This window comes from Micromys minutus, assembly GCF_963924665.1.
Source record: "Micromys minutus genome assembly, chromosome: 1".
NCBI classification, from domain to species: Eukaryota; Metazoa; Chordata; class Mammalia; order Rodentia; family Muridae; genus Micromys; species Micromys minutus.
In genome coordinates this window covers 98,079,162-98,150,510 of record NC_137969.1, presented here as the reverse complement: position 1 = coordinate 98,150,510, position 71,349 = coordinate 98,079,162, and the positions used below count along the sequence as shown (strand labels likewise).

The 71,349-nt window shown below is 48.7% G+C and overlaps 1 protein-coding gene across 1 annotated transcript; it reads left to right on the top strand.

Moving 5' to 3' along the window:
* Positions 1-29,508: 29,508 nt before the first annotated feature.
* TGFBI (transforming growth factor beta induced) lies at positions 29,509-59,425 on the top strand. Its single transcript, XM_080921010.1, has 17 exons — positions 29,509-29,675; positions 33,994-34,092; positions 44,054-44,118; positions 45,165-45,325; positions 45,599-45,763; positions 45,989-46,135; positions 48,018-48,159; positions 50,599-50,811; positions 51,518-51,655; positions 52,188-52,333; positions 53,002-53,138; positions 53,803-53,933; positions 56,049-56,173; positions 56,914-57,016; positions 57,327-57,406; positions 58,083-58,107; positions 58,799-59,425. Exons 1-17 carry the CDS (start codon positions 29,542-29,544, stop codon positions 58,837-58,839), a joined length of 2,052 nt encoding a protein of 683 aa, XP_080777136.1. The 5' UTR covers positions 29,509-29,541; the 3' UTR covers positions 58,840-59,425.
* Positions 59,426-71,349: the final 11,924 nt, after the last annotated feature.

The window sequence follows — 71,349 nt, the reverse complement described above, 5'->3', positions numbered from 1 at the left end:
TCTGTAACAACCTCAGAGTCAGGAGTTGAGCACAGGGACCAGCTTCTCAGGAAGGCTCCTGCCAGGCTAAAATCATGGTGTCTGCTTCGACTGACCTCACTGGGCTCAGGCTCAGGCTCCTTCGGGGTCTCTTGGATTTCTGTCAGAGTCCAGCTAGTGCAGGCCTGTGGCTGAGACCTCAACCTCTCAACCCTCATCCAAGCCCTGTGGTATGCTCCACAGCAAGTTCACAACACAGAGGCCAAGTTCATAACAGGAGACGGATTGCCCTGCTCAGTTAAATCTGTAATGTTTTCCTGCTTTGTAAAGGAACTGAGGTATGACAGTGGTCCCCCATCTTTACAAGTCCTACTTAGTACTCAAGAGGAAGGCACTGCAGAGATATAGAATCTTGGTCCCTCCTGGAATTCTGCCGGCGTGGTTTTTCCTTTCATTCCACTTCCGCAATTAATAGAGAAAGGCTGGAGGCTGGAGAGATGGCTCAGCGGTTAAGATCACTGGCTGATCTTCCGGAGGTCATGAGTTCAAATCCCAGCAACCACATAGTGAGTCACAACTAGCCAGAACTGTAGTCCCACAGAATCCCACACTCTCTTCTGGTGTGCAGACATGCATGTAGACAGTAAACCATATACATGAAATAAATAAATTAGTCTTTATAAAAAGGAAAGAGAGAGGTGTGGGGCTGGCTGCTCTTGGCTTCTGTTCTGCACTTTGGTTGTCTGTCCATCTTCATTTTACAGTTATGGACTTGAGGTGTAAACATTCTGTCCAGTCATCTCTGAAAGGAAAAGATGACGGGGCACCTATGAAAGGAAAAGTCACTGAAAGGAAAAGTCACGGGGCACCAATGTTGTGAAAAGATGGCGTCCCGGTTTTCAGCACCAATGTTAGGGGAAGGATGAAGAGAGTGGGGGGCATATGGCCCATGGAGGTGTGGCGAGGCCTGGGGGCAAGGGAGATGCCTCTGGGGGGTCCATGTTGGGAATCCCTTTTCCCTGAGGGACCAGCCACACAACGGTATAGTACAGAATAGAGTTTATTCAGGTCATGGGAGAGTTAAGAGGGTAGTAGAGGCAGAGAGAGAGAGAGAGAGAGAGAGAGAGAGAGAGAGAGAGAGAGAGAGAGAGAAAGAGAGAGAGAGGAATAGTGGAGTAGAGGCCGGCCATGAGCACGTGGAGGGAGGGGGGAAGGGGAAGAGGAGGGATAGGGTGGAGAGCAAGAGAGCCAGGAGGCAAGAGAGGCCAAGAGAGAGAGGAGGGGACAGCAACCCCTTTTATAGTGTCAGGTCACTGGAGTGGAATGGGGTTTACAGAATCCCAACAATCTCAACCAAACTACATCCTGACAATCATGGGCAAATGAGACTAGGAATCTCGGAGAAGAGTGCATGCCGAGGGAAGGAACTGATGGGAGAGCGGGCTGCTCTGTGTGAGGGGTACAATGGCTGGAGCACTCCTTGGAACCGCTGTACACATTCCGTTCTCCTGAGCAGTGCGTGTATTGCAGTGTATCTTTAAGTCTGCTATGGCCAATGAAACGGGAATAAGTGCAAAGCCAGTATGTGTGTGTGTGCTCGAGAGCGCATGTGTGTATGCATGTATGTATGTCCATGCTTGTATGTGTGCATGCATGTGTGTGTGCATGTATGTGAGTGTGAATGCATATGTGTGAGTGTGTGTGTCCATGCTTGTATGTGTATAAGGATATGTGCTTGTGTGTGTGCATGCATGTGTGTGAGTGTGTGAGAGTATGTGTGTGCATTTGGGTCCATGCTTGTGTGTGTGCATGTGTATGTGTGTGTGTGCATGCATGTGTGTGTCCATGCTCATGTGTGTGTGTTTGCCTGCATGAGTGTGTGCTCACGTTTGTATGTATATAAGAATATGTGCGTGTGTGTAAATGCATGTGTATGAGAGAATATGTGTGTGCATGTGTGTGTCCATGCTTGTGTGTGTGTGTGTTCATGTGTGTCTGCATGCATGCGTGTGTGTATGTGTGTTAGCTCACTTTCTTGTCTCTGCCATTAGAGCTAGCCTAGTGTGAGATGCTGGCTGCTTCATTACCCTGGACCACTGAGTAAGAGTAAGACAGATGCCAAACAAAGCTCTGCCCATCCCACCGTAGACTGGGACATGAATCAGAAGTCACCTGGATTGTTTAGAATCCCTGTGATCGATCTGGAGCTACTATACCCTGGCATAGATGATAAAAAGAAGGGCCTCACCACTGAACCATACTGCCACCTTCTCTTTTTCCCCTGGGGATGTTCATCCTCACCAGGACTCTGGTCCAGTCAGTAGTTTCTGTGAGAAGGATACTAAGACCCAGCCTTCATGAGGAGTGAGTGTGCGGTTGCATAGCAACACATTTCTTATCCTTCGAGCCCGGTCGCCTTCTGGCTGCCTGTGAGAAGATGTTCTCCCCCAGCCTTGGACTTTCAGACCTCCTCACAAATCAACTATTTTTGTTAAAGAAAAAAAAAAAAAAAACGTAATTAGCACATTCCGAGGAAGCTAGCTGCCAGGCAGGCTCATTTTCACTGACTTGGACAGGTCTTGATGTTCATGTTTGAAAGCCTCGTCCCCTCGCACTTGCAGCATCCCCTCTTGTCTTCTGCATCCACACGCTGTCAGTTATGGGCAGCTTGTGTCTCTTGTTTCCCAAAATTCCCATGGTATGATGTCTTTCCCTTTCTAACTCCACGTCTCAAAGGCCGGTCAGCCTTTCTCCTTCCTGGAGAATTACAAAACTCTCCGTATCTTCTTCGGTGTTTTCTCAATTTGCAGCCATGGTTTGACCTCCTTCCACTTATAGGGGGGCCCTTTCCCCCCTTTGTTTCATTTTAGGGTTCTGGGGTGGTACTCCTCCCCTGGGGTCACATACAAGTCTCTGTTTGAACTAGGACACTATTAACCAGTGCTGCACAGGGTCCGATGGAGGAGAACAGGGCTGGGTGTGTGTGTGTGTGTGTGTGTGTGTGTGTATGTGTGTGCATTTGGCCTGTCACACAGTCACCATGCACAATGGTCCACACTGATCTGGAGACAACACAAGTCACAATCCAGAGATAGTGGCTGCAGGTGAGATCCAGAGGTGGCACCTGGGGAGAGACTGCCCTCTGACAGACAGAGCCTGATCATTGGAGTTATGAAAAATATATGGAAACGGAGTCATCCCCGTCGGGGTTGTGGAACATATACACGTGAGCACTTCATGATGCCAAGTGATGTTAATCTGAAGAAAGATAAAAGACAAAGACAGAGTCTCAGCTCGTGTGGGGACAGACCACACCAGTCCAATGCAGTTCCACATGGAAGAGGTTTATTGGGGCGATGGAGACAAATGGGGGTGGGGAGAGGAGAAGGGAAGGGGGCCAGGAAGGGTCTGCCTCTGTGATGTAACTGCTCGAAGGTCAAGGTGGGAGCTGAACCAAATGGACTCTGGGGGATGTATGGCATTGCCATGGCAACAGATGCGAGGTTCCCTGCCACCTATGGATGACATCACCACTGGGTTTGGAGGTAAAAGCTGGTTCCTGACACAGACACAGGGAGCTGACATTCTAATAGGAGCTGGCCTTTCAGGAGCATTTCCTATGTACCAGGCAGTGTGAGCCAATATGCGACTTCATGCCTCATTGTGGTCAAAGGGCTGTCCCTGGCTTGTGCCCGTTCTTGAAATGATCCCTTATGAGGGGCCACCAGACCTGATTTCTTCCACTCCACCTATCTGGGACTTGCTTCCTGCTGGATTTGACCACAGGGTCTCTTCTCATCATGCAAACTGAAAAACCCCCCATTTGAACTCCTTTGCTGCTGGCCCTGAGAGCCCAGGGAACAGCCCACAGATCCCAGCAGGGGCTTGCTGAAACCAGGGGGGAAGGGAGGGAAGCTAGAGTTTATAACCCAGGCTGCAGGCATCCTGCCTGCCTAGATGGTCTTGCCTTCCTGAGTCGGAGGAGGGGGAGTGGGAAGGAGGGGGGTGGGAACTGAGTTATTATTGCATCAGCTCCCTTGGCGCTTTCAGAAACTATAGCTTCCCTCACTCCTTCCTCTGTGGCTCTTCTCTGTCCATAAATATGAAAAGCAGATCCCCAGCTGACCCTGGAGGCTGTGAGCGAGCTGACACTGGAGGTGTGCGAAGCAAGAGTGGCCCGGGACCATCTGTTTCTCATTGACTTCAATGGGGTGTGTTCCTCAGACAATGGAGCAGTGTGTTGACTGCTCAGGCACAGCCCTGCCCCATGACCCTGCAGCCTGCTGCCAGGAGGCTGGGAGAGGCCCTCCACCGCGCAGCTGGCCAGGGGCTGGAGAGCCTCTTTCTAGAGCGTGGGGGTGGCTCCCCCTCACCATCAGCTCTTCTTCCTAGAAAGATGGGCTTCAGCTGTTTCCCCAAGACGCCTGGTAACCTCCCCAAGAGTAATTTAGTAACCTCCCCAAGAGAAAACCAGGGGTGATGAGACCCTACCCCCGCCCCTGCCCCCACCTCCTGCTGCTCCCCCTATCACTGCCCCCCCAACCTCAGAGTTTTAGTTCAAGCTCTGCCAGTCTTTTATAGTCTCCTTTTAAAAACATTATAACAAGCTGATGCACAATTATGAGTCAGGGAGCTGACTTAGTGCAGCACGCAGATGACCTCAGGCTGAGTGTTTCAGTATGACAAGGTAAATGCTTTTGTTTAAAGCTTTTTCATACATTAACATGTCTCTGTTGGGCGGGCCACAGGGACCGGGACAGGGGCAGCTGGGTGACTCCAGTTCCACAGCTAGCTCCTGCTCTGCCCACTGTACACACTGAGTGGAACACCATGTGCTCCTGTCCTGGGTTGACAGACTACTCTTCAGTCTAGTCACCCACCCAGTCCACTGCCAGGATCTACAAGCTGCATGGGCCCTGTGCATAGTCTTATTTGAACCTATTTAGCCAATCACCTGATTTCTGATTGTTCCCAGTTTTGCTATGAGAATCCTGAGATTCCGTTCAGTGCAGACATCTTGAAGTCCAGCTCCCATGATGTGCTGGCAGTGGAATTTCTGAACGGTGGCCATGCCCACTTGAAAGAGTAACAAACTGCCTTCTAAAAGGACCATTCTCCCCACACCACTGGGCCCTGTAACCCTTTTGCCACCTTTGAATGCTCCAAGGGAGAATTTGTCCGCACACTCATTGTCAAGTTTCTTATCTCTCTTTAAATCCTCTGGTTCTAGCTAGCTGACAATTATGTAACTCATTTAAAACTGGTTTCCCATAAGGACATTGTTCCCATGCTCCTGTTTTTTGCAACAGTGTATCTCAGTTTGTGGTTTGCCTTTACATCTTGTTTGTGGTACTTGCATTTTGTGAGCTAAAGGTTTAGATTCAGTCAGTAAGAAGCAGGCACCATGGTGTGAACCTGGATTACTCCAGAGGCAGAGACAGAAAGACTGTTGGTGACTAGAATCTGAACCCAGGAGAGGCGTTCGGATCTCATCTCAGGCCACGGGATGCAGCTGGCCCTCATCCTTCTCTTTTCTTCTCTCATGGGCTCATTTTTGTTACTCTCTTTCCATCTCCACCTTGACATTAAGCACACATTAGTATAGTATATAGATAATACACTTAAAGTCAAAGTCATTATCTAAGTGTAACTAGAATATTATTTATGTTCTGTTTTGGTCTAGGATTTCAAACTTAAAAGAAAACCCTAACTACGATTTATGCAATTAATGGAATTCACAGGTGTAAAAACAGAAGTGTCTAATTCTCCTCACAGTTATCAGAAAGTTACCATCTTATGACTTTACACATTTTCAGCAGAGGTAGAAGCTGGCCCCGAGTCTGAAGCTCAAAGTTACGGTATAAGCTATTTGCTATAATAGAACTAAGAATCATGGCCATACCTCATGTTCCCAGCCTCCACCCCAGAATCCCCGATGCCTTCTGTATTCTGCTCCACCAGAAGGAACAGAACCTGAGAGGTAAGTAAATTTGGACTAGATTCTACCCGGTAGGACCTTTAGAGATGACATGGCTTTATCTGTGTTTATACTGAAGAAAATCCACAAAGCAGAAAGGAGTGAGCATCCATGAGCAGCCCCCAAGCTGCAGGGAATACAGGGGCAGCAGGACTGTCCAGCTGTGCCTTTCTGAGGCTCTTTTTGTCCTCCCTTCGATCTTGTTCAGTAAAACATGAACACATGTACACACACACACCACACACATACATGCCCACATGAACATTACACACATACATACACATCCATGTACACACACACACACATTAAACTCAACCAGTAAACCAGCAACCAGAAGTCAGAAAAACTGTTCCTTTTGGACTATACAGGCCACAGCATCTAGGGTCACAGAACAAGGAAGACAACAGCAAGAGGGAGATGGGGGGGAGTGAATAGGAAGTAATAGAATAAAGCAAAACAAAGAGTGTCGCTGGTCTATTGCCTAGAGGGCATGCTTATGTGCAATTCCTCGAGGACATTTTGAGCTGCCTCTTGCTGGCAGCTTGGGCACACCAGTTGCTTTTAAAAGCATAGTTAACCGCAGTGTACTTGGAAGTCCCAAACAAAAGCCATTCTAAAGGGCTGGCTGAGGATACAGCTCCATGGGAAAAGTGCTAGCCTAGCATCATGAGGCCCCGGGCTTCATCCCAGCCTCATCACAAGAGAACAGACAGCCACGTAGAGACTGGCAAAAAGAGCAGATAATAATTGTACCCAAATGCTTCAGTGACTGTCTTAGTCCGCCCTCAGAATAACGCAAGCCACTCAGGGGCGGTGAGGTTTGGGGTTTGTTTTGCTTTTAAGAGGAAATGTGTTACTTGAGTTTCTTGAATGTCAAATGATCTTGGTTTTCACATTATACTCCAAGCTCATTTTTTGGTAGTTAAAATTAGGATTGTGGTTGTTGCTTAATTTTCTTGAGACAAACTCCCAGTAGTGTGTAGCCTTGACTGGCCTGGAACCTGCTGTGTGCATCAGATTGGCCTCCAACTCATAGAGATTCACCTAATTCTGCCTTCCAAGTGTGGGTAAAAGGTGTGTACAAGCATACCCCCTCCCAAATTACTGTTTAAAGTTGTTGTATCCTAGATCCAAAAATCAGGAAAAGCAAATGAGTGCTGATATAGCGCACTTCCCCCAACCTAGGCATCATGCATCGAGTAGAGGCATCCCGCATAGACTCCCTCCTTCTTGCCAGATAGACGAGATGTAGCTCAGAATCCTGCTGAGTGTCATCCTGCCATATTCAGTAACCTGTACACGTGGAGAGCTATCACCGCATGCTTAAGTCTATCAGTCACTGGGGCCAACACTTCACAACGGTTTAGGCAGCACTGGTCTTAGCTGGTGATCCCCCTCAGCTGTGGAGAGAAAGATCCGCTACAAGAGATGCATTACTTGGTTTTGCTGAGATATTCAAGCTACAGAACAGCCGAGGGAAACAGGGAGTTGCGGGATTTTCTGATACAGTCTAACTGGATGTCTGAATTGGGATCTATGTCCTCTTTTGGAGGATCTTTATGTCAATAACTCTAGGCTTGTTCCTCGGGAACCAGAGGAAGCCTGCTTTGGGTCTTTACATGTCTGAAGGTAGCAGACTGATCTACACCTGACCCCTCTCTTCAGAACCCAACAACATGCAGGCCAGAAGCGATGGATCATGCCATAATCTCAGCCAATGGGAGGCTAAGGCAGGAGAACCGCCTCACATTTGAGATCCTCAGGTCGTTCTCCTTAAAGCACCAGGGGGCCAGTCTGAGGCCAAGCAAGTAAGCACCTTTGCTGTTGCTGTTTTATGCTTAGTTCTCTTCCACAGTGAGATTGGTAAATTGGTCTCACGTTGTTTTCAGGATGTTTTATCGAGAGCTACTGTATGGCAGGTCTCCAGGGCCACCATTTAGAAATTCACTTAAAGGACTCACCAAGCACAGTGTCAAGGACACTTAGCCAAAAATCCATGGTAGCCATGTCCCAAGGATGTTTGTAGAGGCAGCTTGAAATTTTTTTTCTCCCAGGACCTGTAGGTTCCCTGGGTTCTCCTTCCCACGCGTGATTAGACAAAGCTACTCTTTCTTTCTCAGGAAAATGAAGCCAACCAATGGCCATTTGCATATTGCCACCCACCAGAGACACCCTTCTTTGGTCTTTATCCTTGAGGTTTGATCATGTGGGGATTCCATATACCAATACTCTCTCTCTCTCTCTCTCTCTCTCTCTCTCTCTCTCACACACACACACACACACACACACACACACACACACGAAGAAAAAACAAATGCTCAACAGCTGAGGCACTGTTGACCCACCAGAATTTAAGGACCGTCCTATAAAAATAATAGGAAAATCCCACCAGCCAAATTCTCAGGCCCCAGGGAGCAGGCTTTAGTAAAGATGGTGGTCTCAGGCCTGCTTGAATAGCCGCCACCTTCAAACTTAACTTTATTTAGAACACCCTGAGCCATCTCAATTTGCACACTAGTAAAATTGCATGCCATTGCCCATTGGAGATTGTTTTTGCCCCACTTGCTCAAACCCTTGCCTCTAGATCTGCATCTTGGATGTGACTGGGTGGAGGGTTGGGGGGGAGCCCGAGTCTTATCCCTCTGCCAGGCACATCACTCTGCTCGCCTCTGCTCCCTCCGAGCCTCCTCGTGCCTCCTTATTGCTCACACGCTTGGCCGCAGTCTTTGCTCGGCTCCTTGTTGCCTGTCTAAGTTACTTCTCGGCTCCTGTGGATAAAATACTAAAGCAGCTTAGCTAAGAAAGGATTTATTCTGGCTCGTGGTTCAAGGGTACAGTCTGGCCTGTCAGGGAAGACATAGTAGCAGGAAAAGATGGAGGCTGGTGGCTTTGCTGCCACAGTCTGGAGGCAGACAGGGATGAGGGCAGGTGTTCAGCTGACTTCTCATTCCTCTCACGGTCCAGCCAATAGGGTGATGTCATGCATGAAGTTAAGACGGGTCTTTCCGCCTCATTAAACCAAATCTAGATAATCCCCCATGGGCAAGGTCAGAGGGTGGCTTCCTAGGTAATTCATGAGCCTGTCCTCCTGACACTACTAACCTGTTATGGGGCCTCTTGGGTTTCTGTTGTAGCATTATGTTAAAAACATCCTTTTTGTTTCAAGCCCGGGACATTTACTTGATAAGAGTTGGGGCTTTACCAAGACCCATTCATTCCCAGGGGAGTGTTCTGAAGATGCCTCTAAAGTCATAGCTGTCGGTCACGACCTGCTAGACAGGTGATGGAGTGGCGGTTGCAGTGATATGTAGCTTAGAACCCTGTTCGTGATACCCAAAGGTTTTAACTTAGTAACCATCTATTAAACTACTCCATCCTTTACCTCAGTAACCTGCTCTGTGATGAGCTAAAGAAAAGTAGGCTGGAGCTAGGGAGAGTGCCCAGTGGTTAAAACTCTTACTGTTCTTACAGGGGACCCAGGTTTGGTTCTCAGCACCCACCCACCTCAGATGGCTCAGGACTGCCTCTATGGGAACATGCATATATATGTGGTTTCTCTCTCTCTCTCTCTCTCTCTCTCTCTCTCTCTCTCTCTCTCTCTCCCTCTCTTTCTCTCCCTCCCTCCATCCCTCTCTCTCTCTCTCTCTCTCTCTCTATTGAATTTCTCACCTGGCATTTCCTTGAGTATTGATCCTAATAGAAGTAGCTGTTAACTTTCTACGTCATTGTCATAGGTCTCCTGAGATAGACTAAGGAACGATTAATGAAGCATCATTTTAGAATCAAAGTCCTAAAGATCCCTAAGGGACTTTGGGACCATAAAGAATAACACACCTTAGGCAACTGACAGAGATTAGTGTTCCCTAGAAGCTCTAGAATCTCACTGGGGAAGTACAGACAGACATACAAACACCATCAAGGCCAGGTGGTGGTTACATTGGCTTACTGAGAAGGAATAATACCGGGAATCAGAAGCTTGACTTCTGGGACCTGACTCTGGCATGGACTTGCTGCGTGACCTCGGACAAAGCAGGGCTCTTTCTTTGTTTACAAATATGGGATTGGTCTGGAAAGTTTCCAGCATGCCTCCCGCCTTAACATCCATCTTTGTTTTTGGCTGATGTGATTCAGTGGGAATGCTTCAGAAAGAGGGATTGGCTGACCTTGGGCTGACTGATCAGCTCGGGCAGCCAAAGGAACAGAAGGAGCGTACACCTCCCCAGCCAGGCCCAGGTGCCAGAGCCCATCATTTCTGCTGTAGTCCAGGTTCTCCAGCTCATCTCATTGCCTCCTAGAATCCCTCGGAACCAGACAGCCTGTGTGCTGTATGACCACGTAGTTTGCTGAGCTGTCAGTCAGTTTATCTAACTGCTTGCGTGCATGTGTGCTCGCATGCGCGTGCCTATCGGATGAAACAGGAAAAAAAAGCATCCCAGGCTCCCTCTGAACTTAAGTCTGTTCTTCCTTTCAGGACTGACTCATGCCTAAGCCTCAGCCGTCGGACATTGCTTCATTCTGGCGGTGAGACATGGGCCTTCTGTTAGGCCATGTTTAGACAAGAGTTCCAAGGCACAAGTGAGTAATTTCTAATGGATCAGGGCTTGACCAGCCAGAGGCCTCCCCTGCTCTTCAGGTGGATTTTTCCCCTTGTATTCAGGTTCTGAGTCTACCCTCTGACAGGCAGTGGTGAATCAGTGCCCCTGGAAAAGAGCAGGCTGGCACCCTGCTGCCTGGTGTGCCTGAACACAGGTGTGATTTCCCTTTGTGCAGTGACTTGAATATTTAAGATCTCTGAGGGCTTCTGAGCCCTGTCCCCTCTGGAGGAACAGGTGGCAGGTCAGGTAGGAGGCTAGCTACCCTGTATTGTCTTCAGACATCTTTTTTACTCCCAACAATGATAGGACTGTGAACATATTTAGCAGATTATGAGACACCGCTGAAACTAGATGTTCAAGTTAATGCAAAATCCCCTCTATGGGCGTAAATAATCTAATTAGTTTGTGTTGATACACAAACAGGTTGGTCACAGCTCTCAAGCATTCTTGGTTGAGTCCTACCTCACACCCTTCCCTTTCAAGACAAGACACCCCTGTTCCTCTCTGTGATAAACCTCAGGAAAAGGCAAGAGTAGGGGGACCCTTGCATCAACCAGATCCTGAGATGCTTCAAGAAGGAAAGTGCACATGTCTTAAAGGATCCTTGTCTGTGGCTCTTACCAACCCCACTGCCTGCATCTCCTGCGCACAGCACCACGCGTCCTGCACAAAGGCACCGTCTGACCAGACCATTTTCCACATTGCTGTGTGCATCTCTCTAGACTCGCAGAGCTGAAGAAGCATATCGATTCACCACTTCCGACAGAATCTGTCCAAAATGGATGCTCCATGGCCAGCTTGGATCCGGGGGAAACGTGTTGCATTGATCTTGTTAATGTCCTAAACGGTACAGGTCTGAGCTGACAGCATAAACAGCCTGTGTGTGTTTAGTCTCTGCCGCTGATAAATGTTTATCGGACAGTACTATGCATGAGGTGCTCCTCTGGACACTGGGAGCATAAAGATAAACAAGGAATAAGATGAGTACCTACAGAACTTACACATAGTGGGGGCACATATAATAAATGAACACAAAGCAAACAGCACAGATATTCAGACATAACAATTTGACACGGGCTGCATGGAATCTGGCTTCTTCAAAGTAAGTTCTGAATAATGAGAGAGAGAGAGAGAGAGAGAGAGAGAGAAACTTGACACATTAAAGAAACAGTGGCTGGAGATCACAGGGGTGGGGGAGGGCAGTGACTGACGTGATGTTAGAGACCAGCTGGAACCAGATCCCACGCGTGACTGGAAATGCACTGGGTGTCACTGAGGTGCTCTGGGAAGGGGCAGGAGAAAACTTGGAGGTTTTTTAAGAAGAGCCCTTGGTAAGCAGGCTCTGTTCTTCCTGTGTGGAGATTCTTGTGTGTCCACCCACCCACCATATTCCAGAGAAGAGGGATGACTTTTGCAGGCATCTGGCCTCCAGAGCCTTCCCCATTCCATAGTCTTTGTACTGATATTCTTCTCTCTTGTCCTAGGAGAATCTTCTCCCAAATGGAGTCACTGCCCTTGCCTTCAGAAGCCCCACCACCATGGCCGATTATTATTGCAATCTGAACACGGTGCCCCAAGCCAAGGCCTCAAATGAACCAAGTCCTCACACCTCTCTATTGTGGAACATCTTAGTGGGGTTCACTGCTCACCCAGATGTTCTGAGGAACTTCAGAGATCTCCTCTATGCGATTCTCCCGAGACCCTGAGATTCAACCTCAGCTGACCACCAAGATGGTGGCCTGTTGAAAGATCTCCATTGTAGGCCAGTGTGGTGTTTCTCTCCTGGACCTCATGGTCTCAGAATGGTGTCGGCATGCTAAGGAGGGCTTTTCTTAGCTCCCACCGGTTAGGAGAAGCTCCTGGCTGCATTAACCCCAGGCTACATGGTCTGTGGAGGTCCAAGTGTCACTTCCCACCTTCTGAGTTCTGATTGTGTTGGGAACTATTGTTGAGTTCTGACCTAAGCTGTGCCTGGCTCCTCCCAAGGTTCCAGAACATTGTCACATAAAGCCAACAGGCCATTCCAATCTGATTGACGTCCTTTCCAGCTCATGACTGATGTGCTGGCTTTGTGTCCTCATTCCAGATGGGTGACGCTCTGAATGACTGTGCTCTGGCCCCATCTTGCTTGCATTGATGAGGCCCACAACCACTGCATCTTCCTGTTGGGTTGTCACTTGTCTCTGCTCCCTCTGCCACCCTCACGGTGTGACAAGCCTTTTACACGAAGACTAGCTACTTCATTTTTAAAGGGGGTGCCGTCGAAAAAAACCATCCATCTACTCAGATGGACTTTGCAACAACCCTGATATTTTATTGTTGCTCCATGAGGATTAGAAGAGGAGGTGCATGCACTCACCCCTGAGCTGTGAACTGATGGTGGCAGCTGCTCCACCTTGCTGTGCCTCTGAAGGCTTAACCTCACCAAAGTGGCCCTTTGGCTTAGCTTGGCTTGGCTTAATTTCTGCTCCTCACTCCTAGTACTTACTGTCTAGATTTTGGATAAAATGCAAAGCCTTTCAGAAATGCATAGGTGGTAGTTCCTGGAGTATAACTTGTCTAATTTGTATGATTTTAAATACTTGACATGAAAAAAAAAAGAACTGAAGACTAATTCTAATTTTTAAAAATGTATATTGAAGTAATATTTTGAATGCATTGGCTTCAGTTACATAAATAGTTAGGACTAAATTCCAACCATTGCTTTTTTATTTTGTGAACTGGCTGGCTAGGGTACCAGGATGGAGATGGGGCTTTCCGTGTGTGATGGGGGATTCCCATATCCAGCACTAGAGAAAAAGGGAGGAGAGGGGAGAAGGGAAGGAGCGAGGGGAGGAAGAGAAGAGGAGAGGAAGGAAGGGAAACGAAGGAGGAAAACTTGCTTTCACACATAGAGCTCAGGGTATGGTTATAGGCACAGTGATGGGATGATCAGTGAAGTCACGCTTAGCTCCGATTGACGCCCTTTCTGGTTCATGAAGTCTCCCTCGATCCTTCCTCTATGGTTTCCTAACCCTGCTGTTGTTTTTATAGAATGTTAGAAAAAAGATGGGGGGGTATGCTTCATGGAGGTATGGCAAGGCATGGGGTCAAAGGGGATGCCTCTGGGGGACCCATGTGGGGAATCCCTTCCCCCTGAGGGACCAACCACATGACGGTATAGTTGGTATAATACAGAATAGAGTTTATTCAGAATGGAGTTTATTCAGGGCATGGGAAGGGGAATTAAGAGGGTAGTAGGGGAAGGAAGGAGAAACAGAGGCCAGCCATGAGCATGTGGAGGTGGGGAAGAAGGGAATGAGGAGAGGAGGGGCAAGGGGGAGAGAGCAAGAGGCTAAGAGGGTAAGGGACCAAGAGAGAGAGAGAGAGAGAGAGGAGGGGGGCAAGCAGCCCCTTCTATAGTGCCAGGTCACTGGGGCAGAGCATCCCTGGCTGTTGCTAGGTAACTGTGGGGTGGAGTTTACAGAATCTCAACACCTGCTACTTTTCCTTCAGAAACACAGCCACCTTCCTTGCTGGCCTGGAAGGAATGAGGCTTTTCAGGGAGGAGCACTGATAGCAAAGGCCATCAGGGGCAGTGCCTCCTCGGTCTCCTCACACCATGTGTGTTATGAGTAGCATTCAGTTTAAAGGACATTATTTTAACAACTGGTTTTTGTCTCAGTTCCTACATGGAAAACAAGATGGAATTACAGTGTGGGGAGAAGATTTTTTTTTCCCCTCTGAATCTCAGGCAAGTCCAGATTTGGCTCCACGTTTTTTTCTTTCATTGATGAGGAAGCCTACACTCACATCTTGGTGGGCACAGCACATCCTGGTAGGTGATTTCCTGCCATGTTTTCTTTACTTTGAAACATTACTTTCTAATCCACCAGCATCCTAGGATACTCTCTCTCCCCTCCATGAAGCCCTCCTGAACCACAAAGGCAAAGCCTCCAGGACTTCACCCCACAAATATGCCCGGGAGTTTGAGAACCCAGCCCAAGGCACTTGACAGACCCTTCTGATAAGGCAGTTTGGGAGTACAAGAAGAGGGTTTTTGTTCTAAGCTTTGAAGTATTTCTCATCTGAATCTGTTTTTGTGCGGGATTGGAAAGCCATGCCCGCTGATAGCTAACGGGAGGTGAATGCCTACGCATTTACATGTGGGCACTGGGCATTTGTGATGGAGACAGCCTGTGGCTCACGGCTGAAGGAGGATCCTGAGATGGGTGGTCGGTCATCTTCCAAGGCTAACAGGGGAGGGATTCACTCTGGGTGTTTTGTAGTCAAAGGTCTAAAAACAAACTACTTCATCAACCTTGTGCTTCAATGCCAGAAACAAACTTGAGAAAAGCTTCCTCCAACCTCCAGTAAAACTGGGGCACTGGAGCCCCTCTCACTGAGAGGGCCGTCTGTAATGCCGTATGCCTCACTTCGTACACGAGAGCACACACTTCCATGTAAGTATGCATTAGCCTTTGCTGTAGTTTATTCCGGCCCATGTTTCAGACAATTGCTTGCTCACGGTCTCTGAGGAAGAGGAAGTAGAGTCTTGTGTAACTGAAAGGAATCTTGGGAATTTATGCTGATATTTGGTAAGCTGTTTCCTCTTCTCGGTGTGGCTCATTCATGCTTTTCTGGGTAAATGTCAAGACTTCAGCTCTCATCAGAAAGTGTGTGTGTGTGTGTGTGTGTGTGTGGCTGTGCGAGCGCACATGCTCACGCACACTCACATGCACACTCATTTGTGTGCACACCTATATGCTTATGCATGTGGATGCCAGAGACCATTGTCTTTATCACTCCCCATCTTATTTTTTGATATCAATTCTCTCATTGACCCTGGAGCTCACTAATTGGATTGACTAGCTGGCCTGCAAGCTTCAGAGATGCTCCTGTCTGCCCACCTGACCCCCACCAGTGACAGGGTCACAGGTATGTTTTGCTACACTCAGAATTTTACCGGGATGCTGGGGATCTGAACTCAGACCCTCGGGCTTGCACGCTGAACACCACACTGGCTGAGTCTTAGTCTTCCTCATGACAAATTTGAACTCAAAACACCAACTTCTGAGTTCCTTAGTTAGCTTTCTTAGAGGCTTGCTTTTGAATGAGGGATATTCTCAGTGTAGGCACATCATCCCAGTCTCATCTCTGGAATGCGTGGGCACGTACAAACAGGCTTTTCTGCTTGGCTCAGAAAACCCCACTTCCTTTTCTCCTTTGGGCTGAAGTTTCCATGGGAGATTTAGGTTTGAATGGAGAGGGAACTGCCCAGCCCACTGGAAGCTTCTGCTGAGATACAGACACAGCCAAAGTTGGAGACAGTCTATAAGGTGTCTGGCTCTCACCAGAGGCCAGCTGCACTTGCTACGGAGATCCCAGGAGCAGCCCTCAGAGTGCTAGTCATCAGCCAAGTGTGACACATGGCTGCATATTCCTAAAGGTCCCCCCCGGGCCTTCCGGCAGCTTCTGCAGCCTGTTCCAAGCCTAACGCTTGGGAAGTTGGGGGCTTCTAATTTAGATAAGCTGGCCCTGTTCTAACTGGGGCCTGTGGAGTTCTGGCTGCACACTGCACACCCAGGAGAGGAGCAGAAGCCAACTCATGTCTACAACTTAGAGATCTACTCTCACTGGCTACTGTGCTCCAGAAAAAAAAACCCTTCTCACACCTCTCCAGTGCCTAAGAGTTGGGGCTGAAATGCTAGTTAGTGAATGATTCTACCATTCACCCACAACCAACAGGTTCCAAATCTGATCTTCAAGAATTCTGAACTCGATTGGTGCGGATCCAGATGCTGACTCTGTCTGCAGCATAGCCTGGCACGGCAGTGTTAGGAGTGGGTACCCATTGAAGAAATGTGAATGCCAACGATGGTTAGGCGAGGTCCCCTCCCTGTGATGCCTGGCTTTCTGTGAGGGCAGGCTGTGAGATGATTTCCATAGTGTGAAGGAAAGCAGAAGCAGACTCCGAGCCCAGATGTGAGCCTCTGTATTAAAAGAACTTTTATTGTGAGTTTGTCTCAAAGCAGAAAAAAGCTGCCCGGGTGAGCTGCAGGCAGTGACGGGAGGGTTGGGGGATGTTCCCTTTGAAGTCTGGTGGTCAGTTTCTGCCAGTTGTGGGGGGGGGGGAGTCTTGCCCTACTGAAGGGTAAAGCTATTATTTAGAAGGGAGAGGCCCAAATTCTGTGTTAACTGATGATACATGACAGAAACTTTTTATGTTGAAGAAAGGAGAGCAATTTCTTTTATGTCAGGTTTGCCTACTTCTTTCGGAATAGTGGTTTTTAAAGAGCTGTCCCCTACCCCTATTAAGGCTGTGAATTGAACCCAGGGCCCCCGAGCATGTGGAGAGCACTCTGTGACAGCTTTAGTGAACCCAGTTAGCCTGCTGCAAAGCTAGCAGGCCATTCCCCGGTGGCTGTCACCTCCCCTGTAGTGTCAAGGTCTGTCAGGCCCTGTCTGCCTTTCCTGGGCTTCCCGGGTCTGCCTTCCACCTGGATGAGGTACAGGGGGGCAGAGGGGGGCGGTATTCATGGCCGCTGCTATGTGCACAGTCAAGCATTGGGGGCTTTAGGATCAGCAAAGTCAGAGTGGTTTCACTTTGCCCTCATGGTCCCCAGTCTAGTGGGAAGGAGAAACAAAGGAGAGAACATGAAGGCCATATGAGGAAAAAACTAGAGATGGTGTGCTCTGAGGAAGTCCCTGTTGGGGGTGGGGAGCCCTTAAAAAGCAAACAAGTTTGATCAAGATGGGGGAGATGGGTGATCAAGGGTGGGTTGTGGGAAATGGAGGCACGCGTGAGTCACTCAGCTGGGTGAAAAATAGGGAAGTGTTTGAGGGAAATCTAGGGCGGGGAGAGCAAAGGCCATGCTGGGGGGAATCTTGCCGTGGGTGGGAAAAGGCTAGAGGCCGCCCGGAGCTCAAGGTACAGCAGATACACACGGGAGGTGTGCCTGCCTAGGTGTGTCTGTGGTTTTCAGCCTGGCTGCGAACTAGGATCACTGGAGAGCTTCCAAACCAAACCAAAGCAAACCCAAGGGTGCCTGCAGATGGACAAATGCCACATGCGCTGGACTATATCTGGAAGCTAAAATATGGATCTCCTGGGAATGGGGAAGTAGAAATGTAGTTACCAGAAGCCCGGAGGACCATGAGGAGAAAGGTCTGAGAGAAGAAGGCCAATAGGTTCAGAGATGGAGTTGGGTGAGAGAGCTGACTTCTACCGTTCTGTGACTCAGCAGGGTAACTCTGGTCAACAGTTACGGATAATCCCAAAGTATTGAGTTAGCAGATTACCTTTCGTGTTACCTACCAGCTGGGCTTGTCAGATTCTCATTGTTCTGACAGAATGACCTGGTATGCTAGCAACAAGGGAAGGAGGGTGTATTTGGGCTCCTGTTTTTAGGAGTCTCAGTCCAGAGCCCTTGACTGGTGATTCTGAGCTCACAATAAAGCAAACATAGCATTGGCAGTGATTGAATGGAGCATGTGACAGAGGCCACACCTTGCCTCAGGCAGACAAGATGCAGGAGTGGAGAAGGGGCTGGAGACCAGGTATAACTTTAGAAGCTTGACTCTTGGGGCCTACTTTATCTGGCTTGACCCCACTCCTAAGTTCCCACTACCAACTAGGGATCAACTGTTTCATGCATGAACCTTTGGGAGAGAGGGTTCATATTCAACCCAGAAGGCCAACAACACCAAAAAATGACTCATGTTCCAGGTTATAGATAAGGAAGCCAGCCTTGTCTGATACCATGCTGCATACATGTCCTGAAATATCACACTGCATTCAGTAAGTGTGTGCAACTGTGTGTCTGGTTGGTTCTTAAGGATTCTAGTTAAGTTGGTCCAGGGTATGTGGCAGGGTGTTGGGTATCTTAAAGTCCCCAACCATCAGTGACTCTGAAGTGAAGGCAGACTTGATCACCACACCTTTATTAAGGGTTCCAATTCCAAGGAGAGGGTGGTTCCAGGGTGTACCAGAGATTCTACCATTCTGGGCTGCAGATTATTGTTGAGATAGTGAGAGTCTGGGCTAGAGAGATGGCTCAGTGGTTAAGAGCACTGACTGCTCTTCCAGAGGTCCTGAGTTCAACTCCCAGCAACCACATGGTGACTCATAATCATCTGTAATGGGATCTGATGCCCTCTTCTGATGTGTCTAAAGACAGCTATAGTGTATTCACAAAATAAATAAATAAATCTTTAAAGAGCTAGGGGTGTGGCTCAGTTGCTGTGTGCATGCATAGTGCACATTTGTAAAGCACACGTACCACTGCTCCATTCCCAGCACCACATGGACCATGTAGTGCTCTATGCCTGTTTAAAAAGAGAAAGGGCAGAGAGAGGGGGTGGAGGGAGTTTCTTCGGCCCTGCAGCTGCCGAGTGCCAATCTAACTGATCTGGAGAGGACAAAATGAGAAAACCTTTGGGTATGCCTTGGATGCTGGCCTCAGCTGAGAGAGGGCTATTTCAGTCACATGTGGTTCTAATACTTCAAGGACAAATGGGAACTTCAAAATAGTATAATACTCCCTGAAGGGCCACAGGAAGATCTTTCGGGGTATGTATGTAGACCTTACCAGAACCAATTTCCAGATCCTCCGTGGGCATTCCTGGAGCACTGTGCCAGAACCCCTACTGAAGGCAGGGAGACAGCACAGGCTCCGAGACCTGTCAAGACGCAGGCAGAGTATGCGCCTAGTTCTATCGAAGCAGTCTCTAGTATGACACATAGACTTGTCTTTCTCCCTGGATCTGACTACGGCAGGTAGTAACATGCTCGATTTAATTAAATGGAAGTCCTGCTGTGCTCATCAGCCAAAGGAGTCTGGGCCGGTATGACAGCACAGGCTGGTGGCCCCATGTACTAAGCTGTGTGGACCAGTCATTGTGCCAAGCTCTGCTCCTGTAACTCATCCAATCCTCCCAACAGCCTGTAGGCTCCATTATTATTTCTGATTACAGAGAACTCACCTATAAGAGCAATGACTTGCCCAAGTCTGGGAAGATATGGACTTGAAATAGGCAGAGGAATTTTTTCATAATTATATGAACCAAATTTACATTTCCAATATTTTGACAAAAAAATAAAGTATTTACACATTCAATGTATAATGCTCTAACATTTCAGGCAGTGATTTTAAACATATGATAAAAATCTTTATATATGAGCTTTGAAATATGCAAGAGGGTCAATTCTTTGAGGAGGTTTATAAACAATGTATTTGAAGATTGCTGACTTTGAGCCAAACAACGTTGGCTAAGACTCTTGGCTCAGTCCTTGTTCAGTGCTGGCCAAGTCCCGCCCTTTCTGAGGCTCAGCCCCTCATCTGCAAAAATGAAGACAAGTGTCTTTCAACAAGGTCATCAGAAAGATCAGACGAGATATCCCAAAAAGTGGCCTGGCATGTAGACCACTCTGCTAAATGGAAAGAATCATTAGCATAGTTGGCATCTTGGAAACCTTTCTGGCATGGGGGTGGGGAGCATCCATTTAAGTGAACACCCTCCCTCTTTGCTAAGAGCAATGGTTCCCAGGTTTGTTCCCGTGGAAACCTCATGGTGAGTGGGAACATGGCGGCAGCTAGGCTCCTTGTCTCTCACCCACCTTCCCCTTTCAAACTTTCTCAAAGAAAATCTTAAGACACACCTTCTCCAAAGACTGTAGGCCCACAGTGGTTTTTCCCTCCTATCATGCCATGGAGTTCATGAATAAAAAATAGGCTGGTGATGAATTCTGGGAATGGGGCAGGCATCCCCCCGACCCTTACCAATCTGGTGATCTAGTTAAGAGGACAGGCATGCCATGGTGACAGTAGACCAACATGGCCAATAGAAGGTGGCCAGAGAAGGGTGCCTACCAGGTTATGGTCAGCAACACGAGTGTCCTAGACAAGGAGTTGTCTAAGCTAAACTGTTGTGGGCAAGTGAAAGTCAGGCTGGCTTCGGAGAACAGAAGATTTTCCCAACATTAGCTGTAGAGATGCATGTCTGCTGCTTTTGAAAATGATGTCACTTATTTCCCTGTCTCCCTAGACAATGACAGGCATCTGTTAAACAAAGGATCTTTTGAAGTTTTGTGTTTACTACCTAAGTTGCTCGACTACACGGTATCACAGATAACGTGTCGCTAATCATTTGTTGGCTGTTAAGTTTAAGAGGAAGAGAGGCCTCTTGCAAACTTGTGGGCTTTCCTTGTATCTTCTTGGAACTTGGGCAGTACTGCATGGAACCCAGTCTAGCCAGACAGGGGCTACCAGTATCCTATCTGCTGGTTTCTAAGGCATGAATCCCTAAGGCAATTTTCTGGAATGTATGCTCACATGTTGGCTCCAAAATCAAGGTTTATTTGGGAGTATTTGGCCTGCAAAAAGAATGTATGTCCACTGATCTCTGGGTTGGGGCTCTGGGCTGATAATGGTAAACATAATGATGTTACTTGTCTCAGCCTGCTTCTGCTGTCCCAGGCCAGAGAAGAGCAGAGTCATCAGCAGGGATGAGAAGGCAGGATTGTCCATTCACACTTGCTTGGTCCTAGCAAGTCAGAACTAGTCACTCAGCTGACAGCCTCTGCTTTTCTTGCTGCCCCAAAGTGACCTTTGCCCTTTGCCAACCCCTTCCTTTCTCATTCTTTGTCTCTGGGTCACACCCTTCAGGGTGGTCTCTTCAAACCCACAAAATTCCCAGACTCAGGGAAACAGCCCCCTATTCACCCACAAGTCGAAGCCAACTGGGACTTATTCTTTTTAAGAACCACAAGGAAGACCTTCTGTGATCTTCCAGAATCTTCTATTTGTGGCATGTTCCTGGAAAGCCACAAGCCAGTACTCCTTGTGTTCCCAAGAGCACAAAGCTAATTCTTACCAAACCAAGGGCATTTCATAGTTGGCTCTAGAGGGTTGGCAATACCATCCTGGCCACCTAACTTCCCATCCCTCTACTGAAGAAGGTCACACTTAACGTAAACCAATCTGTGTCTTCCTTCTAGTTTCTGACTCTCAGTGCTGATTCTCTCTGTGGTTTATGGCAAAATAAGTTGCTCAATGACTGGGAGTCCAGAGGAGACTGTGAAGCCCAGGGGAGAGCCCAAGTTCAGCATGGGAAGCTGGACTCAGCTAACTTGGTTCAAGACTTTGAGCCACATGTGAAGAGTTTGGGTCACAAGCCAAGGTGCTCAAGGCTGACCTTGACTCAAAGATGGAGGTCAACCACTTGAAACAAGCCAGATCCAACCACTTTCATGGAATCTCTTTCATGAAAACAGGCCTAACTGTCCCTATTAGGTCCCTTTGTGCGCCTGTCTGTGGCCCCAATCACTTGATTCTGTCTCATACACGTGGTTGGCTTTTGTAAGCATCTGCAGTTGGGAATAACCTTCTCTTGCTTCCTTCCTCCTGGACCACAGAACAGACAAGCATTTCATCTATAGGAAGGATGGGGTCCTAAGCTAATGGTTTCCAGGGTACCATTTCTACCATAAGAGGTTTCTATCCCAAATCTAGCCTCTGCTGTGACCCTTGCTTAGGACCACTTGGAAGCATTCTGTGGCCTTCTTTTGGAGGAAACATCTTGAGCTACGATCTTTGTGGCTTGCTATCATCTACTCTGAGGTCCTTGCCAGGTAAACATCCAGCATGGGCCAATGCCTCCAGCCAAGTGAAGCCTCTGAAATAAAAACACTGAGGCCATGCTGCTGGGACCAGTAGCCGCTTGCTGTTAGCTGGGAAAAGGACTTCCATTCGTTATTGTCCCAGAGCTGACACCGTGCCAGCCCGCACATCTGGAATCGATTAGAAAGAGAGAGCATGAAAGCCCGGGTCTCATGACTCCACTGTCTTCCTTTCTATTTAACTCTCTGGTTAGAAGTGATAACTTGAGTTTAGAATAGAGACTAAAGAAGAGAAAAACTCACAATGGCATAACATCGTTGTTCCGGGGGAGCTTCCGTGAGCTTTGTATCTCAATAAACACTTGTGCACCATGCTGTACCTTAATCACCATGCCAAGCCTTAGTGAGCCCAGCCTTGAGATCATGTCCTTCCCAAACTTGGCAGACTCTGCCGCTTTGTCCCAAGGGCTCAGTAGAACTTGCACTTATTGGATTTGGCCACATAGACAGGGCCTGGTGTTTGCAGACCATAAAGGCCTCCACTTGTTGTCCTTGCTTGTCTTTTTGAAACTGCAAGCAACCAGACCGTTCTGCAGAAGCACAAATAGCTCCAACTCATGATGCTGTTTGATGCCCCTGCGGACGACCCAAGAACCCACAATTCTCAGGGCCTACTTTTGGTCTTCTTGCTTTTGGAGAAGTGAGAATGATCTCCCTTCGAGAAGACTAAATGACTCAAACCTCACCGTGTTGAGAACACGGTCAAAGATGGTTTCGCATAAAAAGTGAGGACGGCATTATTTGGCCAGATGGAATGAGTGCGTTTAAATGCGACATCTTCGTGCTCTCCTGATTCTCCCGAATTATCAAGTACTAACAGGAACCAGAAAGCCGGCCGGGCAGTCATCTACAGTTTCTGCCTGAGGAGTTGCAGGCTACCTTGCTGACACAGCTTCCCTCTCATTCCAATGATGAGTCACCTCTTCTGGGAAGAGTCTGGGACCCCTGCCCCTCTCCCTGCCCACACCAGCTGTATGGCGTGGAGTGTGGTTGGTACTTCCCTCAGGAGCTGCTTTTGCGTAGAGCCTTGTATTAAGTGCTGATTTCACTGTGTATGCATCTGGCTCCCTATGGGCTGAGTGCCTCCCGCCAGTCATGACTCAGTCCTGTCTGGAAGTGGTGTGCAGCCCACTGCAGGCTAGCTATGGAGAGAGCTCAGACAGATGGAAGACCCCATCAAGACCTACTTTCTGGAGTGTGCTAACTTCTGGAAACTGCCAGAACAGTTTTTTTGGTTTCTGCTTTTATTTTTTTTTAAAGAACTGACTAATAATAGGACCAACTCAGCCCCTAATGTGGCTGCTGCATTAAAAAGGAAGTGACTTTTGTTGTTGCAAGACTTTGATGTCCTAAATGTTAAACAATGCAACTAGTTTAACTAATTCGAACACATGGACCATATATTTGGTCAGTAATGAAACAAAGTATTTAGAGTTCTTTCTTTTAGACTAGTGTGACTAATTCGCATACATGGGACATATATTTGGTCAGTAATGAGACAGAGTATGTACAGTTCTTTCTTTCAGTGTGCCCAGCCAACCCTTCGCCATGATACTTGGCTTCTTATCTCTGTGACTTTCTAGGGCTTTAGAGATATGGTGAGTGCTTCATGGATACGAGTCTATCTCCAGAGGGAGCCGCACTAGGAAAACCACCTCTGCCTTGCCATGGTCAGACAGAGGAATCGCTTCAAGTGTAGAAGATGGAAGAGGGGTCTAGACAGTCTAAGCAGAAGGGCAGTAGCTCTGTGGGTAAAGGCACTCACCACCAGGCCTGAAGATTTCAGTCCCAGCTGACTTCCATCCTTGGAACTGACATGGTAGATAGAAATGACTCTTGAAATTTGTCCTCTAACCTGGACATGTACTCTGTGTCAAGCACATGTGCATATGTAAATAAATGAAAGAATCCCTTATAAGCTGAAGTAATGAAGTTCAGCCTGAGGCCTAGATCCCCAATGTAGGGACTAAATAAACAGCTCCTCCAAAAGGCCCCAGTATTCAGAAAGTGAAATATTAGTTGTGAGTTACCTATGTGTTCATGCTGATGGCAGGGATGGACTTCAGATCTAAAAATGAAGTGAGTATCTGCTTCCTTGCTGCACTTGCAGGGATCGAACCCAGGGACTTACACTTGCAGGGCAAGCCCTCTGCAACCAACCTGCATCCCTGACCTGCTCAGTTGTGGCTTTGTTGTTGTTGTGGTTGTTGTTGACATTCTAAATGCTTCCTCAGAGTTAACACCTGAAATACGATGGAGGTCTGGAGAGAGCAGGGAGTCTTAGGCAGGCTACCAGCAGGGTGGCTGTGTAGCTAGACTCCCCTCTGGTGAGCCTGCGAAGCACCATCCCAAAAATACTCACTGAGTCATAGATAAGTATTCTTGTGCGCTAGAAGCAGAGACAGTCGGCTAGTGGTCTCTGTCATTTGTCTGAGACACAGTCTCTCGCTTTGTAGCCCCGCCAGCTCTGGAACTAGCTATGAGAGGTCTACCTGTCTCTGAAGCTGGTCAAATAATACTAATTCAAAGGACCTTGACTTTGGGATGAATCTGAACACTGGGCTACCACTTTCCTTACCAAACCTGCCTTTTACCAAGGGAGGATTAAGCCAAGAGGGTTTGCTGACTAAACCTTTACACAAAGAAAAAGGTAGGGTATCAGAAGCTACGTAGCTACCCTACGTGGAGAGGGGAACATCTTTGAACAACTCCTCCAGGAACAGAGCTGGCCGGGACATTGAAGGAAAGAAGAAACGATAAACACACAGGAAAGCTAAGATCAGGTGAACGGGGCTCTCTGATGGAGAGGCAGCATCAGTATCCTGGAATCTTGGTGTGATTGTTGTGTCCAGTTGAACACATAGGCAGAGTTAGTGCATACAGTTGGAATTAGGGGCAGGTTTAGCTAAGGTCTGCAGGAGCCGTCTCTGTAGGGGACCAGTCTTCAGGCATAAATATCTGGGGAGGGAAGGCTATGGTGGACATTTTCTGCACACACTGTGAATATTCACACTTGGAGCTGCAAGGAAGGCTTTTCCATCCCCTTGAGCCTCGTGGGTAGAGAGGGGTTTTTCCATTTCCCCAAGGATCCGATACTATGGGTCCTTGACAATGGGCACATGTCACACATCACACTCGGGGCTTCCGTACAAGCCACAGCTTGCATGGTGGTTTGCGAGACAGCAGGCTGGGGGTAGGGTCTGCTCTCTTCATATACTGACTCTGATTTACTAGCTTTGTGGCCACTCTGGTGAGTTCCTTGCTGGGCCTAGTGCAGACAGGCCTGGAACTTGTTATGTGAGGTCTACCTGCCTCTAAAGCAGGGCAGGGTTTCCAACCTTGAATGGTGCCATCAGCAAGGATGTCAAAAGGATGTGTAGGCCAGAGAGCTGTGTGAGTTCCTGACTTCAGAATGCAGAGCCACCAGGGAAACAGCAGAATGGTGTGGCTAAGCCTGGTCCCATAAGGCAGCCAACCACCGCCCTTGGGCATCACTCTGCAGAAGTATTTGAGGTTAGGCAGTTAAAGCAACCCCCAAGAACGCTCTGGGTTCTTCTCGGAGATTTCAGCTGAGCCAAATCAATGAAGCTCTCTTATGAAAAATCAATTTCCCTGGAAAACAAACTTGGGTTCTAACCAGCAAGTAGCATTTGGCAAACTCTCATGAAGAAAGCCAGTGTTTGGAGACAGGAAAACAGCAAGCCATTGAGCAGAACAAACCTGGAGCCTTGTGCTGTTCGGGGCAAAATCTGGGAGCCCAGTGTTGTTTCAGGGCTGTGACAGCTGCAATTTCCATCGGCTGGGACGTCCAAAGCTGTGGCTTTGTCTTAAGACCCAACTGTCACAAATCTTGGTCTGTCCTAGCCTCCCTTGGAGCCTTGGGGGTGGGTGAGTGTGGGGTGGAGGGAAGAAGATGACTTGGAACCCAATTCTCTGTCCCCTGTTCAGTGTATAGAGGTCACTATCAACAAGAAGACCCAGAGGGAAAGCCACTTGGTGGTCACACCTGGATGGTCATCCACGTTGGGAGCTAACCTCAGCATGAGTGGAGACTTCCCAGGGTAAATATTCCAGGATATTCCTTTTGGATCAATCGTTTGACACATCCCTTTTCCTCACCTGAAGGTTACCTATCTAACATGAGCCCATAGGCCAGGGCTTGGAGAGAAGATCACCAAGAGAGCCTGACTCCGAGGGTCTGCAGAAGGCTGCGTTTCTAACACATTCTCCAGTGGTGGTGCTTTCTACATGTCACATCTGGAGCGTCAAGGCTGTGGGAGAGCTCTGGAAAGTCAGCTCACACCCACATCTGTAGTCAGCCCATAACTGTAGCAAGCAGGGCTGTAGCTTCTTGCCTATGTGCCTCACGTGAACAGGGCAGCACCGCGCTGCATGAGAAAGGAAACATGCTCGTTTAACTTGGAAATATCGTGCCTGGCATGCTCTCTACGATGAACACAGGGCAGGATAGAGGGGCCGAGTGTCCTCTGGAAAAGCTCTGACCCTTAGTGCTCAAGCATCACCAGGAACTTGTGGGTGGGAGGAGCTCAGCCTGAGCTGGCTAGATGCCCGTCCTCTGGTCCACACACACAAGAGCCCATGAAAAGAGTTCATTGGAAACAGTGGCTTGTCTTCTGTTGCTGAAGGGCCACTGTCTGCAGTCTGAAGCTGTTTTCAAATAACTAACTCCCAGTGAGCTTGATTGTGCCACTAAACACAAAGCAGCTATTTTTCTAAAGTACCTAGTAAAGGTCTAGTAATTATTGTTCCAAACAAGCCTCATTTTCTCTTGTTTAGATTTTCTAACGTGGAAAAAAAGAAAGAAAGAAAGAAAGAAAGAAAGAAAGAAAGAAAGAAAGAAAGAAAAAGAAAGAAAGAAAGAAAAAAGCTTCTCAAATCAAAGGTCTGTGTTTTGCCCTGGTGGCTCTAGGTCTGGGGACTGGAGGGCCTCCCCACCCAGCAACAAGCAACATCACATCTTTGAAGCAGCAGCTACTACCATGGGGGTTATGTTTACATTACTGCCTTTTATGGTTTGGGGCAGTGTGGAGCTTGTGGTGGAATTTTTAAAAATATCTAAACAGTAACTGAAGCATTACTGTGATCTCCTTACTGAGCTCATGGAAAAACTCGACTCATCGAATGTTAGTTTTATGGCGAGGGGAGTGAGGATGGGTGAGATCACTAACTAGCCTCGCTCAGACCCCCTCCCCCCTTCCCTCTCCCTCTCTAGGGAGATGGGGGCGCTGGACTGGAAGGTGGAAAGTGTGCCTCTCAGACTCTTCCCTCAAGTTAACACAGCCGCTTCTCCTGGCCTCTAGGGAGGCTTTCTGGGACCAGGCCTTCACTTGACTCTTACGGGTGTTTTCCAGCATCCCAGACCGGGAGCTCATTGAATTCAGAGATGCAGCGTGCGTTCTAGCAGAGCAGATGCTGTTTAGATGTGCTCTGTGTGCGTCCTTTCTCTCTGTTCCTGTCTCAAGACCTCCTTCCTCCCACTGCATCTCCCGTGTCCATCCACTGCGTTATCAGCATCCTTTGAGGGACCACTCTCTGCTTCTGCCTCCCCTCCAGGAAATCATTGATGCCTCCATGTCCCCTCCTTAAAGAACAGCTTCCAGGTCTGAATCTCCACCTTTAATCCCTCCCTGGATCCCTGGACTGTGCCTTCTGTGGACGTTCCACTGAGATAAATCATGTGTACCTCAAACTCATCTGGTCCCAACCTTCTCATCCTTCCCTGGCAAAGGACACCCACCTCCATGCTGTTCTTATATTAAACAGCAGCAGCAGCCACCACTGTGTCCAGAGCTCAAACACATCAGGCTTCCCTGATACTTCTTTGTCTCCCCAGCACATGGTGTACTAGTCGATTTTCTCACTGCTGGGACAATGCTTGACAAGAAGCAGTTCACAAGAGGAGGATTTCTCTTGGCTCACAGTTCAGAGAATGCCATCCCCCGTGGCTGGGAAGGCAGGTAGCAGGAGGCTGCTTGCTCACATTTCTCTGGGTCTCCGTGCAGATAGATCATGGAGAATAAGATGTTCCCTCTCATCTTATTCTCTTTCCTCCCTTTTGATTCAACCTCGGGCCCCATCTCGTGGCATGCTGCCATGCCTATTCAAGACAGGTCTTTACCTTTCAGCTACTGTTTTTCAGAAACGCCGTTCAGCGCTGAGCGACACTGATGTCCCTGGGAATTTGCCAGACCAAGCCTGTGGATAATCAAGGTGAACCAGCACCTGTAGCTCATATATTCCTTTGACACTACTGTCTTCTAGACCTACCTCCATCCCTTCCCCACTTCCACTACAGTCGCTCAGCTCCTGTGTGGTCCCTTCATGTTCACTCAACTCCCCTGCTGCCTGATCAGGACACCAACTGGACATCACTTTCTTCCCTAACACTGGCGGGATACTTAGCTTGGACATCCCCCCTCCCCCCCATACACTGCTGTCTTCTGCCTTACTCTTCACCCAGCATGCTTCGGTCAACTGGATAATTTGGATCCTCTCAGCCCATCTTCCTTTTGCCTGGCTAAATCTTGTTCAGCCTTCAGTTCTAAAACTGGCCACTACCAGACTCTGTCTGGGCCAGGTGCCCACTCTGGACTCCTAAAGTCTCAGCTGCCTCTCCCCAAGGCATCTTCTTTGCTAGGCTCCTGTTCGCCCACTATTGGGAGCTCATCCCTGGGGCTAGTAGTACCAGGTGAGGGGAGAGCTATTAATAGGTGCTAGGGTGAGTCTCACCTCCCTACCTGTGACTGTTGGCATGGTTTGAGCTTACCCAGGGCATGGTTCTTAGCTGATTTATCTCCTCATAGCATCTACCTGGCCTTCACAGATCTTTACTGAAGCCAGGTGAGGGATTTCTGAATGCCAAGGTGTGAACCCCACCCTTCCCCACCTTTCTATCTTCTGTCAACAGGAAGATTTGCTCCTCATCCACAGTGTATCAATGCATCTGGACGGCAGAGGCCAGTCTGACAGGCCTGAGCTTGTGGGAGTTGGCACAGACCTTCCTGCACAGGCTTCTCGAAGCCTGGTGGGGAGGTATCTTTGGGCTCCAGGCATGAATACCTTAAGAGAAACTTGAGGACGCTTTCCTTTGGACCCGCACTTTGTGCGAAGTGGGAGGGTGTGTGTGAGCAGGCTGGGCGGTGCAGGAGGGCGCCGGTGCTTAGTAGTGGTGTGGCCTGGGAGGCGCCGGCTGCCCTTCCCCTCCCTCGGCTGCTCCCTCCCTCGGGCTACTAAACCCAGCGTGCGCTGCCCCGCCGCTCTCACTTCGCCCGCGCCTGCTTTCATCGTGGGTCCGCACGCGCTTCAGCTCCATGGCGCTCCTCGTGCGACTGCTGACCCTCGCTCTGGCACTGTCTCTGGGCCCTGCCGGAACCCTGGCGGGCCCCGCCAAGTCACCCTACCAGCTGGTGCTGCAGCACAGCCGGCTCCGGGGCCGCCAGCACGGGTAAGTTCCAGCCAGTCTGTCTGTGGTGGGAGGTGCAAGCACAGGACAGGTCGCTCGCTGAGCTGCCAGTGCTCTCAACTGGGACATCATAGCTGGCCAGGGGTGCAGGGGACAAAGGCCAAGGAAAATCAGCCATTGAATAGAGAGACCAAACCTGCGTGGAGGGAGGGACTTTGGGATGATGAGTTGAGGGGACACAGTAAAACACTTTGTGGCGAAGGGGTTGGGGGCACTGGCCAGTGACCACAGTCAGATGAAAGTGCATGAACCAGCCTAGGGGACTTTCAGTCTCCTTTCTCGACTCTAGGTAGAAGGAGGCATTGGCAGCTCTCAAAGAATCACCATCACCCTGAGAAGGTACCCACTATAGAGGGGAAATCCAAACAGGTCACTGTCAAGTGATTCCAGGAGTAAGACTGGCCATACCTGGTGTCAGGACCCTAGGTGCCCACCGCGCCTGCGCACTTGGGATTGCTCTGCACCCAAACACTCAACACCCAACAGTGCTTTCTGGCTACAGATGTAGAGCAGGAGGCTTCACCACCCTTTAGACATGCTAGATAGACTGGCAAACTGAGTCTTGAGAGGGTACCAGCCTGCCCTGCTGTATACCCGGGAGTCAGGACAGGAAGCTATCTTAAAGTAATGGCCAGCTTTGCAAACATGGGCCATCGGTGCTTTAGGTATTTCTCTGAGACTCCGCCTCTGGCCAAGGCTTTGCCCTGATGAAGAGCCTGGCACAGTGTCTCTACACACAGCCAGAGTGCCTGCTTCAAACACAGCTTGGCTTTGCTGCACTTCCGGAAAGGCCCAGGTGCCTGTGGTCAGGCATTCATGCCCCAGGCTATGCCCAGCTCTCCAAGAGACCACACAGGTCTGTACTCAAATCTAGAAAAACAAAAACAAAAACAAACCAGGTGGCTAGTGACAGTTGTCTTTGTAGACCCAGACAAAGCTGCAGCCCCCAGCAAGTGGGTGTGCCCTGAACTTGGGATGCTAATTTTAAGGAGCAGTTACCTTTCTTCTGCATGTAGTACCTGGGTATCTTGTAGCCTCCCAGATGCTCAGTGCTTGGGGAACAGAGCCAACCCAGGTCATTCCTCAACCTTCCTCCCACCTGGAAGGATGCAGGCAGTGGAAAGGTCCTGGGGTCATTTTTTTAACCTAGGCTGTGCGTATGGAGGGGTGAGGGGACAGATGGGGAAAAAATGCAGATTTGAATCTTCAAAGCAAAACCACGACAACTGGAACATCTCTCATCCCAGCCTTGTTCACCTCTGGTCTCATTGCCTTTCTTGCATGTTACATTCAGCTCTATGCCTCCTTCCTCTTAACCACTAAGGCCACCATAGGTCACCCTGCAGCATTGTAATCCAGAGCAGCAATGCCACAGCCCCAGTGAAGGGTCTCTAAAGATACCTTGTAAGCTCTATCTCCAAGGACAACCACCTTCCCTTCAGAGCCCAGGATACTGATTGTTGGGAAAACTGGACCAGTGAGGTGGCTCAGCTAAGGCCCCAGCTGCCAAGCCTGATGACCCACACGGAATAAGTGAACCAGCCTCGCCAAAGTTATGGGAAGCTCACTCTGTGGCATGTGCTTCCAACCAGACACAAAAGGAGTGAACTTCTCTGAGGTATCCCCTATGCTTTCTCACCCCATGTCGGGAAACCTGTGTGAGTAATCTGAGATAGGTTGATCGATCAAGAGATGTCATGTGCCCAGCAGGGGGATGCACGCCTTTCACCCAATTACTCCTGAGGTTGGGGCAAGCAAGAGGTGTGCAATCCAAGGAGACCCCATCTCAAAATTAATATAAGAAAGACCACAGCAGCATCCTTCGCTAAGGGAAATCTGGATTCCCTGGGCGCACAAGCCGTGACACATGGTCACTGGCATTGTTGCATAGTTGCATTTACTCCGACCTAACTGTCCCTGAGAAACCACGGGACTGCCTGGCCTTGCACACATGGGTGTGCTTGCACACATGGGTGTGGTACCTTGGGCAGATGGATAGATAACCTTGTTCCAGTTCCAGCGCTTTATTCAAAGTGAGAGCTGGAGAAAGGGGAAGTTTGGGGAAGTGCGGGGTGTCCGTGAGGGAGGGAAATGACACTGTACCTGGCCCCTGGGCTGCAGTGCACAATCTTCATCATCCTGGTGCCTTCACCTCCTCATGCTCCTGCCCCAGCCACTGCACAGTTTCTATTCTACAGAGGGCAAAACTGATGCTTAGGTTGCCAACACAGGAAGCTGGTATCGGGGTAGGGGCTGCTGGGTGGTCTGTAGGCTCACAGCTGTGTTGGGAGCCCCAATCAGAGGGGGGAGCACCCACACAAAACAAGAGGAAGTGGGCTACGCTTTTGAACAGCATCAAGAGCAACTGGATGGAACTTTCAGAAGTCCTTGGCTTTCAGATGTAAGTCAAACAGAGCAGAGTTTCTGGTCTCGGGGAGGAGCCCAGGAATGGCCTGTTCATTTTGAGTACATTTCAGCATAGATTTTCTGCAGACACAGCTCACCTCCTCCCCCAGCTTCTGCTCCTGTCTCAGAGGCAGGAGCAGTGGAAAGTACACACAGGCGAGGAATGCTTGAGCCAAATCCACAGAGACTCACTGAAGAGCCGCTGGCCGCCCATGGAGAACTGCAGGGAATTCTTCTACAGTAATTATTTCCTGCTCGGTTGGACAGGAGAACTCCTGGGACGTAAAGGAGTGAGGATGGCTAAGGGCTGGAGTGTGGCCTGTGGGAGCTCTCCAGGGGTTATTCAAGGACCTTGAGTGAAGCACTTGGATCGCTGGCTGCAGAGCCTCTAAGCACCTGGTGAGACCCAGCTAAGGTCGGCTGATCCAGTCTTTACCTGCTGTCTTCTGTCGAGATGGCTTTCCTAATATCATGCTGCTCACTGGTGTCTATGAAGCAACAGCAGAAAGCAGTCATATGCTTCATATGGAAAGGAAACAGGAGAAACAAAGGGTCAGGAGAAGCCACCAATCACCCAGCTGTGGACACTGCCCAAATGGTGAGGTGGTGGCCACAGATTCCCCCCCAAAACCATGCTCCTCATAGGATTCTACGGATCACAAGTTAGTTAGTTAGTTAGTTAGTTAGTTAGTGTGCTAGTTAGTTACTCAGTTGAAACCCAGTCCAGATTGACCTCAAACTCACTGTGTAGCCCAGATAAGCCTTGAACTCAGAGCAATCCTCCTGCCTCTGTGTCACTCTTTAAAGTGTTGAGAATTGCTACTGGAAAAAAACTGTCACATTTGAATGCACCCGAAGTTTTGTGAACATGGACATCTCATGAACACTCTTTTCTTTACTTTTCTGATTTACTGTTCAGTTCAAAGCCTATTGCCATCTGCCCAGGAAGACTTCACCTTTGTCATCACACAGCGTGGCAGCTCCCTTTCCCCAGGAGCTCCAGGGAAGTCCCCACCATCACCTGATCTGAGCACCATTGCTCAGTAGAAGAAAAGGCATTCAAGCGGCGTTCTTTGACGCCAGAAAAGCCTTCTCAGCAGAAATTTGGGGTGTTTGCTTCTGCTTTTCCAGAGTTACTGAAGATATTTTTAAACTAAATTGTTATCAGCCGTTTCTAAGGAGCCCATTTCTGCCTGACTCTGTCCAGACCAAGAACTTTATGGTTCTTAAGGGTAGCTGGAGAGAAATATCTGAGACATCAGCCATAGGATCTTTGTGGTACCCAGCACAAAGTTAGGCCTGCACCCCGGGTTAGAATAAGAAAGGATGCATTCTAGGGAAAGTGGGGAGCTGTTTTGAGCAATGGGCCATGGTGGGTTAACTAGGAGGGCACTCCCTGTCAGTCCTGACAGCAACTGGCCATGCACCCTAGTTTACAGGGTGGATACTCCCAGTGCGTTGTCACAGGAGCCAGGCAGCTGGTCTAGACACGCAGAGCATGTCTGTGGAGCTGGCTGAGAAGTGCTGGCAGCCCTCCCCCATCTTGACAACAGGACCTCTGACACACACTGGGATGCCAAGTCTGCTCAGGGCAGGTACAGATAGAGGACGCTGGCAGGTCTCAGCAACTCACTTGGATTTTACTTGTTTTCTTAGCCCAGAACCTGAACCTAAACTTTTAAGGTCTTTTCACTTACGTGTAATACCTATCCCTGCCAGAGAAGTGTGTAAAGTGGACGTGAGAAATTTATTTGAGGAGAAGATTTATGGGGAGGGTGTACAAAGACCCTGCCAAAGTTTGCCCCAAACTGCCAACATGGCTGTCTCTCCTCTCTCTAGACCTCAGTGTGGACTAACTGCTGGCCATCTCGCTAACTGTTGCTTTTGTTTTCAGCCCCAATGTATGTGCTGTGCAGAAGGTCATCGGCACCAACAAGAAATACTTCACCAACTGCAAGCAATGGTACCAGAGGAAGATCTGCGGCAAGTCGACGTGAGTGTAGCCACCAAAGAACTTCACCCACCAAGGAGGTCACACACTGTGTGTGTGTGTGTGTGTGTGTGTGTGTGCGCGAGCGTGAGAGATTGAGGGGGGGCAAAAAGGCCACACTATGCAAGTGTGCATGCATGCGTGTGTTTATATATGTATGTGTGTTTGTGCATGTGTGTGTAGCAGCTGCCAAAGAAGTCACACTGTGTGTGTGTGTGTGTGTGTGTGTGTGTGTGTGTGTGTGAGCCACAGGTGCCTTGGGCTGGCCAGCTGCAGAAAAGGCCACACTAACTAGGGAGATGAGAAGACACATGGACAGACTTGTCAGGGAATGTATGTAGGGTGTGGCATTTTGAGAAACTGCTTGACTGTGTTTTAGATTTTACGTCTGCTGACAAGACTTGGTTATGTTGATTAGGGCAGTTTGGGGTTGCAAGAAGCGTGCTGAATTGAGTGTGCACGTGTGCATAGCATGCGTGCACATGTGTGTTTCTCTCACTCACTGATACAACTGTTCAGAGGAGCATTCTGGGAATGAAAAGCTGTTGATGAACTCATCCCAAAGTTCACACTTGCTCTGCAAGTGCCAAAGTAAACACTTCAGAAAGTCTGGGTGCTGAAGAATTTGCACACCAGGAAGTAGCATGCCAAAGTAAGATGCAGGCAGGCTCAGACTCCAGCTCAGACGGGCTCTGCCACTTATTTGGGGATGCTGGCTCATCTTTTTGTATCCTCAGTTGCTTGGTGTGCAAAAATTGGGCCTATTGGGAGGACCCGCTGTTCTAATGAGGGGTGAATTGAGTAATATTCCTAAGAGGAATGTGAGGTCTGTTCGTTGTAACCACAACCCCAGAATATCAAATGTAGAGCGCACATACGGATGGAAGGACACACCCACAGAGCCTGGTGGTCATAGTAGGCCTTGTGGGTACCTCTCTTTGTGGAGGAAGGTGGCCTCTGCCCTCACTGCATGGCTCCCTGGTGGAAGCAGCTGAATGCATGCTCTAACAGAACTCTGAGAAATCTAATTGGCTTTAGCACTGATGATCACCAAATCACAGTGGAAGGGAAGCTGTGCCCAGCAAACCCCCTGAGTCACTTGTGTGTGAGGGGGTGGGGGTGGGGAAGAGGCCTGATCTTCCTCTCTTCTGCAAGATGGAAGATTTCCCTGAACAATTCTCGTGCTTTCAAGCAACCGTCTCCCACTGGGCAGAGGGAAAATGCTAAACACACCCACAGAAATGAACACAGGGCATGTGGCGCCGATGGTTAGGTGGTTACTGATCCTGGTCTCACAGAGCAGAACAGGAGTGAGACCAGTGGCTCTCTGGGAGTTTCTACACAGTCATGGCAGTGGATCCCACCCTGTGGTGAACAGCCCAGCTTCTAAGAGCTGAGTGAGCTGGGATACCTCCCAGATTCAGTGAATATATATATATATATACATATATATATATATATACATACATATACATATATACATATATATAAATGTATATATATATATGGGTGTGTGTGTATGTGTGTGTATGTATGTATGTATATTCAGCAGAAAATTTTGCTGTTTAGAACAAAAAAGAGATTATGCAAATTCTATATAAAACATTCCTGCTGGACACCTGAGTTTTAAAAAGCAACACCTCCCAGTACTGATGGACATTCTCATTGGCATCCATAATCTACTCAAACATGGACTGCTTAATTAAACACGAACTCAGGTCAGGTTCCATGTAATTGTTTTTTGGAAGATGCCCAATGTGCTGGTGCCAAGTGGCAGTGCTGCAACTCAGAGCCTCAGGTTTTACAGAGCCCTGGTAAGCAAGCAGACCACAGGGTGGCATTTGCCATCCTGGTTCAGATGGGTGTATGTCATAGCATTTGGCTGAGGAAATCTATGGTGACTTGATGACCTTCCTTGAGACTTCCCAGACATACGATGTTGACAGTGAATTGTGTAGGCTTATTGGCTCCTCCCACCGGCATCTCTTCTCTCAGTGTGCCAGAGTGAGGCACAAGCCACAGGAGCGTGTGCTGACAGATAGTCCTCTCTCCTCTAACCTGAGTTTGGTTTTGAGAGCACAGTGAGGTAGTGGGATAGCCCTCTCACCCCAGTGAGTGTGGGGAGGCGGGGGACCACCAGCTCCAATAAGAGGAAAATGTATGAGGTCGTGGGTGGGAGAAGGATGTTTGCAGTGGGGTCAGTCAAGGCTAAGGTCATCCGAACTCACAAAGCTAAGAGAAAGAGATATTCACATCCTACTCCTGAATGTAGCAGCTGCTTTGGGAAGCCTCAAAAAAAAAAAAAAAAAGAGGAAGTGAACATAAGAAAACATGAGCTGATAAAAAACTTTATGATCCCCGACGGAACATCCTGTGCGGCCTTGGCCCGGAGAAGGTGGAGCTGACTTGGAAGGGACCCAGGGGACAAAGAGAGGAGAAAAGAGAGATGGAACTCATCTCTGTTGTCCTCAAGGACTAAGAGTTTCCCAGGACAGTGGTGTGCAGAGAGGTCTGAATTAAGTGGGAGGCCCGTAGTGGCTGGAGTTAATGCTATCCTGAGAGACGGGGTCCCTAGAGGTGCCTAATCAGATGAGGACTGGGGCTAGAAGTGTGGTGGGTAGAGCAGAGGACAGTCTTGACAAGCCATGAGAACTGGCATTTTCTTGGGAAGATGTCCGAGGAGCTGCGTCGGAAACATGCACTGGGATGAGAGCGAGTAGGGCCTCAAGGGGCCTGGGAAGGAAGGAAGCATTGATCCTGAAAATAGGTGATGAACACCAAGTGTGAAGGCAAAGGTCCTGTTATGTGAGATCACCAGAGAGATGGGAACAGGCTTTTTGGGTCTACAGCCTGGAACCCCTTGTCTGTATGTGAGGCTCTGGATGCTGTCTTCTGGAGGGTGTTGGGTGTGTGTGTTGGGGGGGTGCGGGTGTGGTGGCCCTGCCACACTTAGCCTAGTCCTTAGCAGTGAGATCACTGGGTCTTCCAGCAGTAGTTGTCTGCATTTCCAGGGAGAGAAGAATCCGGGACTCTGTTGATGTGTGTCCAAGCACCAAACTGTCATGCTGACATTCTGCAGACATGGTTAGCATCGGACCCCTTTTTGGTGGCTTACAGGACATGGTTGGCAGAGGAGCCCTGTTGGATGGGTTGGGTGAATTCTCTTACTTAGAAAGTCACTTCAGGGTTTACTTCGGAGCTGCAGAACCCTGGCAACATAATAGCAGGTCAGACAAAGAGACCTGCGGGTGGCAGGCAGCGGCCCACTCTGTAATTTCAGGCCTGGCTCTAGTAGGGAACCATAAAATTTTATGTGTGGCTTAAGAGAGAAGCCCAGCAGCTTCTCTGAAGGTCTCTTATGAGAGGATCAGGGGGGTTTGGGGGGGTAGGTCTGTTCAGCACACATGTTGAAGCTGACATTACTAAGATATCACAGCCCTGGCGGGAGCTACAGCATCTTGAAGGCGGTACAGAAGGACCGGTGTGAAAGCTAGCACCTAGAGGTGATAACAGTCCATCCCAACCTCTTTACGTGGTTCCCCTGGCAACATGATTCACAGGTGAGATGCCATTTTCTTGAGCCAAGATGAACTGATGGGACACCTCTGTTTCTCCAGCACCTGGCATTGTTTCGCCCTTCAGCTACATAACAGGGGTTCCTTTTGTGTTTTATTTAAGAAGAAGAAGAAAGAAAGAAAGAAAGAAAGAAAGAAAGAAAGAAAGAAAGAAAGAAGAAAGAAAAAAGAAATGAGAAAAAAGAGGAAGGGATGTGTTTGTTAGAGTGAGGTTGGTGGGGGGAAAGGGTATCTCTGTGGGCCTATGTGGAGGCATCCCTTCCTCCTGAGGGACCAGCCACACCATGATGGTATAGTATAGAATAGAGTTTATTTAGGCATGGGGCGGATTGAGGGGGTAGTAGAGACAGAGAAAGGCAGAGAGAGAGAGAAAGAGAGAAAGAGAGAGAGAGAGAAAAGAGGACTAGAGGTTGGCCATGAACATGTGGAGAGAGGAGGGAGGGGAATTAGGGAAAGAAGAGACAGAGAGGGGAAGAGGATAAGAGAGTAAGAGAGAGAGGAGGGGGACAAGCAGCCCCTTTTATAGTGAGTCAGGCACACCTGGCTGTTGCCAGGTAACTGTGAGGCAGAGCCTAGAAGAAATGCTGGGGCATGCTGGTACTATCCCATCAGCTTGGAGGTCTACTTCTTGTAGGTGTCATGGCACAAAGACGAAAGCTACCCTTTTTCTCCTTCCCATGCATCCCTTTACCTTGGTCCCAGAAGAGGGTGCTCAGAGCTGTCTGCACTGTCCCCAGACCTGTCCCCCCTCCACCACCTGCTCAAAGATAATAGAGACGGAGCATACACCAGACTCGAGGCAGTGCTTTCCAAAATTTCTAGCTAAAGAAACACTCTGTAAACTAGGAGCCTGCTTAGCTGGTGTGGAACATGGTTCTCCTGAGAACATTTCTGGGCCCGTATACTGTATGGGGTAACGATACCTCCCCCGCCCCCAAAGGTGCCCATATCCTAGTCTGAAACCTGTACATGCATTCTCTTACATCACAGAATTGACTGAAGTGTCAATCTGAGGTGAGTCTGCTGGGATCCTAAGGGTTCTTGTAAATGGGGTGCAGTAGACTCAGATTCAGAGAAAAGGGGGTGTGCTGCTCAAATACAAAGTTATTGTGGTACCACCCCAGGGCAAGGAATACAGCGGCCTCCAGACACTGAAGGGCAGGATGGGGATTATCCTTCCAGCTCTAAAGGGAACGTGGCTTTGCTACTAGGCCCACGAGGCCGATTTCTGACTCTAACACAATACTTTTATAATACCTTAGGCCACGGAAGTTGGCGGTAATTTGTCACAGCAAGCTATCGGAAACTAATAACAACCCCACCTCCCCCACTGCGGTGTTTATGGCTATCACAATGAGATTTGATCAGTGGTCTCATGCAGAGTTTTACTTTTGATGAAGTTATGTTCATTATATTAGATTATAACTGAGCTTCCATTTCAGCATTTCTGCGGGGTGGGGGAGGGGGGTCATCTCTGTCTGTTTTAGATGTTCCAAACCGAATACTTAGAATGTATCCATCCCACATGGAAGTGCTTGCTTCCTGTTTGTTTGCCCAATTTAGTCCCCACAGTCACTCTCTGACCAAGCAGTGTGGGATTTTTTTTAAACCCATTTGCAGATGACGATACTGAGGCTCCAGACGCCTGCACATCCTACTGAGAGTCAGCCATTGAGAAATGGAGAGGTCTGGTCACTCTGTGCTTTCCCCAGGAGAATCAAGCCTCGCAGCTAGGGCCAAAAATGCCACAGGTACCCAAGGGAGCAAGCAACAGTCTGGGTGGGCTTTCAGCCCAGGTCTTCTTTCAGCCCAGATCTTACCCAAATCCTAGAAACAAATCCTCTTGGAATCAGAGATGCCCTTGGGGGCCAGAGTCACCAGTCACCTCCTGGTGGCTTACACCAAGTCTGGTGGTCATTGTGAAGACATGTGAGGTTAAGCACCTGAAACTCTGATCAGTCAATGGGCAAAGGATCTGGGGGATGTGGCAAGCATGCAACAGCCACCAAAGTGCATTCCTGTCCATGGGGAAAATGACATAAACCCATGTTCTGAAGCCACCTCATGCCTCACTAGGCTGATTTTCTACTGAAGACTTCAAGAGCCAGCTTAACCTCTGTCCAAGGAAAGGCATGCAGAAAATGAGCCACTCGAGGGTGGGCATGCCAATATCTACACGTGGGTATGTGGTTCACCTCAGGTATGGTGACACAATAAGAGTCGCCTATCTCAGGAGCTCAGTCCTTACTCCCCACTCCACCTCCTCCTTAGTCTCCTTAGCCTCCTGCCTTCAACCAGAACAGCAGCGGGCTGCTCATTTGGGAGAGTTAATTTTTTGTTTTATCATCTATCTATCTATCTATCTATCTATCTATCTATCTATCTATTTATATCTATCTATCTATTTTGAGCTCAGTTTGTAGAGCAGTCTGGTCTCAGACTCAGAGAGCTTTCTTCTTTTCTATAATATTTATTTATTAATTATATATAAATACACTGCAGCTATCTTCAGACACACCAGAAAAGGGCATCAGATCTCATTACAGATGGTTGTGAGCCACCATGTGGTTGCTGGGAATTGAACTCAGGACCTCTAGAAGAGCTGTCAATGCTCTTAACCACTGAGCCATCTCTCCAGCCCGAGTTAAATGCTTTAAGTTTATGTTAACTTAGTGGAAAATAAATTTGGGGAGAAGTCAGTGAGATTTCTCCCAACCCAATCTGAGTGAAAACATCAGGTAGATGTTGGGAAGAGCATCCCAGCATCCCTGCACTCGGACCTTATGTTAACATTATCTTTTTACATCCCGTCTGTAAATCAGGCACCTTACCTCATTTCAGGGAACAAGATAATTGGTAGTTCATTCCCTTGGAGTGTGTGTGCCACCCCCCCCCCCCAGCACTTGCACCTGAGTCTTTACATCCTGCACTGTGTGCAGCCAAGACAAAGCCAGGAGCCTTGGATCAAAATCTAGCTCATAAGACAAGATGCAGAAACCAGTAGCCTGGTCCTCCCTGTGAAGGGGCATTTGTAACTGCAGGTGTGTCAGGAGAGGCACCTATAGATTCTATTCTTCTCTATTGGGTCCTTAAAAAGGTGGCGCCAGGTTTAAGTTCTGTGCTTACAAAGCCTATAAGTTCTCCAGGAAGTCTGCATAGCATGGAACATGGTATGAGAAAGGTAGGAGAGCCCACTGTGAAGACTAGCATCTTTAGAAGTCCGGATCAACATGGCCCCTATACGCTGTTTTCTCTGTCTGCAAACTTCAACTGTCCTGTGCCACCTTGGGCAGGAGCAAGCTGGTTCTGAGAAGGGCTTAAACCATCTAGCTAGGAGCCAGGGGCTCTGCCAACCTCGGGGCCTTCTCAGCAGCTGTCCTCAAATTGAAGGTGTGGTCCGTAGCTACTGTCCTAGAGAAATACCCGGAAGGAGAGGTCTCCAGAGCAAGAGGACTCGAAAAGGCTTTCCAGCACAGAGCTATGCTTGGTCACTCAGCAAAAGGCCTTTTTGGCTCGGGAAGGTTTACAGCCCTGGAGACTGAGGTCTGCTGTGGGGGGGGGGGCTGGTATAGACGCCATCATGACAAAGAGAACTGTCAAGCCCCTGTAAGGGCCAGGTGCAGAGAGTCCGTGAGAAACTCATTGCCTTGAACACACAGGAGACAACACCAAATCTGTCTGCTTCTTCCACATGTGTGCATGGTCAAAGGACTGTCCTTGATGAAATTGGGAGGGGGAAGCCCTAGGGATGCCCCACCTATCTAGGCTCTCAGCTGGGTGTCTGACTCCATACTAAGCTGCCCTGTCCCTTATGAGCCTCTTCTGATGGGATCTGTCTCTTTCTCATCATCCACCCCAGCTTTCTAGTTCTCCACATGCCCGGCTCTGCATACATATATACATGTGTGTACACATACACATATATGTATACATACACTGTGGGAAGTTTGTTTTCTTTCATCTTCATTGACATCCTGGTGAGGCCACCTAAGTTGCTCCATTGCCCTTTAGTTTTGGGGAAAGGGAATGGAGCTCAGAAGCTAATATTTGGGGGAGCAAAGTCTTTGGGGGGGTATAGCTGGGAGCCCCAAGCCATGGAACTATGAAGCAGCCATGTGCACAACGGGGCCCAGAAAGAACTTGGGGGACAGGACAGGTTTCCCAAATGCTTCTCCAGCTCCATGGAACTCCACTTCGGCACTTTTGGAAAAAAAACAGTGTTGGTATGAAGGTTTTACCTAATTCCACCTGCCCAACTCCAGCTGTAGACACCTGCTACCGTTTTTACGTTTATGTGTGTCTGTATTTATTTATCTACCTAGTTATTGTGTGTACAGGTGCATGAGAGTGCATGCATATATCCGTGTGCTTGTGTGTGCATGTGCTAGTATTCATGCGGAGATTGGGGACAGCCCATGGGCATCTATTTTCTTCCATATAAGCCATAGGATTGAACTCAGGTCATCCGACTGGATAGTCGGCTGAAAATCTTGCCAAACCGGCTCAGTACTTATTATCAGAGAAAGCCTGGAATCCTGGGGGGGGGGGGGGTCTGCAGAGGGGGTTGGTCCAGGTGCTATGGGATTGAGGCTTGGGGAGCGCCCTAGGCTTAGCTGGGATGGCAGTTGCCAGTCTCTGCTTTCCTTTGAGCTTCTTTGCCCTTTGCTTTCTCCCCAGCCTCCTGGAATGATTACATTGAGGCTGAAGGAGCATCATAGACCAGCTGGTTTAATAATGGTTGGCTCTGAGGGCCAGAAAACAGAGACACAGAGAGAAGTAGGTTCCCCAGGCTACCCCTGTAGTCACTGAGGGATCCCAAGGTGAGCCTCCTCAGATGGATGGCACCTCCTAACCACCCTGCCTGGGCAAGTTCCTCAGCAGGAGAGATGACCCAGTAAGAGTCAACTCACTGCATTGTGGGTTGGTCAGTGTCAGCCTTGACGTCACAGCCTGTTCTTTAAGGACTGGGGTTCAAGATAAGAAGGAACAGAAGGGAAGTACAATGCAGACGGGGAAGCCAGAGGTGGAGAAAGCCGAGCATAGAAGAAAGTATAGCTCATTGCTCCCCCATCTTGGGTGGTAGGGACCATGTCTAGCCATGTGACACCTGTACTTCCCTGGCAGTCTGAGAACCTGAGGCATCCCCTGGGTGACAGATGAGCCAGGCTTTCATCTTCACGTAACTAAGTTTTTCCTGAACCAATTCCAAGTGAGTTCACAAGACCCAGACACCTTCTTCCTGAAATGCCAGCAGCCTCTTCGGCACCCACCCCTACCCCAGAGGCACATTTCTTCTCGGCTGCCTGCCTCTTTTCTGATGATGTCATCCCTGCAAGACCGAGGGGGAGACTGGATTGTTTGCATTTGGCTCCAGGCCCTGGGAGTCAGGGAGGGAGGTAATGGAGGATTGGAGGATTGTGAGCACCTGTGGGCAGTCTTCAGCTCTGGTCCCGGGGCTCCTTAGCTGCAATGTTACTTGAAACTCCTGACTTCCACAATGTGCCAGGCTGACTGAAGCTCAGTCTGTGATGTCCACACAGTGTCCCATGATGAGCTACTTGGAGGAAGGAAGAGCAGACAATCTTCAGTTTTCTCAACAGATGATTTTTAAAGTGTCCTGCACATCTTGTGTTCCACCAGAGGCTGATTGGTGTCATTGGCTGTCCCCTGGAAGGTTGAAGGCGAGGTTGAAGACAATGGAAGGTGGGGGGTGGCTTGTAAATAACCACTAAGATATTTCAAGTGTGAAACCATAAACGTGCTTTAAATAAGTTTTTAATGTGAGGTAATAGGTTTTCATTTGAAATTTGATTTGTAAAATCCTCGAGAACACAATGACTGCCCCAACTCTGATTTTCGGGCTATTAAATCAAATACTGGAGTAGTAGGAGAGAGAGAGAGAGAGAGAGAGAGAGAGAGAGAGAGAGAGAGAGAGAGAGAGAGACTCTCCACCCTGCACACAAGTATTTTACACAGGAGGTTGCAGAGACCCAGAGATGAGGTGGAGCCACAGGGGTGAGGTAGCTCAGAGATAGAAGCAACACAGAAGTCCCTGGTTTTCCTTCTTTCCTGCAACACTATCCACTGTGTTTCCTGCGTCTGGTTGTTGGAGATTGATACCGGGGAGTTTGTTTCTGACTGTGCTATTGGGTGTATAGCCTCTGCCTGGTTTCCCAGTTGGTTGGCTAGCAGTGTTGGCGACAGTCAAGAGACCTTCTACAAGGCTGGGGAGTGAAAGGCTCCTGACCTCTGGCCAGCACAGTCATGATGGAGTACATGCTTCCTGAGAACAGATGCTATTGGCCGCCTTCCGTCCTCCCCGTGGCGTTTCCGCCCAGTGGAGAGCATCGGAAAGGAAGAGTGCCTGACATTGTCCTCTCTCTTCACAGAGTCATCAGCTATGAGTGCTGTCCAGGATATGAGAAGGTTCCAGGAGAGAAAGGCTGCCCAGCAGGTGGGTGAGATAGAAGCAAGAGAAGAGGAAGAAGAGCCATGCAAAAGGGAATAGATCACATGGTGGCAGTTCTGGTGGTGATCCTCAGAGCATCCAACAAGGCTGGCCTATTAGCCCTGCTGGGGCTCAGACAGGAATAACATGGTCTCTGGCCTCTGGAGTACAGCACAAGAAATAGGCAGCAGCTTACCTACAGGCAACAATGCTCACACTGGGCCAAAGATGGCGTGGGACCTGTGGATTTTACCAGCACCTTCAGTGCTGCACACAGTTAAGCAGGCTCTGTGTTTTATTTCAGCTTCGAAATTCAAGGTAGCGTTAAGATTCAGATACAAAAAGAAAGTAAAATAGCAAAACAGTTAGACTTAGTGTCTGGATTAGGACAAGATGCTTATTGTGGCCAGGGCTGTGGTGTTGCTGACTGAAGCAGAAGGGTGGCTGAAGAAATAAAATGGGATAGGATGTTGGCCTAAATTGGGGACTTAACTCTGGGGTGACAGTTTTGGGTTATTTAAATAAGAATGTTAGTCTGTGTATGGGGGCACACATCAGTTGTCCCAGCTCTCGGGGACCTGAGTCCAGAGGGTCACCAAGAGTTGAAGGCCAGCCTGGGGCTACATAGTGAGTCTGTCTTAGAAAGCCCTTCCAGTTGCCAGATCCTGGAAAATATGCAAAGACTTGGAGAGTCAGAGCTCTTCCATTCTAACAAAGCTGTTAGGGAAATCTTCACAAGGGTTTGTAATGTCCAACCCATTTCTGCCCACTTTATCTAAATGCGGAGGAGCAAAACACTCTCCTCTGCTATGTTTAAAGCAATTAGCCATTTAGAGATTACCCAGCAGGCTGCTCAGGGAGGTGTTTGGCTCCTGCAGTCCCAAGAAGCATGCGAGTTTTAAGCATGTCCATCGACAGATGTCTGGGTTTCCACCCCCTCCCCCTCCCTTCCTCTGCAGTTGTGCCCACTGCCATTTCTGACAAAGAATTGAGGGCAGGCATGTGTGTCTAGGATGGATTCACACCTGACCCTCTGTTCTCTGCCTCTGCAGCTCTTCCCCTCTCGAATCTGTATGAGACCATGGGAGTTGTGGGATCGACCACCACACAACTATACACAGACCGCACGGAAAAGCTGAGGCCTGAGATGGAGGGACCCGGCAGCTTCACCATCTTTGCCCCTAGCAACGAGGCCTGGGCTTCCTTGCCTGCGGTGAGGGGAGCCTGCAGCCCAGGGGATTGCTGGGAACTGCCTGGTCACCTGTAGTGACTTTCTGCTGTCTCAGACATTCTTTCCTTTAACACACCTCTCTCCCTAGAGAAAGCTAAAGCAGGCCTCCCAAGGTGCCTTCCAGTGCCCCCAGCCTCCCACAGATGTTCACTAAAGGACTCCTTCATAGAAAAGAGATCTAGGTCCGCTTGGAACAGAGGCCTCTCCCTTGAACGCAGAACTGCTGCCTCTTAACTGCCCATACTTTCTTTCCAGGAAGTGCTGGACTCCCTGGTGAGCAACGTCAACATCGAACTGCTCAATGCCCTCCGATACCACATGGTGGACAGGCGGGTCCTGACCGATGAGCTGAAGCACGGGATGGCCCTCACCTCCATGTACCAGAATTCCAACATCCAGATCCATCACTATCCCAACGGGGTAGGGGCATCCTCAGTTACCCAGCACTGTCCACAGTGAGCCCAGCTCTGGCCCAGCAGGGATGGTGCTTTCTAGGGTTCTGTCCTGTGACATTTGATAAACTGTAGGCAAGCCCTTGCCTCCCGGGTGTCTTCTACAGACATTCTGTTCCTAGCTGTGGACCCACTGTTCTCCCTCCTGCAAACGTCTGGTTTTATGCACTCAACCTTGTTTCTCCTCTGGCAGATTGTAACTGTTAACTGTGCCCGGCTGCTGAAAGCTGACCACCATGCGACCAACGGCGTGGTACATCTCATTGACAAGGTCATTTCCACCGTCACCAACAACATCCAACAGATCATTGAGATCGAGGACACCTTTGAGACACTTCGGGTAAGGAACTGTTTGGAATAGAGGCCCAGGCTGGGGACACATAGGACACATCTGATGGGATGTCTTCTACAGGAAGGCATGAAGATGTCCCAAGTGTGGTTATGTAGAGAAGACACTAGAGAGCACTAAGCTGGACAGACCCTGCGAAATGCCCTTGTTATAAAGCTTTTCTTTCCTTGACTCTTCTGGATAATCCTGCGGTGTTAGAGTAGAGACAGAGTCCTCTGAGCCATGGGGCTGAATTGTGAAGTCCAGCAGTGTGAAAGCCTCTTTTCTGATGTTTCTTCCCACACAGAACACTATAACCAATGGTTTTTCAGCCAGCACGGTGCTTCTAAGACCACAGGACCTAGCTTGGGGCCCCATACCCATGTTCCATTGGAACATAGACTTAGCAGAGAAGCTGCCTGTGTAGACTCAGGGGCATAGACTCTGACTCTGAAGCTGGATCCTGACTGTCCTCAGGCCAAAGGTGTATGTCCAACAGCTTGAAAGGCAAGTGGTTCCTGTTGGCACTGGCCACACAGGAGGAAGTGGGCATAGGCTGCCCTGTCAGGGATTTGTCTGATTCAAGGAGGACTTCCTAACCACAAAGTACACAAGTGGAAGTGAGCAGCCCCGCCCTGGAGATCTCCAACACAGAGACAAACACTCCCGCAGGGGCACAGAGGGGCCTTGGCATTTGGAACGAACTCTTAGCTGGCTCAGGGGCCCCCAGAGAGTCTGGCTTTTGAGGTGCTTTTCCCTGCCTCTCTCTGGGTCTGCAAGGGAATGTTACCCTAAAGCTGACAGCACAAACTTTCATTTCCAGCACAAAGTTCTACTGAGGAGCTTCCCCTTGCAGTTGAGATTGATAGGAGAAAAATTTCCTCTTTTTAATTCCACATTGGCCCCTCCCTAATACCCCCCCTTTTCCCCTTCCAACACATGCTTCTTAAACCCCATCATTCCCCAAGTCTAGGTGCCAGGGGTCAGAGTGAACAAAGTGGCTACCATTTTTTCTGGGGAGACAGATGAGATTTGAGCAAGGTAGGACAGTGGGGTGAGCTTGGGGGAGTGAGCAAAAGAATGATGGGTAGTGTAGCCTGGGTGGGGGGGTGGCCAGGGAAGACTTCTCTGGAAAAGATGCTTTGGGTAGAGAGGCCTGAAGGAAGAGAACAGCCCCCCAGTGCTCTGCCCCACTGCAGAAATTCTGCTGCTATGGGGAAACATGGAAGGAGCCTGTGGACTGAATCTCCTGCAGGCTTTACTAGCCAGGAGGAGCCTCTCTGTCAGGGAGCATGAAGAAGCACATTGGCCTGTTTAGGATATTGTTCTGATGCTGTGCAGCCCTGAGGCGTGTGATCTCTACATGGGACAATCAATCACTCATAAGGGATCACACTGACCATGGGATTACAGCGGGGAGACGTGACAGTCAGCGTGACTTTTACCTGGGGACCTGTGCCAAGAGGAGTGGCATTTTGGTCAAGGTTTGAAAGGATGGGAGTCCAAGAAGAAGATAAAAGAAGGAAGGAGGGAAGAAAGGAAAGAAGGAAGAAAGGAAGAAAGGAGGGAGGAAGGGAGGGAGGGAGGGAGGAAGGAAGGAAGGAAGAAAGGAAGGAAGGAAGGAAAAAGGAAGGAAGGAAAAAGGAAGGATAACTACAGGAGGAGAGGCCCAGAGTTATGGAGGAGTGAAGTCATTCACACTTGAAAGATGGCTCACTCAGCTGGAACATAGGCCAGGGACTGTGGAGTCCATTGTAAGACAGAACTTCGGCTGGGCTTCTCTCTCTCTCTTGGGATTCCTCTAAGTGTCTCACGTCCCCAGGGGAGGCACAGCCAGGGTGTGTGCATCTTGCCAGGTGAGCTGAGGAAGGTGTATCCTCCCTTCCTTACACAGGCTGCCGTGGCTGCATCCGGACTCAATTCCGTGCTGGAGGGTGATGGCCAGTTCACACTCTTGGCCCCAACCAATGAGGCCTTTGAGAAGATCCCCGCCGAGACCTTGAACCGGATCCTGGGTGACCCGGAGGCCCTAAGAGGTGAGCACCCTCAGCCCCTTGCTGCCGCCTTGGAGCAGCTCAAGTGAGCACTGGCCTATGCTAACGTCACACGTTTCGGGATGTCTGCTACAACCCTGGTTTGTGTTGCTCCCAGTGGCCGTGTCTCTGTAGAAGCCAAGCAGAGCCGGTGCTAGGAGTCACCAGCCAATTCTACACAAATTAAGGAAACAAAACCAGAGTGGCCAAGATGGTAGATCTATGAAGCTTAAAGAGCTTGGACAAATCAGGTGTGGGTGGCTGGCGATGGCACCTTTCCAGAGGAATCACTATGGTGACCTTTTATATTTTCCTATGTCTGGTCAGAGGCCTCATGGATAACCAAAAACAATAGAAATCAATGGTCAGTTGATTTCTGTCGCTGGTTTCACCTTTCAACTCCCAAGTTAAGCATAGAAGGCAGATTAGGAGGGGTCCCACCCTTTTTTCACCCTCTAATTCTAAGACTTCTGAAGAATCGCCAGTACCAAGCTGCCTAATGAACCCCTAGACCCTATAAAGTCCACCCCGGCATTCTTCCTCCTAAATGTCACTAGGCATGACTTCGAGGTGGACCATGTAAGATGCCTCATGGGTTATAGACACCCTGTAAATTTAAACTCTCCAGGTCCAACATGGGAGGAAAGAGACTTGTCAGAATGCATGGGTGGCATCTGTGCTGAGATCACAGTGGTCCTTCAAAATGCCTGTTCCAGGCTGCAAGCCGGGATCCCACATTGTGTCTTCAAAGGAACTGAAGCCTGGTGGGCAGCTCTAAAACAGGCCGTTGAGATGGTCCAGTGGGGTTCAGTGATGGGACTGGCAGGGGTGGGTCCACAGCCTCAAGGGCTAGGGCGCTCCCTGGGAGAGGTGTGGGCTGCATGCATCGCAGCCCATGTACCTGAAATAACCGGATGAGGAAGAGACAAGCTTTCCTTTGGCTCACAATCTTAGACGTGTTATTTCCTGATCACTTGGCCCCATGACTGTGGCTTTGGGGGATGGGCACTAAATGACCTAAAGGCCTTACACTAGCTCCACCTTTTAACGCTGTCACCACCTCCCAATAGCACCATCCAGAGGGTAGGGGCAAGCCTTTAACATACAGCATCTAAACCACCACATGCACTAAAAGATCTTTGGTAACAGAGCACATTTATATATTCATTGATATTGGAATCGTTATAAACCCCAGTAGAAGGCTTTTGCTTAACTGTTTCTTCTAAGCAATGACCAGTTTGCTCACAGCAGGGGACTGCCCTCTGCTGCTTCAGCTACAGTCCTAAAGGAAGAGGACTGGGGTCTTCATCACCGGTGCCCTGTTTTGTCTCTAGGTGGTTGGCAGACAGGCAGCAGCCCTGGACTGCTATATTTCATTTGAAACCTGATTTCTGGTTCTGTCTTTCTCCCCCCTGTGGTTTCTACTTCACCCCAAGGGTTCACTTTATTTCTCTAAGAAGCACAATCCCCCAAAGGCCTCATCCCTACCAGGCCCTCTTGTTGTTTTAAGACAGGGCCCACTATATACCCAGGCTAGCCTGAAGCACACCACCATGCTTAGTCCCACAATCTGTACCAACCGAGTTGGATCAGTATTGACTTTTAGAGTCTTTCCAGCATCCTGAGGCCTCTGCCAGCCTCAGAGGTTCCTCTTAACTGTGACAGGGCAGTTTTGGTTTGCACACTCAACAACGTGGTAAAGCTGGGACAAAGGATCTTGTCAATATCATCCAAGAGATGCAGTCTGGGAACCTGTGAGCTCAGGGTGGGGGTGAGGCATGTCCTTGACTAGACCTTGCTGCTTCCTCTGTACAGAGGTAGGGTGTGGATGGGGAGGCTTCAGCTTCTGGGTACATACCTCCAAAGTAGCACCAGACAGATAAGTGGGCAACATTCACTTCCGCTCTAAGACAGATCCAACAAGACATCTGAATCTGTTGATGGAGACCCCAACCTTCTCCCTTCAAGTCTATAGCTATAGCAACAGAAGGCAGGCTTCTGCCATGATCAATCTGGTCATTGCACAGTTACCCTTCTGGGCAGTTTATATTATTTCCTGCCTCATTCAGTGTCTTATAAAGGCCTAAGATCCACAGCAGGTCTATCAGAGCTTTCCCCTTCTCCCTGACCTATTGGGAGAATTCACCCTAAACCCCGATGCTCATGAGCTAATGACTGTGGTTTCTCTGTTGAGGGGAGGTTTGCATATCAGGTCAAGGAGGCTAAGTGACTGGCCCATGATCCCGCAACAGGTCAGCAGCCATGGGATTCAAACTTGGGCAGTCTGACTATAGAGTCCCAGTGCTTTTAGCTGGTGGTGGGCAAGAGATAAGGATGTGGGCCTGTGGTACTTCAGCAAAATTCTCAGCCATGGGCAGTTTGGGAGCTGGCCCCTGCAACAGACCACAGCAGTCTCTAGACCTGTATCCTCTTCTACCACAGACTTGTTAAACAACCATATCCTGAAGTCAGCCATGTGTGCTGAGGCCATTGTTGCTGGAATGTCAATGGAGACCCTGGCGGGTACCACGCTGGAGGTGGGCTGCAGTGGGGACATGCTCACCATCAACGGGAAGGCTGTCATCTCCAACAAAGACCTCCTGGCCACCAACGGTGTCATCCACTTCATTGATGAGCTGCTCATCCCAGATTCAGGTAGGTAGGCCTGGGCGTGGGGGCTCTGTCCTGCTCAGCTTCTTGTTTCTTCTGGAACCCTAGTGACAAGACCAGGGTATTCAGCAATCTTTTGGGCCACTTCCTGCCCTTGGTGCAGCATACAGCTCTGAACCTTCTGAAATCCGAAGGCTTTAGAAAATATGAAGTCTTACACTTCCAGGGTCTAGACACTGTCTTGAGGCAACCCGGAATGTTTTAAGGAACATCAGGAATGAGGGAGACACCATATTAGATCCCTTTCTGGTCTTGCATGCTGTGGTTGGGCACAAAGGGCCATTGCTGATGTCACAGCATTTGCTTTCCTGAGAGCACCCGAGGCTAATGACCCAGGGACAATGATGGGATGGACTTTGGTTTCTATTTAGCCTGAAAATAGGGAACAATCTTTCCCTAGAAGAGTATCTTTAAAGGCATCCATAAAGGCCATGCTGCCTCCTTCTTAGACTCACACAGGTCCTGGCCAAAGCCATCCTGGGGCCTGGGGACAGTGTTGCCCACTGACAAGTGACTGTCACCTACTTCCCTGTAGGTTAGGTTTTCTGATGACAGAAACACGCTTGGCTCCTTTGTGTTTAAAAGGCTATCGACTAACAAGACAAAGTTCACACAGATATCTATCTCACTCTGGACCATGACATACACATATTGCCTGCCACCTTTTGAACTCCATTTTTTCTCCTTGTAGCCAAGACACTGCTTGAGCTGGCTGCAGAATCTGACGTCTCCACAGCCATCGACCTCCTCAGACAAGCTGGCCTCAGCACACATCTCTCTGGAAAAGAACAGTTGACCTTCCTGGCCCCACTGAATTCTGTATTCAAAGGTAACACACGGAAAGCACTCTGTTTTCTGTCACTTCTGGGACAGCCGCCACAACTCTACAGCCCTGCCTTGATTTACAACAGCCTTGGAACCTCCTGCTTACTGTAGTCCAAAGCAGATGTGATTCTATCAGAAACTTTGGACTATCCGTTGTTTATCCAAAACAGCCAAGAATGTATTGGGGGAAATCTTTCCTAGGAGCCCAATACTTCACCTCTGCCAGGAGAGTAGGGCGGGACTTGGCTTTTTGTTTGTGGGGTCAACACTAGTATATATGGGCAGGGGTCAGCTGATGTGCTGTCATGGGGACATCCTCCCTCTGAGGGTAAAATGACAAACATCTTCAATAATAGGCTGTGCCTATTTTTCCCCTCTAGTATATGGTCAATGTTAAGGGATTTTGACAGCTACCTTTATTTTCTGCCTCCGTTTCTAAACCAAGGAGGAATGGGCTCTCTTTCATGTGTGTCTCTCTTCACATGCCTTAGCTCAGGAGCCTGTCTCTCTGGGTCTGTCCATCCCTTCACTTGCAGATGGTGTCCCTCGCATCGATGCCCAAATGAAGACTTTGCTTCTGAACCACATGGTCAAAGAACAGTTGTCCTCCAAGTATTTGTACTCAGGACAGACGCTGGACACACTGGGTGGCAAAAAACTGCGAGTCTTTGTTTATCGAAATGTAAGTTCCAGGTCCTAATTCACACCCCTTCTTTGGCATGTGCTTTAAAAAAAAAAAAAGTCCTCAAGAGCCAGGAGCTTATGTAAGAACTGGCTTTCAATAAAGGGGAAGCAATTTCTGGAAAGTGTACAGGATGCTGGGAGACACTTCCTTCCTTTCCTGCAGGTTGGAGACTAAGGCTCAGCCCTGACTCAGTTGCTGAGCAAGGAGGTTGTCTGGGACTCAGCAGGAAGAATGGGGGCAGGGGAAACATGGGGGCAGAAACTTGGAGTCTTTCTAGGTTCGCCCCTGTGAAGCTCAGCTCTCCTTGGTCCAAGACCTTCCCATATCAATCAAATAGAAGGGTCAGCACGGGGTTGTTCTTGGTCTGGGACTAAACAGTACCATTGGGGAGAGGATAGCAGATAAAATCAACCAGTCATGAACTCATCACTGGTTAAATCAACTAGTCAATGGCCTCAAATCTGTCTGTTAAATCTCTGTTAATAGACCTTTAGTGAGGCTGGCCTAGCCATGGAATCCCTGTGCAGTTTTATCAGAGCCTCTCTGCCCACCTCTCCCTGAGGAAACCTCTGTGTGCGATGTCATCATTACTGGCTCTGAACAAGTCTGGAGGACCCTGCCTGAGAGGACAACCATCTTCCTCTCTTTCCCCCTCTTTTGTGCAGAGCCTCTGCATTGAAAACAGCTGCATTGCTGCCCATGACAAGAGAGGACGGTACGGGACCCTGTTCACCATGGACCGGATGCTGACACCACCAATGGGGACTGTTATGGATGTCCTGAAGGGGGACAATCGTTTTAGGTAACCAATCTCATCCCGGGGACAAGCTTCTTCCAAGTGACCATGCTGGTCCTCAGCTCTTTCACTGTACTTCCCAGGGAGTGACCTAATGCTAGTGATATACTGGTGTGACCATCTATGGTTGGACTATTAAGAGGATGAAGGTGTCCTGCCTTAAGTTAGGAAGCAGAGCTCCTGCCAACAATACAATCCCTATATCCACAGAAAGAGAGGTGGGACATCTTAATTACTAAAACACAGGTATACCACACCAGAGGGTCCCTAGGGAGCTAAGGGGCTTTAAGGACCGATCACATCTTTCTCTTTCCTCATCAACTGAAGCCACTAGGTCACTTTGCTTTCTGACCCTGATCCCTCTGTGTCCACCTTGCTAGTGAGTGCTGTCAAGCCAAGTGTTTCCCTAACACTAACTTGAACCACATGCCCAGGGTCTGGGAGGCTGGACCTCTGCCTCCCAGGATCACACACTCACTCAGTAGACACTGACTCCACTGGTCTTGGGGTGGGCCATACCAATTCTCACCTTTTTTCCCCCTTCATCCCCTCTGGCCATTTGTCCTGCATATGACATTGATGCCCAGTGAAGAGATAACAATAGACCTTCCTTTCTGTGTGGAGGGGGGCAGAGAGAGCAAGCTGTCGTTTTCTTTGTGTTTGTTTCCAGCATGCTGGTAGCTGCCATCCAGTCTGCAGGACTGATGGAGACCCTCAACCGAGAAGGGGTCTACACTGTTTTTGCTCCCACAAATGAAGCTTTCCAAGCCATGCCTCCAGAAGAACTGAACAAACTTTTGGGTAAAGAGCAAGTGAAACAGATATCCCCCACTGTTCTGAAAAAGCAGGCCTTGGCAGGAGACAAGAGACATTTTATAAAGGGACTTGATGTTGAGGCTGTACTGTAGACATGTGGGCAGGATTAAGGGGACAGCAAATGGTGACAATGGCAGAAAATGGGGTAGAGTGAGGGCAAGAACCAGGGATACTTTGGTCAAAGGACACAGAAAGAAGCCAGAGTCATTTACAGCCATAGTAGGTCTGTGGCAAAGGAGGCCCTGAGTATGGCCACCTTCCTTCCTTCCTTCCCTCCTTCCTTCCTTCCTTCCTTCCTTCCTTCCTTCCTTCCTTTCTTCCTTCCTTCCTTCCTTCTTGAGCCAGTTGACTTTCACCCAGTTATAAGAGGGCAGAGATACCATTTTGACTCCTTGGGCACAGTGCCAGGCAAAAAGAAATCAGACCAATGACAATAAGTCCAGTCTCTGAACTGTGTTTTTCACTGGGGATCAGTGATAATGAAACCACTCACTTGCATTAAATGTCCTCAGAGATTTTAAAACAAAAATCCTTCCCTGGGGACCTTAGCTGAGGGCAGTGGGTAAGAATGTAAGTGAGCTCTGGTTGTGCTGCTGAGCCTCAGTTTCCTGATTTAAAAAAAAAAAAAAAATGAAGTTGGAAAGAGTCTCCAGCTCGCTGTGTTGCAAATAGAATGTGGCGCACAGGACAAGACACAGTAAAATGGGATGGGGGGATGGGCTTTAGCTCTGATTGAAGCAGTGCACCCTCCCAGAAGGAAAGGTAAGGGAGGGGAAAGAAAAGAGCGAGGAGGAAGCGGTGTAGCCAGCAGAACAAACCGGGTTTGTGCATGCTTTCCAGCAGAAGAGAAGGCTCAGGTTGCAGTCAGCAAGGAGCTAAATTTGTGTCCTGTTTAATTTTCTTTATGGCCAACCAAATGCCTGTGTCTGTGGTGCTGACGCAGGTTCCTGAGAAGAGGGGAGAAGTTCACACCGAACATAAACTTCCCGTCTTCTCTCAGCCCTGTAAGAATAGAATATTCCCCAGGTGGCTTGTGCCTGCTCAGATTCCCTTGGTTTTTTTTCAATTACTCGAGAGTGGAGGAGGGGTGTGGAGAAAGTTCCCCAAACAGCCCCTCATGTCTCTGTGGGTAGACAAAATGGCACCTGGGGAGGAAGGATAAACTTGGTATTGAAGACCTGGACAGGAGACCCTGGATCTAGGCTTCTCTGCACCGTGCTCTGGGCCATATTTTTTGTGGGAGGAGATCTGTTACCAGCTTTGGTGAAAATGCCAGGAAGCTCCTTGGTATTGGTGGCTCTATCCCTTAGCTCCTCTCCAGATGTGACAATAACCAGACGAACGCTCTAAAATGCTTTAAATTTTCCTCTGAGTTTCATGGTCCTGGGAATAGCCCACTTAAGCCCTGGGGAAATAAGCTTTTGGCTGTCTCAGGGAGCATCAGAAACCAGGGGGGTGGCTGGCAGGTTTAGGTACCGCCTCTCGTGTAACTCTGAAAAGGCACTGATGCCTGCCCCAGTTGGCAGAGAAGTGAATGTGGGTTGGAAGGAATGTTGTGATGTGCACGCAGGAAGGTATTTGGAGGTAGGGCGCTGGGCAGGGAACTGTCTCGGCCCTGACCTCATCGGCTCCACGGTTCCTCCAAAGCACAGATGTCCCATCTTCCAAGTCCTTTCTCAAGGAAATTGCTATCTCCAGCCGAAAATGCACTTGAGGGCATATCGTGTAAATATTTCACTACTGTGTTAGAGCCGGCCGGAGCCACGTCAAATGATGAAGGGTCCCAGATGCTGATTCTGGAAAGGTCCCTGGCTTTCCAGGCAAATATTTAGGAAATGGAAACATGACTCACACGCAGAGAGGAGTATGGATTAACTCCTTAGCTGCCATGGAGCTCTGCTTAACCCAGCCATGGCCATCTGTTCACTGTTAAGCAGATGATAGATCCTTGGCTGTGTACACGGTAGGTACTCAGTGAGTGCTTCCGCTTGTTCAGCTAGTAATTCTGTTCTGAAGGAACCACAGGTGTCTTCTCTTGTTCCATAACCTCGCCAATCTTTGCCCTTGTCCTTCACCGTGTCTCCTTCCACCATCTTACAGCAAATGCCAAGGAACTTACCAACATCCTGAAGTACCACATTGGTGATGAAATCCTGGTGAGCGGGGGCATTGGGGCCCTGGTGCGGCTGAAGTCTCTCCAAGGGGACAAACTGGAAGTCAGCTCAGTGAGTGACATGGATTGGGTTAGAAGCCCTTTAGAAAGTGGGAAGTAGTTACTGGGAGTATGTCCAGAGAGCAGTCTCCCATCTTGTCCCCCGGCTCTAGTCCCAAACCTAGGCAACCCACCAGGATGTTGCACAAGCTGCATCTTAAGAGGTCTCTTCCAATACTGCTCTGGGAGAGCATCTCTCACTGGGTACCATTCAGCTTTAGAGCTGTGTTCAGAGGGTTTCCTACCTGGAAGGAGCCAGACTGACTCGGCGAAGCTGGCTGTGTGGTTCTCTGTTCCTTTCTGTGGGTCTTTGCTGTCCCCTGCTCACCAATTCGAAGGGGAATGAAGGAAGACAGATGTGGGGGGGGGAGACTGGCCTGTTGAACTTTAGGTCTCTCAGGGCTGCTTTTCGGGTGTTAAGATCCTGTCTGTCACAGGCACACCGCTGTTCAAGAAATTACTCACCCTGAGGGCTCCTTCCCACATAGGCTCCTTCCTATGAATCTTCAGGGGGTCTTATGGCCTCTCTTGCAGCTCAGCTTCTGTTTCTGTTAAAAGACATTCTCCCTCCTTGCCCCGCCCCCATTGCAGTGAGGGTAGGAATCCTGCTAACTGCACTGTGCTGAGCCTAGATAAGACAGGGGAAGTCTGTGGAGGGCAAGGGCAGCTACTCACTTTACTCACCGAATGGGTGCCTGGTCAGTGGATGAGCCAGTGGGCTCTGCATTTAACAACAGCTGTCTCTTCTCTTAGAAAAACAATGTGGTGAGTGTCAATAAGGAACCTGTTGCTGAAACCGACATCATGGCAACGAATGGAGTGGTCTATGCCATCAATACTGTTCTGCAGCCGCCAGGTGAGGTCCTACTATGTGGCCCTGGCCAAATGGTGCCCATGAGTGTGGCTCCCAGTTGCTGACTGAAAAGGAAACCAGGAGCTATGGTTTTGAGATGGTATGCCACAGAATTTGAGGCCTGTTTCTTACTGAGTTGCCTGCTATCTCACCTCAACTCTGACATTACCCAGTATGAATACTTGTGTGAATGTTGGCTGCAGAAAAGGCCCAAATGATATGTGTGTACATGGGGGCACTGGTGGCAGACACTGCATGGCTGTGTGTTCATTGAGATGTTGGTGGCAGACTGTGGGTTTTTCTTTCTCTCTAGCCAACCGGCCACAAGAACGGGGAGATGAGCTGGCTGACTCTGCCCTTGAAATCTTCAAACAGGCATCAGCGTATTCCAGGGTACGTGTTCCCCCCAACCACTGAGACACAGCTGGGAAAAGCAGCCCTGAGATCCACCTCACCAGTGAGGGGAGCCCACCCTGGGACCACGTTGTAGCCACCTGGCTGTTGGGCCTCCAAATTAGTCTTCCATTTTCCAGGGCTAACCTATCTTCTGCAGTGTGTGGTTACTTCAGTGTGTGTGTGGAGTTGGGTCAAGCGAAGCCTGTTAGAACTTACTAAAGTTTTGGTTTCTAAGCAAGAGGTTTCAGGGTAGAGTCCTGACCCTGGAGCATTAACATGGGCAGTCTGCTTCTGAACAGGGATCTCCTCTGGAAGGGCTGAACTCATATTCTTGGGAGATGCCTCAGCTGACACTCCAGCTCTGGTCTCAGTAGAGAAGCTTAGCTTAGGGCCCCCCAGGGATGTCTACCTTCTACATAAGTCCCCACAGCCAAGGGCCACTACCTGAGGGAACTCCTTGGAGCCTGTGGGTTCAAGTTGTCCCCTTTACTCCTCCACCTCAGTCCTCGTGGTAGAGTCCTAGTGACTGCCGTAAGTCCTAGACCAGCTTGGTCGACAAGTCAAGCTTTAGACAAGCCAGGGGGAAGGGAAGAAGAAAGGGAGAGATAGAAGGGAAGAATAGAACAAAAACAAAAGAAATCTTGACCTGTTCTTGTGTTTATTTGTTCTTTAGGCTGCCCAGAGGTCTGTTCGACTTGGTAAGTGTCCGGCTTTACAGTCCTATGTGGGACAGTAAGTCCCCATCTGTCCCTAGCAGACCCAAACCCTGCAATCTATTGAGTGCAGATCAAAACATGGCACACAGTAAAACAAGCCTGGCCTCGAGGTCAGAATAGCAGGACAAACTGGGGTCAGACACAGAGAATCTAGTTTCCCTTTATGACATGAAAATGAGTAACAGCCTCTTGGGTGGGTGTGACTCTGGGCTCAGGGAGCCTGGGAAGACTGCACAGGGCTTGGCAGGTACTCAATGAGGGTATCACTCCAAGCTGCAAACTGAGAAATTCTACAAGCCTAAAAGCCCCTGCTGAGTACATGAACAAGGGAACATGGCAGAGGGAGACTGTGCAGCTTCTGTCCATGAAATTCTATCAGCTGGGCCTGATGGTGCACCATCCCAACTCCTTGGTGATCTGAGGCAGGCGGATTGCAAGTTGAAGGCCTAGATAGGGTATGGGATGTGTTCAAAGCTGTCCGTCTGATCAATTTAGTGAGACCTTGTCTCATAAATAAGAAGTGGGAAAAGGGTGTGGCTGTCACCTTTGCCCAGCAAGCATGTGGCTCTGGGTTCATTCCCCCCTAGTACCAAGACAAAAAGACTAAATACTCGTCCCAGACAGACAATGGGACACCTGCAGCTCACTGCCTTCCGCATGTCTCATTTTTCAGCCCCTGTCTATCAGCGGTTACTGGAGAGAATGAAACATTAGCCGGAAGAACTGAGGAGGAGTGCCCTGAAGCAGCTTCCAGCCAGTTTCTCCCAGTTTGCCAAAGAGACCATTGAATGTTTTTGGAACCAAATATCACTCTGTAACATACATGGGCTGCACCATATTGAGATCTGAGCCTTGGTCGGGTAGGGAAGGGGTTAAGGGGAGAATGGTTCTTTTGAGCTATCGATCCCTCCAAACGTGGTTGGTAACCCATCATATATACACCGATCTGGTGGTCATAACAGTACTGATGGCCAGATAGGACCTCTCCAAAGCATGGAATTTCTCGACCGTGCCAAGGGCCTGGAAAAGGGGGAGCTACAGCATCTTGGAGCTCACAAATGTGAATCAAGCAGTCCAGCGTTCTGGAAAGCCCTGGCATGGTTCTGTAAAGCTCTTGTACGGCTGGAGAAACGGCACGACTATAAGCTATGAGATGAACTGTTTCTGTCAACTATGTCTTGTATCCACACATGGTTTGGATGCATCTCTGTGGCCCTGCCCAGGTAGAAAGGAAAGGGTATGAAGAACATGTAGAATCCAGATTCCCTGAGCGTGATGAAGCCATGGTGCATTTGTAATAATAAAACCAAAGAAACAAATCCCTGCGTACCGGGGATGGGCCCTGCTCCTCAGTGCCGACCTGCGAACCGCTTTGACCCTGAAGTCTTCCCAAGAGCTGTTCACAGAGGACCTCTGAGGGTGGTTATTTGGAATAGTTCCAGCAATAGTGACCACAGCCTCATGTGTGTGTGTGTGTGTGTGTGTGTGTGTGTCCAGCCCCACTGCTTTCCCATAGCTCAGGCCCATTTGCCTGATGCCTGGACAGTCCCCTGATCTGCACTGTGATGACCATGTTTGTGTCAGATGTCAGGCCACTGTGCTTCACTCTGGGTACACACAATACCCAAGACTCCAGCAGAACCAAAAGCGATGGATGACTTCCCTAACTCTTAAGACCCCTTAAGTTTTAAGTAAAGCTCCATGCTGAAGAGGCAGTCAGCAGTGTAGAGCATCTTATAGGGACCTAGTTTGGGTTTCTGGCTCCTATGGCGTGGTTCAGAACTGTCTGTAACTCCAGTTCCAGGGGGAATCTGGTATCCTCTTCTAACCTCCATGTGGTTACACCATGATTACACCAGGAACACAGCATATATACACGCAGGCAAAAACACTTACACACAAGATAATAAAACAAATCTTTTAAATGTATTTAAAATAAAACCTCTCACAGGAGGATTCCTTAAAAATACTAGTTGCCAACCTGGGTTTAAGGCTTCTGCCTGCCCCCTGTCTCCATTTGCCTTTTCTACATCTTTGCCTCAGTTTTTCCAGCGAGGGGTTCCTCTCTTCTCTAACTCTCCCTTGAGTCTTCCTGTGGCTCGAAACCACAGGCAGCCCCCCTCCCACCCTTCCTAGCCTCCTGTGGGGATCTTAGATGGTGCCCTTTCAGTGTGCTGCCCACATTCTGGTTCTCCTAGAGGCTTGAGCTAAGCTTTAATGTGTGCTGCCCTCTGGAGGTCTCCTGTGACTGAGATGGCTGCCTCTGCGGATTTCCTGGGGTTGTGCCCCATCCAAGACCAAGAGCAGCTCAAAGAGGTTAGAGGACTTACCTGAGTCCTGTCTCCTGAGCCTTAGTCAAGGGAGAATAGAGGATGGAACAGAAGGTGGCTCTGCCTCTTGCTACTGGCTTCTGGGAGCACAGAGAGCCCTCACCATCCGGGGACAGAACCTCCAGTGGTCAGGGACTGCCTAAAGCTGGCCTGATTGACTGAAGAGGGAACACGGCGCTGAGCTGAAGACTTGTATGCATCAGCTGTCTTTTGCTAGGCTGTGAACAGGGAGCTGCAAAGGGAATTTTCATTCACTGCTACAGAAATGGAAGACAAAAGGGGGAAACCAGTATCCCACATCACCCTGGGTAGGAGCTAACTTCAAAGCCTTCACTGTGGACTTCTCTGCTCTCTCTGCCTACTGCACTAGGGACAAATGAGGCATGGGAGTTGGCCCTGAGCAAACAGGACACAGGCAAAGGGGAACCCAATCTCCTGAGAGCACCCTTCCCCAGCAGGCTAGGTCTCTGCTACTCATTCCTGACTAGAATTTGCTGCCACATCACTGAGGGTCTGGGATTGTCAAGCAGCCACAGCCACAGCACCTAGCAACGTACTGATGGCATGGGAGACAGAGGGAGACGCCTCTGAGCTGGCACTGTCACCCAGCACTGGGCTTTGAGGAGCTGCATGGAACAATCTACTCAGGATTCCTTCAGAGCCAGGAAAGAAGGCCCTGGAGTGGAGGATGGGCCGAGTGCTCCACGCTCAGAAGTCAGATGAGGGCGATTCAGGCCATCCATGCCTGGCAAGGGCAGAGAGTGGCTCACCCCAGAGAGCCAATATAAAAACCAAGTTGGGAGGGGCCCTGGGATTACACACACACACACAAACACATACACACGTACACACAGAGACATGCACACACATGCACATGCCGACACACACATGCATGCATGCAGACACATGCACATGTCAATGCACGCATGCATGCACACTCACATGCACACATCTCCTCTCACACCCACACCACACTAGGGCCTAAGAGGCCTGAGACAGAACTTCAGATCTGAACAACTGCACCTGTCATTGATGGTATAAGTGACCGTCCTGTGACCATCATGGAGTAGAAGTGAACAAAACCAAGTAGAGGCTCTGGTTTTTATGGTAAGCAGCCTATTAACATTCCACAGATGGAAGGGAAAGCATCGGAGGACTGCCATCAGGATTCAGCACTGCTCCCTCCTGCCCCCACCTCCCGCTACACATTCTCTTGAGAGGTGCTGCACATGAGAGGCAAGGGCTAACCAACAAGGGTTCTATGATGCCCTTCTCAGTGATGCCACTCTTTTTAAAGCCATTCCCCTCTCTGCTCTTGTAAGGGATATCCCAATATCCACCCTGCTGGGCCCTGGGGTGATTTGACTTTCTAACCCTGTGGAGGGGGTAGTTATCTACTAAAGGGGTTTTTCACACATTCCCAGAACCCTCTCTGTCTTACGGCCCATCCTCATCCCTGAGTTTTATTTGCAGGAAGTTCTAAGATTTGGGAGTCACAGAGAGGGAGGACTTCTGATTAAACACCCTCATTTGGGCAGAAATACGGTTTTGCATGAGCAGATGGGAAACCCCCTCTTCCTTCCAGTCAGTGGTGTGTGGGTCGCCACAGCTTCTTGAGACCAGCACTGAGCTAATTGAGGTTTAAGGAAGCCGTGTGGGTGGGTGTGCAGCGTCCCTGAGCCTTTGGGATGTAGGATGAGGGCAAAGCCCTACTGTTTCTGGCTGAACAGAGGCACAGCTACTGTCCTGGTGGGGAAGGAGAGATAGCCAGGATGCTGGGAAAATCCCCTTGGTGCTGAGATTACAGTTGTGCGTCTCCATTCTCAGTTTAAATGCATTTCATATTAGCTTGTATTCTACGCATCACTCACCAAGTGGTGTGCAAGCTTTGGCTTAGCCTCTGTATACAGCAGGCATGCACAAACACGGGCGAGCAGCTCATCACAACCCAGAGTCTTCACCTGCAGCAGGAAAGAGAATCTACCTTCATCCTCAAATGAAGCCATGCCGTGCCCGTAGAAGTAAGAGAACCTGAAGGACCCTGCAGATTCCAGCGACATGGAAGACCTTGTCTGAAAACTCAGGGCTATTTTGATTCACACTAATGGGAGATTCTGGATAATAGGTGATGTAAGGCCATGTTATAAGTGGCTTATCTATTACACACATACTTCTGAATATTCTCCCAAAGGAGAGTAAGTACATTTATCAATAGCCAACTGCCTTTCGTGGAGATCACAGAATTTATGCCAGTGAATGATTTTAAAGTAACATCCCATTAGCTATCTTTCTAAGCCAGATGTTTAACTTCAGAAAAAATACTTTGGGGGCTGGGGAAATGACATGAAAAAAACAAAGCAAAACAAAACAAGAACAGTGATCCTCACTTCAAAATAAGAGGGCCAGAGGCTTTTAGCATCATGGAAACAAAACAGACACAGTTCATTCCCAAGGATGCCAGGGCAAGAGGCAAAACTGGCTTTTGCTGTTACCACAATTTGGTTCAAAATAGAGGTTTTTATATATCCCTAACTGCATTTTCTTGCCCCTCGAATTCCTCATTGGCTGAGTTCTTTGGAGAGGTATATATGATCTTTCCTTTGTCTAGCATAGTCTCCACCCCAAATTCTCCATTCTCCTGGCTCAAGCTCCCTTTTCCGGTACAAGAGTTGAAATTATGTAGCCGATGTTCTGTAACTTTTCAACCCTAAGATAAACTAAAAAGTATCCTGGCTAGCAAGCACCAGCTGCTAGTTAAGGGAGATGGCAGCCCAGTGCCTCCTGCCCATCTGTAATTCATTGCTGAGCTCTGAATGCCCGCCCTACTGAAAACAGGCCACAACAAGTTATTTTTCACAATAGCTCATTGGGTAAAGCATTTGCTAGCCAGTCACGAGGACCTGAGTTTGAGTCCCTAGAGCTCGGATGAGAGTTGTGACACAGGTGTCTGTACCCCCAGAGCTCCAGTGAGCAGATGGAGGGTGAAGACATTGAAGGCTTGCATGCTGGTTAACCCAGCCTACGCAGCAGAAAAACAAAAACAGACAAAAATAAAACCACAGAACCCCTGTTCTGACTAGATGAAAGGTGAGAACTCCTGGGGCTGCTCTGTGACTTCAGCACGCCCCCTGTGGCCTATGTGCCACTTTCAAATAAGAATGTGCACGTGCACGCACACACACAAACACACACACACACACTCGTATATAGGTCATCAGAGGCAGGGTATGAATACTTTTAGTTGGTGAAATACATAAAATAGTGTGCACTGTTTGCTCTTTCACTTGGCTTCCATCTGGGTTTGTTCTTCTGCCGCGGTAAACACAGAGTCTCAGGGAGTTCATTCCACCTTGAATTATTTCTTTGTGCCATAAAGTTCTCACCAGCTCCCCCGCTGCCATCTTACCTCTCACTAGCAGCCTGTCTCCCGGTGCCTTTGATCTTCAAAGCTGTGAGTACATCTATAGCACACCACTTAAATTGGTGTTAATTTCGTCTCTTCTAAAACATCGTATAGAGTTAGATCTCGTTAGAGCACTTCCTTTTTGAAGATAAGTTGTTTTATCTTCTCTCTCTCTCTCTCTCTCTCTCTCTCTCTCTCTCTCTCTCTCTCTCCTAACCAACTTCACACTTTCTTCTTGTAAACGTGTTAGGAAATATAGGAAGCAGAAAGAAAAAGGGAAATTATCTGTCATTCTACCACTGCTCTCCAGGGTTAGATGACACTAGAAGCTCCTTCTAAATGTGGGGTTTGAGGAAAATGTGTCTGCAGATAACACATTGTGCACCCATGCAAGGAATCAGACAAATGATGTACCCCCAAGCTTTCTCCCCTGCGGCCATTTTTCATCATTGTGTTCAACTACCTTTCACAATAGAAATAAAAGTCATTAAATAGAAAGAGCTTTTGGCTGTTGGTGATGAAGCCCTGATAGCACCAGGGGGAGGGGATCATCCAGCTGGACTAGATATTTTGACCCACACGTAGACATTTGGTCCAGTTGATGACATCAGAATGAACTCTAAAAATGTTTCCACACCCAGTTGCTGTGGAGGGTCACAAAGCAGAGAAGAAACCCGGACAGCTTAGAGTGAGAGCGAGTAGTCCTCAGCTGACAGCCATTGGGGACACTGACCCTCTGACCAATGGCCTCAAGGGACTAGTTCTACCACCAAGGCCAGTGACCCTCGACAGGAACTGTTCATTCCAGTAAGAGTCCTGTTGATGCTGAGGTTCATCTGAAAGGCAGACCTCAAGCAGAGAACTCAACCAGCCCCTACTTGGAGAACTTCTACTTTCTAGAGGGGCAAGATGAGGAATAGGCCTTCAATGAAGCAACTAATGCAACTCTCCCTGGTGATTTTACTGTACAAGATGATGATTCTCTGATATAGCCACTGTAGGACCTTGTTACAAGTGCAGATTTCTAGGTTCTGTCCTGTCCGATTATGCTCCAGGTCCATTTGTATCAAGAAGTCTGGTGGAGGATGAGGAGGGGGAGGAGGGGGGAGAGGAGAAGAATTAGAAGAGGAGGAAAGGAAATAAAAGAGAATAACAAGGAAGAAAAAGAACCTGGTGGTGGTGGTAGCACATACCTGTAATCCCAGCACTCTGGAGGCAGAGACATGTATATCTCTGTGATTTCCAGGTCAGCCTGGTCTACAGATAGGCTATACAGAGAAACTCTGTCTCGAACAAACAAACAAAGCCAAAATAAAAGACAGACAAAAACAAAAAACAAACAAAATATCAAAGCTAAAACCAATCAACCAATGGCAAAACCAAAACAAAACAACAAAACTAGGGCTTTGTGTTTTATGTAAATGGGCTAAGCTGCCCTTGAGACCTCCTGCCTCCATTTCCTAAGTTCTAGAATTATAGGTTTGTGCCACCGATCAGGGGGAGAAGGGGCAGGGGAGTGGGTCATAAAGAAAAGAAACAAAAGCTTTCTTGCCTCCATTGGGCAATCGGTTAGGTGCTAAAGTCCTGGAGAATCAATGGCTACCAAAGCCACAGGAAGGCCTTCCCAGTCCTTTTTCCCATTAAGATGAAAAATGGATTTCATAGAGGGTGAGTGAGCTGGTTAGTCTTCACTGGAAGATGGAACCTTAATTGAAGAGTTGTCTTAATCCCTTTGCTTGTGGCCGTTATCTATGAGATGTCGTATTCACTGACAACTGGTGTGGGAGATCCCAACCACTATGGGTGGCACTATCCCTAGGCTCACGAGCCTAGGCTGTCTAAGAAAGCTAGCTGAGCATGAATCACAGGAGAGCAAGTCAAAAACAGGGTTCCTCCATGGTCTCTGCTTCAGTTCCTGCCTCCAGGTTCCTGCCTTGGGTTCCTGGCCTGATTTCCCTCCGTGACTGACTGCAGCCTAGAAGTGTTGCTGAAATAAACCCTTTCCTCTCCAAGTTGCTTTTGGCCGTGGTATTTATCACAGTAACAGAAAAGACACTTTACAGTAGAGGTGGGCGTGACCCAATCAGTCCAGTTGGTACAACCTCTAGAGGTCTGTGTGCCTCTTCTTGGCAGCTGTGTAAAAGAATAAGAAATATGACAGAGCCCCACCCTCACCCCCAAACACTTGCTGCTTAAGGTCAAGGACAAGAATGGAGGTCCCTGTCCCTATTTCCTGTTCTCATCACTGCAATGCTCAGCCCAGCATATTTAACACACTCTCCAGTTCGCTGCCTCTTAAAAGCTAGGAAGATAAAGACTCGAAAGCCACCACTTTCATGGAACTGCAGACTCTTGCACCGTAACAGGTGACACTGATGTCCCTGGTCCCTGGAGCCACAGTCAAGGGTCAAAGTCTCAGCAGGTACAGAGAGTCTGTCCTAGAATGATTAGGCATCCTCAAGTGTAGTCACGGGACTGATAACATCCTCCAGGGCTTGTTAGAAGCAAACTTTGGGAGACCCAGCTCAGCCCTCTTGGATCAGAAATTTCTCATAGTTTCAGGAAACCCACTAAGATGCAGAAAACCTGCGAATGGTGACCGGGGTTAGAGAAACACATCAGCTGGGGTGGCAGCGAGGTCTGCAGAGAGAGAAGGACTGGCTCTTTCCAGCCTCGTTCCCCAGGGGCCTAGTCCCAAGGAGCAGGAAGCAGACTGAGGTCTGCCAGCACATCTGGCAAGCCAGTGTGAATTCTGCTTCCTGATAAGGTCAGGGGCAGCTGTGCGGGTATCGTTATGTAAATATGCAAAGAGCAATGTTCTTGGAGGGATGCCCTTCACTCTGTGATTTTAATGAGCCATGGCTCAGACCAAGACCCAGATGTCTAGTCCACCACAGCTGCCACTGAGATAAAAAACACATTCGATTTGTTTGTTTTCCTTTCAATTTAATGTATCAGTTTCTAGAGTCTAAACACCCATTTCTGGAAAGCGTTGGGATTTCCCTAGCCTGGGGAAACGGGAAAGCATGCCTCTGAGAGGAAGGAGCAGGATTATCATCCTAATTGGCACGCACACTTTCTTCCCCGATTGCCTGGTGTTCCTCTCTTAAACTTCTCAGTTTGAATCAATGAACCTCAGGGAAATGGAATTCCCCCAGGGACTTCATGTCTCACCTGGTGCCAGCCAGAGGAGGTGAGCCTGTCTTCCAGAAGAAGACAGATAACACATCATGTCACCCTGTGGCTGAGTTACTGAGCCAAGAGTGGGTCAGCAGTGGGCAGGACCACACCTTGGCCAGGATTGCTGTTTGTTTATGCATATCACTTCCCTCCATTTAAACCTGAGCCTTGGGACAAAGATGGCTCAACAGGTAGACATGTGTGGCCAAGTCTGCCAATATTGATTTATCCACGGAAGCCAGATGACAGGAGGAGAGAACCAAAGCTATAAATCATGTACACGCACATGCACACACAGTGACACACACACAATCACACAGAAACAGACATAGTCTCACACATACAGACACAAACTATACATACACATACCACATCTATACATACACATACACACACATGTACATATACCACACACAGTCACACAGACACATACCACACACACACATACTACATATACACACACATCATACACACACACACACACACCACAAACACATATATACACATTATACACATACTACGCAAAAACCACACACACACTCATACACGTATTCACACATACAACACACACACAACACACACATATACATACTACATGTACATACCATACACATATATGCATACACACTATACATAAACACACTACACATAACACACTCACACACATAACATACATACACACAGATACCATACACATACATACATACACCTCACACATACCACAAACCACATAAATAAATAAATACTTTAAACCCTTAAAACCTCATAGCGGTATCCTGGAGATGACTGTCTTGGTTAGTTTTTAGAGCCATCTGGGCAGAGGAAACCTCAAATGAAGAGTCGCCTTGATCAGATTGTCTATGGGAGATTGTCTTGATTGATGGCTGACACAGAAGGGCTTTGCCCACTGAGTGCAGTGCCAACCCTGGAGCCTGGCTGTCTAACCATGAGGCAGTGAGTAGCATCCTCCTCCACAGCTCCTGCCTCCAGGTCTTACCTTGAGTTCTTGTCCTGACTTCCCTCAGTAATGGCCTGTGACCCAGAAAAGTAAGTCAAATGAACCCTTTCCTTTCCGGTTGCTTTTGGTCAGAGTGTCTATTACAGCAATGGAAAAGTAAGTAGACTATGGGCTTTGGGGGGATGGGGTGGGGTGGACCTCTGTCGTTCCTTTTCCCGATATGGTCACATTAAACAAATCTCCTTTATTTTCTATTTTCATGTTAAGTATATGGGTGTTTTACCTGTATGTAAGTGTATCACAAGTGTGCCTGTGCCTACAGAGGTCAGAAAAAGGCACCGGAACCCTTGCAACTGGAGTTTTGGATGGTTGTAAGCCATCATGTGGGTTCTGGAAACTGAACCTGGCTTAACCACTGAGCCATGTCTCCAGACCCACCCCCTTTTCTGTTACTATTACTGCTTTAATAGACTTATTAAGGACTGGCAGCCAAGTGTGGCTGATTGGTCCAGGCTCTGACTTAGTGATACTGGTCTCTATGATGTAAGTCATAGCATTAATCTCCTTTCAGTTTTGCAGGTTAGTAAACGGAAGGCCAAGGAATGATCACGTGGTCAGATCACATGGTCAGCCAGGTGGGGAGTCTTCTGGGGTAGTCAGAAAGGTAGAAAACAGAAATGCATTATTCTGTGTTCCTAAATTTCTTTAAATAAAATCCACAAGCGTATGGCTACTTATGATGTTGAAGCAGAATGTAAAATCATGGAGATATGAGGAGGGAACAGAAACCCTCAGTCTGGAGTCTGATTAAAGTTTCTCATCACCTAATAATCAAAGATTCTAGTGCAATTAACATTTGCTGTGTGAGCCGGCTAGTTTTTTTGTCAACCTGACACAAGATAGAGTCATCAGAGAGGATGGAGCCTCAGTTGAGGAAATGCCTCCATGAGATCCAGCTGTAAGGCATTTTCTCAATTGGTGATCAAGGGGAGAAGGCCCAACCCATTGTGGGTGGTGCCATCCCAGGGCTGGTGGTCCTGGGCTCTACAAGAAAGAAGGCAGGACAAGCCATGAGGAGCAAGCCAGTGAGTAGCACCCATCCATGGCCTCTGCATCAGCTCCTGCTCCAGGTTCCTGCCCTGTGAGTTCCTGTCCTGATTACCTTCAGTGATGAACTAACCTCCCCAACTTGATTTTGGCCCTGGTGTTTCATCATGGTAATAATAACCTTTGATAGGATACCATGGAAGTTGAGATAATGTATCTTTTATGTAGAAATATTTTCAAATAAGGATACTGAGGATCCATGCATGCATATGGCTTCAGGATGGCCTCCACTTTTCTCCTGTGTGTTTCGTGGGCATCTTACAAACAGGACGATTAGCTTTGCTCAGTAAAAATGTCCTTCTGTCCTGCACTCCAGTGTGACCAAGAGCTCTGCATAGCTCACTGTAATTACCCCTTCAAACATACACACATGCATACACACAGACAGACATACACACATACATACACATGCACACTCACACACAGACACACACACCTTCACATAAACACATGCACACACACACACACACACACACACACACACACACACGCCTTTCCTGTGAGCAGCTAGCTCTCTATATTCACCTCGTTCTTAAATGTTTTTAAAGTGTGTTTTAATGAACTCCCATTTTGGTTTGCACTGGTTTGACCTGATATTCCTTTCAGAGGTGATATCAGGAATCCAGCTTCACCTGAATGGGGTCTCTGAAAAGAATTCCTCCAGCTGCTGTGGGTGTTGTGTGGTTGTGTCCCTGACCTCTGTCTGTGCCCCTCCTGGCCCCTTAAAGCATTAGTCAGTGTCTTTTGAGATCAGGCCATGCTGACCCCAAGAGTCCCCATCACATGTGTTGATGGGAGCCCCATGAAGGCTAAAGAGTGGGGATTGTTGGGCAGGAGCCTGTGTCCTGGCTAGGCTGTCACCTGTCCACAATGACCCAAGAGAAGAGACAAGATTGGGCTGGAGAGGTGGCTCAGTGGTTAAGAGCACTGACTGCTGTTTCACAGGTCCTGAATTCAAATCCCAGCAACCACATGGTAGCTCACAACCATCTGTAATGGGATCTGGTGCCCTCTTCTGGTGTGTCTGAAAACAGCTACAGTGTACTTATATATAATAAATAAATCTTTAAAAGAAGAAAAGATGGAAGAGGAGACAAGGATATAGTGACTTATTCCATGTGATCACATTGGCAAGAACCATGAAGCCCAGTGATTGCCCACTCCTAAGTCCACCTTCAGTACCTTTAGCATGGGGTTAAGGTTTCAATAGAGGACAAGAGGGTCACATAGCTCAGCACTCTGGTCAAGGTATGTTCAACACATCCTCCTCCTCTTTGCTCAGTACCTCCTGCTGGGTAGTTTGATAAATTGCAACTGTCTCTCAGATACAACCTCCACCCCCGGCTGGCACCAGGCTCTGAGACTTTCCTAATCTCAGCCCCATATTCCTGAGGAAACTACAATGTCTTGGGACATACTGCTTCAATAGTCTGGTAGAGAGGAACAGATATGCCCTTGAGACGTCTTGGTTCCTGTCAGGGAGCTCACAGGAACAAGCCCACGAGGCATAGTGTCACCCTGAGCTTCTTCTCCAGAGACTCCTGTGAAACCAGGATTTTTTTGTTAATTAATATTTTTATTAATTTTGATAATTTTGCAAGTACATATAATGTATTTTGATCATATCTATCCCTAATACTAAGCATAGTTGACCTTCCAGGTGCCACACCCTTAGTGAAACTGACTCTTCCTCCCCCAGAAGCCACCTGTTGTCCCTAGCTCCCTCTAGGGGCAGGAGCTCACTAGAGCCCCTCCTCCAGTAATGCTGAAAACATTCACTGGGTTACCTTTTGGGTGTTTTGGGCAGCAACCACAACAGTTGTGACATCTTGCTCGAAGTGGTCTGTTACGTCCAGAAGATCCTGTTTGGGTCTGGTCTTCCATGACCCCTGGTTCTTAAATCTTTCTAACCCTTCTCTCTGGGGATCCCTGAGCCTTGGGAGAAAGTGGTGTATAGATATGCCATTCATGAAAGCCAGGAATTTTTTACTTCACTTCAGAAAACAAATTCCAAGACAAGTCAGTATGAAACAGAGTAAGATTTTTTAATTGGATATTTTATGTATTTATATTTCAAATGTTATCCCCTTTCCTGTTCTCCCTCCCATTCCCCCTCTCTCTGCTTCTATAAAGATGCTCCCCCTCCCACCCACACACTCCCATCTCACCACCCTGGCATTCCCCTACACTGGGAAATCAAGCCTTCACAGGACCAAGGGCTTCTCCTCCTGTTGATGCCGGATTAG

What these genes read in the sequence shown, in the direction of transcription:
- TGFBI (XM_080921010.1), top strand. Translation starts at nt 29,542, where the DNA reads ATGGCGCTCCTCGTGCGACTGCTGACCCTCGCTCTGGCACTGTCTCTG. An exon ending in CCTGGGCTTCCTTGCCTGCG is followed by an intron (nt 45,326 to 45,598) that starts GTGAGGGGAGCC and finishes CTTTCTTTCCAG; the next exon opens with GAAGTGCTGGACTCCCTGGT. An exon ending in ACACCTTTGAGACACTTCGG is followed by an intron (nt 46,136 to 48,017) that starts GTAAGGAACTGT and finishes TTCCTTACACAG; the next exon opens with GCTGCCGTGGCTGCATCCGG.